At 38.3% G+C, this 72,089-nt stretch overlaps 3 protein-coding genes across 4 annotated transcripts in view; all 3 read left to right on the top strand.

Annotated features, from left to right (window-relative positions):
- The window catches only part of RBM24 (RNA binding motif protein 24), a 19,708-nt gene extending 12,732 nt beyond the window's left edge, over positions 1-6,976 (top strand). For both annotated transcript variants that reach the window (XM_081950941.1, XM_081950940.1), the window contains one exon: positions 4,478-6,976. In XM_081950941.1, coding sequence (XP_081807067.1) covers positions 4,478-4,817 — 340 coding nt within the window. In that variant the 3' untranslated portion in view covers positions 4,818-6,976. The remainder of the gene's footprint in view (positions 1-4,477) is intronic.
- Positions 6,977-16,766: 9,790 nt separating this feature from the next.
- CAP2 (cyclase associated actin cytoskeleton regulatory protein 2) lies at positions 16,767-57,766 on the top strand. Its single transcript, XM_081950938.1, has 13 exons — positions 16,767-17,064; positions 25,997-26,106; positions 28,838-28,938; positions 34,327-34,404; positions 39,601-39,744; positions 40,298-40,383; positions 42,623-42,728; positions 46,880-47,081; positions 49,369-49,538; positions 52,273-52,396; positions 52,760-52,842; positions 53,227-53,367; positions 55,595-57,766. Exons 2-13 carry the CDS (start codon positions 25,998-26,000, stop codon positions 55,676-55,678), a joined length of 1,428 nt encoding a protein of 475 aa, XP_081807064.1. The 5' UTR covers positions 16,767-17,064; position 25,997; the 3' UTR covers positions 55,679-57,766.
- Positions 57,767-62,042: 4,276 nt separating this feature from the next.
- Positions 62,043-71,635, top strand: FAM8A1 (family with sequence similarity 8 member A1). The gene is made up of 5 exons (XM_081952537.1): positions 62,043-62,533; positions 66,053-66,173; positions 67,311-67,434; positions 68,739-68,878; positions 70,542-71,635. Exons 1-5 carry the CDS (start codon positions 62,086-62,088, stop codon positions 70,684-70,686), a joined length of 978 nt encoding a protein of 325 aa, XP_081808663.1. The 5' UTR covers positions 62,043-62,085; the 3' UTR covers positions 70,687-71,635.
- Positions 71,636-72,089: the final 454 nt, after the last annotated feature.

Here is a 72,089-nt window from a genome sequence, read left to right as displayed (position 1 = left end):
CTACTGGAAATCTGTTACCACTTAAAATATTCTGATTCCACTGCAGTTATTGTGGAAATGCTAAATGCTTTAAAGGTAGTTCTCAACTTACAACCACAACTGAATCCCAAATTTTTATTGCTAAACATAATAGTAAGTTTTGCCCCATGTTATGACTTTTCTTGCCACAGTTGTTAAATGAATCACTGCAGTTCTTGTATTAATAACACTGTTGTAAAGTGAATCTGGCATCCTATTAACTTTGCTTGTCAGAAGGTCACAACAGGTGATCACATGATCCCGGGACACGGCAACTGTCATAAATATGGACCAATTTCTAAACATCCGGATTTTGAACATGTGACTGGCAGGATGCTGCAACAGTCATAGGTGTGAAAAACAGTCATAAGTAACTTTTTTCAGTGCCAGTGTAACTTTGATCACTAAACAAAAGGTTGCAAGTTGAAGATTACTTGTATTAGCCTGTTGTAAGTTAGCCCAAAGTATTAACTTTGTGATAGTATTCATACATGCAAAAAATATTTAGATCAATATAATTAATCATTGAATTCAGTAGGTGTTGAATTCTGAATAAAAATGCATAAGATATAGAAGTTCAACACACACATAAAAGTGAGTTCTTTTGAAAGGAAAAAATCCAGATTTTACAGTGATATATTGTAATATGCATGTTTTCTCAAAAGTGATACCCATTAAGGTTTTTTTTAAATGGCTGACTTATCGGTCCTTGAGCCAGCAAAAAAAATTATACTGGCATAAAATATGATGTCCCCACCTGAGCTTATCCTGACATAGACACAAAACTGGAAAATGATTCTATCCATGTTGATGGTTCAGAGATTATGTTAAGAGTTGGAAGTCCCTCCAGCTTTGTTTCCCCCACCTCCTACTACACATTCAATACAATACAATACAATACAATACAATACAATACAATACAATAGTAGAGTTGGAAGGGACCTTGGAGGTCTTCTAGTCCAACCCCCTGCCAAGTCACCCATAGGTATGAAAGTGGCCATAAGTTATTCTCTTTACTGTACATTGGGATAGGAAAGAACCTGGGGAGGCAGCAAGTTTTGACAATGGTTGGATAGATATCTTTAGCAATCCATCAAAACTCTGTTTTTGCCTTTCTGCTCTACAAGTGAATTCAAAACGAGCCTGAAAATTGCCTGCTAGACTCCTTTTGAACATAGTAGTTTAGCATTCTTACAGAATAGTGCCATTCCAGAATACTTCTTAAACCCATAATGGGCTGCCAGACTCCTAGACATGGTTTGAGAACTTCTCCAAAGAACATGAAACCCATATTTAAACTACAGCTAACAGGTGTGGGAAAAGAAACAGAAAGACAGCTCTCTCTTGCCACCATGCAGCTGTTCTACCACTAGTGTGGTCAGCTGTTATTCAGGAATCTGATCTGGGGAGACCCTGGTTTGGAAAAAAAATGGGGTAGCCTATTTCCTAGGAAAAAAATGGCCCTAGAAGACAGAATGCAAAGACTGAAGGGAGAATGGCCTGCCCATTCCAGCTTTAGTTGCTGATACATAGTGAGTTCACCCTACTCTCTTGGATCACCTTGGTTAGTGAAGTGCCTGCAGCTGTATCTGTGATAAGCTTTTTAGGGTATGAGGGGAAATACTGTTTTAATTCCAGTACAGCTAAAGATAAATTAAGGCCTCCTCAGGTATTTGTTGGGAATCAAATGCAATGTAATGCCACGAGGACCCAGCACAATATATACGACCTAAATCAAAAATCTTATTTTTGCTTGATAGAAGTAAGGAAACACTCAATAGGGTTACTTGCATGTTAGTGTGTATTTATAGTAATCTTGAAGGAAAACTTATGCGTTTCAGTGCCTATTTCTAATGTACCAAAAAAAACCTACCTTTGAAAAATCTGGAAAAAAGTACAGAATCCAGTATTTCTCCCAAAAGTAAGTTCAGAAGAACATCTTTCAATCTATTGTACAAAGATGCCTGAACAACCTAATGAGAAGCTTCTCTTTAACCTTTTGACCTTGAAGAACATAAAAGGAGCTAGCATTTTAGTATCATGACAATCTCTGCATGCTGGCATTTCCAACAGATGGACGTTTGCTTTGGCCTTATAAAGCCATTTTACTCAGCTGGAAGCTCTTGTCGCATGACAGATGATCAAAAATAGACCCACTGCAGCTTGTGCTGTCAATCATGTGAGATATGGCATAACAGTGGGCATCTGAACAGAGTGCATGCATATTGTAGGCTACAAAGTTCTAAAGGGGTAAGGTTTCATAATTCTCCCACCTGTTAGTTTCTTGACTTAATAGAAACAAATTACAAGAGCTTGAATACGTATATTCATCATGATATCTAACAAGGAAACAACTTTAAAATCCATGATGATGCTTCTGTCAGAACAGAACTATGACTTAACTATAATAAAGTGATCTGCATGTGACTTTAATACCACAGATTTCTTTACAGAACACTTAATATAAGAGATTAATCATTTTTGCTGTATTTTTTAAAAAATCTTAAGTGACTGTCATTATTCTGTACAATAACCTCTTCTTATATGTGTGTTGCTGTTTCCCCACCCAGGACAGTAGGAAACTAATGATACATTTTTGTTAGTTAGAGCTTTAATATTGAATTGTAGGCATTGAAGCGGCAGTGATTAGTTTCAAAACAAAGCTGTGTGGATTTCAAGTCCAAATAATTACTTTCCAATGCAGTAATACTATATAACTAAAAACAATTTTTGCTTGGCAACATCATATGAACATTGAAAATATTTTTCATTTCAACGCACCTGTATTAATTTGGTTAAAAGGATGATCAAGCGGACGTAATCTGTGCAAGAGAGAGAAAGGAAACTTACAACATTGCATGAGAAGTTGAAAGCTTTCATTCTGCATCTGAAGCTGTGTGTGTGTATGTGTGTGCGCGTGTTCCCTGCATTTTATCAGAATTATGCAGGAGAGAAAGTTTGATTTCCGATAAAAGTTTTAGCTTCAAGTTAAAACTTTGGAGAAGATTCTGATTATTCCAAAGGGAGTAATAGATTGGATATATAAGATACAAGACTAATAGGTTGGATAGATAAGATACAAGGGATCAATCCATGTACATATAGATGGGGAATTAGCAACTTGTCTAGCTGTAGCAACAAGCAGAGCTTATTGTAAGCCATGCAGATTTATTTAGAGATTTTTAGACAAACCATTATTTTTCAGCTTCACCCTTCTAATGCATAATAACCACAGTCTCCATTACCAAGCCGTTTGTAAGTAAACCTGAGATAATACATGAAGCTTTTGGGTGTTGAAAGCACCGCAGAAGTATTGTTATCTATATATATGAGAGCTTTCTTACAAATATCAACAGTGCCCTGCTTGTGCTTCTAACGGTACAAAAAAAGGTAATGTTTAATAGTAAGGAGAATATTGAAGTATGTATGTAATAACAGCAAGGTTGTTCCTCAAAATATGTTTCTCCTTTTTTTTTTTTTTATTAAACACTAGATCTACCTGAACATAATTCTACCCCAGCTCTCCCTATTTCCTTCCAAAGCTATGCCTTATATAGAAATAAGGGAACTGGCACAGGATTCCGTGGCCTGATATGTCATAACAGGTTTGACTTTCATGGCCTTACAACCTCTTCAGAAGTGTGATGCACATCTACCCACATCTACCCAGAGGTCACTGTCATGTATTTTAATGGCATCTGTGTAGCTTCCCCTCAATAGCCTTTTGTGACGGAGTGAATTGCACTATAGTTCGTTTGACAAGTGTGATTCTTGCTGTGTTTACCACACCTGTGAACTTCTATTTAAACTCCTTTTGTCGCCTGTGTTTTTTTTTATTTATTTGTTATTTTTTTAATAAGGATGACTGAAGTTGCAGAGGAATTAATGTGTGCATAGCAATTCAAGTAGGATTGCCACAATACAAAACAGTTATTACCCTACATCAAATACATTTGAATAATGTGGGTAATGCAATGAAACAAGTAAGAAGTTGTGTGGAAACCATCAGTATTGGACCATGGTACTAAACATGCAGGTTACCAAAATATATATACTAAGGAAAGAGTCATATAAACTCTCAGTATATTACAATTCTTCGGGGGGAAACTAGTCACTTCTCTGTGGCTATGCACCCCATCTTCCAGCCCCAAACCAGGATTCTTTCATTTTTCTTTTAACAAATGTACATTTTAAGATTATCAGTATTTTAAAATTAGTCGTGTGCCTTTATAGCGATTCTGATCAGTATTGTTAAGTTGGCATTAACACTGTGACACTATTTTAAAAAGAAACATTTTCATCAGTGTGTCTCCTTTTTAGCTTGTCAGATGATCGCTGAAATTAGTTATTGTGGCAACCCTATGCGTATAACAACAACTAAATTTGAGTTTGGTTTTTAGTTCTGAACCGGGTAGTGAGGTTTCCCAGTGGTCTAACTTTATCTTCTGTTTTTCAACAGGATCCCTGCTCATTATGTATATCCGCAGGCTTTTGTGCAACCTGGAGTGGTTATTCCACACGTCCAGCCTACAGCTGCTACTTCCACCACACCCTACCTTGACTACACGGGAGCTGCATATGCTCAGTATTCGGCGGCGGCGGCCGCTGCAGCAGCTGCAGCCTATGATCAGTATCCCTATGCAGCTTCGCCAGCTGCTGCAGGGTATGTCACTGCTGGGGGATATGGCTATGCAGTCCAGCAACCTATCACTGCAGCAGCGCCTGGAACAGCTGCAGCTGCAGCAGCTGCTTTCGGCCAATACCAGCCACAGCAACTGCAAACAGATCGTATGCAATAGCAGATGGACATGGCAAGAAAGCATCCTTTGTTATTATTCCTATCAATTTACCTTCAAGCCTTTCAGTAGAAATAATTAACTTTTAAGTTATCCAGCTTTAAAAAACAAAACAAAACGCTACAATGCAATAGAATAGTATAAGAACAAATACCACTGTCTTTTAAAGCATTATGCCTCCCATAGAATGAATAATATTGTGGGATAAGGTATTGTAAGAATTTCTAAGCATCATCTTATCATGAAAGCATTGCTAAAGTAACCAAAAAAAAAAAAGCAAGCTGATTTTTTTAAAAAATAAGGTGCATTTTACAGTATCCAGGTAAAAAGTTCAGGTGAGCAATACATAACGATCAAGTGGAAGATTATTATTACTTAAATATTGAAAATGCTGGCTGTCATTACAACTTTTCAGTATGGCCTATTTTGTGTGAATGAGTAGAAAAATATTTTTTGACAATCTCATATTGGGCGTCGAACAAACTAAGGAAGATGGCCCTTGGGAGGTGGGGGAAGGGTAGACAGCATCAAAGTTATTTTCTCATCTGTCCTCTCTATGAATGGGACTATGGAGCAAGTGGTGTGGAATTAAAGGGTGTAACAGCTGTACAGACAATCAATGACACAGCCCGTTCTGGAAAGAACACATCACTTGTTCTCATTTGATGAGGTTGTCACATTCTAATCCCTCTCCCCATCCTGTTTCACTTTTAGGGAAATTTTGACTGCTAGAGTCAGCTATTCTGATTCTAAAACAGGATCAGCTCTTTCCTACAACAGCTTTCTCCTTTTATTTACTGTATCTATTCATGGCTTGTGAATAAAGGCAGGAAGAAATTTGCTGAATTTAAATATTTAAGAACTGTACTAGGGAATGCTTTTTAAAATGATTTGTATACAAGTTAATTCCTATTTAAATATTTATTTGCAAAACATAGGCCTCTTCCATGCGGCTACTTGTTGAGACTGCAATTTTTCAAAGGTTAATTCTATGTGAGCTATATTGTGCCTTAATTGTATTGCTATTTAAAGATATATTTATTTTGAAAGTTGTACGATGCTGCATTCTAAAGAAACCCACTTTAGATGTGAAACTGTAAAATATTGTATTCATCTCATAGTGTAAGTTATTTAGCAGGTTTAGGAGTAGAATATAAAATAATAATCTAAGCAATTAAAGATGCTGACGTAGGTTTATTGTCTTCAATAAACATACCTTTGTAAGGGTATTTTAAAACTTTTGGAAAGGTTTTGATCTTTAAAATGCTAGTTTCATGATTTTCCCGCTGTTTCACTGACTGAATATCTGTTTTCTTGGATGAAAACTTTACTGGTTTTCAGTAAAGCTTACTTACTTTGAAAGATGTTAAAATACTACACATACGAATTGAGGAGTAAGACTCAATTTAAAAATTACTGTGCTGTATAATAAGAGCTATATTTATATCATTGGTCACACACATCCATAATAACATCTGCATAGGGAAACCATGTGAATTGGCTGAACAATATGGGGGAAAGCAATGGTATTTGTCCAACCCGTGAGATCCTGTAGACCCTTTTGGTTGCTCATGTGGTGACTGAGTTTCAGATAAATAGCCCCAGTACCATAACAGTAATCCAGAGTGGAATCTTAAGCCCCTCTGATCTTGTTGGGACTTTTTCCTCAACCAGGTATATTAATGATAAGTCTGAAGCCCCAATCTTAAACACAATATGTGCAAACACCATAAAGGAATACTCATCATGCCTTTAGAGTGGGTTATTGGTATTTTCTACTATGAAAAGGGGTCATTTTTCAGTTTCATCTCTATATAGATAAACTATTATTCCTTAGCTAGGAAATGCTGCTTTCATTTGTCCTGTGAAACTGCAATAATTTGTAATTTTTATTCTTGACCTAAAAAGAAATTTAATATTTTAGACTGTATGGGAATCTTTTTATACTTGAACAATTTCATAAAAGGGAAGACAGGATAGCATTTTTATGGATTTCTCCAATGTCACTGGATTTATTTTGAATACTAGCCAGTGTTATATAAGATATATAACATGACTACTGTGCATGTTATTTATGATGTATATTGCTTTATAATGTTTCAGATCTTCTAATCTATACACTTGTATTAAAATAATAAAAATGTCATTGAATCCAAACTTTTTACAGTTGTACACAAAATAAGTTTCCTAATGCATCAAGACATCTTGAAATGCATTTCAGAGTTCCCCTATTGAGTAAACAGCTGGTCCATGGTTTTAAAAAGGTTGACTGAGACGAATGAAATGTTACTTGCTTTGCCTTTATTTATGCAGTGCTGTCAAATTAAATTTTAAATAAGTGCTATTACATGCAGTGCATAATTAAGTTGTGGAACATCAGCATGCCATTCCTCTAAAAATTGGAATCAGGCCTATAAATCCATTAAAAAAAAAACCACTGTTCTCATTCAGAAAGAATATAGATTTGTCTTTGCATTTTCGAAATAGTGCGCATGTTACTGAAATAATATGCGCACTATTCTGAATGTCTTATTGGGGTAGACAGAAATTAACTATTTTCTAAATCAGGGGTCCTCAACCATTGGTCAATGTTGGGCTGCAGCCCATTCGGAACTGGGCTGTGGAAGCGGTGGGTGAGCGTGTGATGCTGCACTTCTGAAAGCGGCACGCGCATGTGAAACCCCTATCCCCTCCCTCCCATGGCCACCAGTTGGAGATTGAAGATCACTGTTCTAAATAAATGGCCACAGATCTGTGTGTATTCATATGATCCCACATTCCGAGATGACGTCCCTTGTGCTACAGTATCAAAAGAGGTAAAATTGAAGGGACTGATGCTATGTAGATCTAGGTGTAATTTTTTAATATGCAGAGTTTAATTACAAAACAAATCACCTCAATGTAATTATTCATCATAGTTATTATCTATCCTTCACTGAAATGTGAAGGCTTTTCAGAGTTGAGATGGAACTTAGTAAACCGAGAGAAAACACTAGGAGCTGTTTTACTAAAAGTATTCTTAGAGCTGTTTGAAATAAGTTTCATTTTTCTCTAATTATATATTTAGGAATTTAAAATAATGTCTCAGTTCACTGATTATTACTGTATAATTTAGGTGTGCTGTTATTTTATTTTCATACTGCAAGCATACTGTACTTGCAGTTTCTCCCAGAAAAGTTAAAAGTGATTTACAATTGAATAATAAAACTCCGAAATTTAAATAAAACCAACAATCCTTAAAATTAACACATTTCAAAGTTAAAAATGTTCATTTGGAAGTGTTACACTCTCAATGATTTCATAAATGCCAATTACCAATCATTGTGGTTTACAGCAGCCAAAAAAAAAAAAGGAAGGACAGTTCCAGAATCCAAAGCCTGACCCTGACAAGTTGCTTTTACCTCTTTTGAAACCTTTTCTAATTGTACTTATACAATTGACGGACCCTTACAAAAAATAGAAAGCAATAATTAAATGACATGAATGTAACTTTACCCTTAAAGGATTTGTTGGCTCACACCAATGGAGGAATTCAATTTTTTTTACTACCGATTCTGTGGGTATGGCTTTGTGGGCGTGGCATGGTTTGTGGGCATGGCTTTGTGGGCATGGCAGGGGAAGGATACTGCAAAATCCCCATTCCCTCCTCACCCCACTAACCTGCTTTCCAGCTCCAGTCTCCTGTTCAGGGCAACAAAAGAAGATCAGCTGGGAGGCAGTGGGAGCAGGGGCAGCCTATTTGCCGGTTCCCTGAACTACTCAAAATTTCCATTACTGGTTCTCCAGAACCTGTCAATACTGGCTGAATACCACCTCTGGATCACACCAAGTTTCTCCAAAGTTCCAGAGCTTGGATTACTAATCTTGCATGATCTTAAAGCTAAACATTGATAGTACTTGGATGGGATAGTACTTGGATGGGAAACTAGCAAAAAATACCAGAGCAGAAGTATAAACTGGGAAGTAAATCAATCAATCAATCTATTTATCTATCTATCTACACTATATTGCCAAAAGTATTCACTCACCTGCCTTTACTTGCATATGAACTTACTGTAGGTGACATCCCATTCCTAATCCATAGGGTTCAATATGACGTCGGTCCACCCTTTGCAGCTATAACAGCTTCAACTCTTCTGGGAAGGCTGTCCACAAGGTTTAGGAGTGTGCTTATGGGAATTTTTGACCATTCTTCTACAAGCGAATTTGTGAGGTCACACACTGTTGGACGGGAAGGCCTGGCTCTCAGTCTCTGCTCTAATTCATCCCAAAGGTGGTCTATCGGGTTGAGGTCAGGACTCTGTGCAGGCCAGTCAAGTTCATCCACACCAGACTGTCATCCATGTCCTTATGGACCTTGCTTTGTGCACTGGTGCACAGTCATGTTGGAAGAGGAAGGGGCCAGCTCCAAACTGTTCCCACAAAGTTGGGAGCATGGAATTGTCCAAAATGTCTTGGTATGCTGAAGCATTCAGAGTTTCTTTCACTGGAACTAAGGGGCCAAGCCCAGCTCCTGGAGAACAACCCCACACCATAATCCCCCCTCCACCAAACTTTACACTTGGCACAATGCAGTCAGACGAGTACCGTTCTCCTGGCACCCACCAAACCCAGACTTGTCCATCAGATTGCCAGAAGAAGCACGATTCGTCACTCCATAGAACGTGTCTCCACTGCTCTAGAGTCCAGTGGCGGCGTGCTTTACACCACTACATCCGATGCTTTGCATTGCACTTGGTGATGTATGGCTTGGATGCAGCTGCTCGGCCATGGAAACCCATTCCATGAAGCTCTCTGCGCACTGTTCTTGAGCTAATCTGAAGGTCACATGATGTTTGGAGGTCTGTAGCGATGGACTTTGCAGAAAGTTGGCGATTTCTTCGCACTATGCGCCTCAGCATCCGTTGACCCCGCTCCATCAGTTTACGTGGCCTAACACTTCGTGGCTGAGTTGCTGTTGTTCCCAAACACTTCCACATTCTTATAATATAGCTGACAATTGTCTGTGTAATATTTAGAGCGAGAAAATTTCACGACTGGATTTGTTGCACAGGTGGTATCCTATCAGAGTTCCATGCTGGAATTCACTGAGCTCCTGAGAGTGACCCATTCTTTCACAAATGTTTGTAAAAACAGTCTGCATGCCTAGGTACTTGATTTTATATACCTGTGGCCATGGAAGTTATTGGAACACCTGATTCTGATTATTTGGGTGGGTGAGCGAACACTTTTGGCAATATAGTGTATCTATCTATCTATCTATCTATCTATCTATCATCTATCTATCTATCTATCTATCTATCCATCTATCTATCATCTATCTATCTATCTATCTATCTATCTATCATCTATCTATCTATCTATCTATCTATCTATCTATCTATCTATCTATCTAATCTATCATATATATAATTACATATATATAAAATCTCCTGGAGGAAGGAAATAGGATTTCCATATTGCTGCCAAGAAACTATGTGGACGTGTCCTTAAAAGTACCCAAAATGAATTGAATTGAACACCAGGTTGACAATTGCTTATTATGTATAATTGTGTTAATAAAGCAAAACTGCACACTTTCTACATGAACTTGCAGTGTTGTTAACTATCAAGTGCTACATTGTAGGGATAGAGGAAAGGTTACGTAAAGAAATGCGCAGCACACTACCATGATCTCAGTGGCTGTTCACCTCTTAACTTATGAGCTCAATTAGCTTCACCAGGCACTACCAGGAACTATTGAGTTATGTGAGACTCTACCATGGGTGGGATGTTCTTAGAGATTGACAAGGAGAATATGCCAATTACAATGCTGTTGCCATATGCTCGTTACTTTGCTTGTAAAAACTGTATAAAAAGAATAAACACTGCGAAGGCAAGGAGGCATTTTGAAATGAACCCTGTGATGTCTGGACTCTGAATCCATCACTACATGCAGGATTCTATTAATAAGAAATGTCATGTGGAAAACTAAGTCAGCCGTGTTTAAAGAAACAAAATACTTGGACATAGCACCTTGTATTTTCAAATGAGATCATCTAGTATATTTGACAGAAATGATAACACAATTAGCTATCTGATTGAAGTGCAGATACACTTCAGGAATGTATTTTTCTAGTTGGAGGACTCGTGGAAAGTTTGTATTATTTAAATGTTACAAAATGTGTACTCACTCTATCTGTAGGAAATACAGGAAAACTGCCTAGAAAGAATGCAGGAGAGACAACAATTAGTAGGCTTCCTATTCATTTTGCAGCGTTCCTGGCATGGTAACATGACATCCTCGCACCGAAGTTAGATTTGGAGGCAGACAAGGGATAGTACTGGGGTTCAGAAGGATTAGCAGAGGTCGCCTTCCATAGGAAAAAAAATAGTCCAGTCCCTTTATCCACAAATAAATATAATCTTCTGCCCACAAAAGGAAAATGTGAACTCGTAGAAATCATACACAAAAAAAATATGTAGAAGGGATGTTGTAGCTGGATAGTGACAAACAAATATAATGCTACAGGTGGTCCTCAATTTATCCTACAACAGGGACTGGAAACTGGCAAAAACGTCACAAATTGTGGTCTTGAGTTCATAGGATGCAGCAACTGGTCCTAAATCTGAGCAGATTGCCAAGTGCCTAAAATGTAGTAATATGACCACAGGGAAGAGTGTGATATTTTACAATTGCTGGAACTGTTTTATGCGCCAGAAAGTTAACGGACCAAAAGGCACACTTTCTGAGGCCATTGTAACAATCATTAAATAATCCATCGTAAATCGAGGTCTACTGTACCTGCATTAATTTCAAGAGCAATCTAATTTCACCCCCAGAAAACTATTCAGATAGTTCTCAACTTACAACCATAATTGAGCCCAAAATTTATGTTGCTAAGTGAGAAATTTGTTAAGAGAGTTTTGCCCCATTTAATGACTTATTACCATAGTTGTTAAGTGAATCACTGCAGTTCTTAAATTAGTAAATAAGTTATTAAGTAAACCTGGTTTCCCCATTGACTTTGCTCATCAGAAGGGGATCACATGACCCTGGGATACTGCAACTGCCATAAGTGTAAATTAGTTGTCAAATATCCCAATGTAAATCAGATGACCATGGGGATACTGCAAGTCGTAAATGTGAAAATATGGTTGTAAGTAACTTTTTTCCCGTGCCGCTGTAGCTTTGAATGTTCACTAAATGAATTGTTGAATGTCGAGGACCACCTGTAACTGAGTGATATATCCTCTGAAAAGAGTGACAGAAAAGAGCGTCCAGTGGACTTCATAAGAAAAGGCAGTCTTAAAATGTATGTGTTGGTGACAGTGCTTTATCAAGCTTAGCAGACCTTGAAAAATTAAGCAGTATTGGAAGTGGTTAACTCCTGGACAGGAGACCATTAAGAAATACCCAGTAGTACTGAAAAGTAAGAAATAAAACTGTTTCAAATCTGCCCCCGTCCCCGCCCCCGTCCCCTGGCCATTCCCTAAACTCATGTATGTGTCCATGACGTTATCACAAATCAAGCACTATTCAAAAGAGACTGCACAGAAATAATATCTAGTTAATTTTCATTCAACTGATAAAAATTTATAACAAATCATCAGTATAATTAGAATAATTTAGCAAGAAACCTAACATATTTTCAATGATCCCAGTGTTCACGGGTATCATTTTTAATGTTGCATCTTTAAAATGTTATATCGTTTTTAATACATTGAATTATTAACATTAAAATAACCATCCCTCCTTCCAAAGCAATGCACCCCCATAGAGGCAGTTTGGAAGGCTGCCAATAGTTTCCTCTTTAAAGCTTACACAGTTTAGCACCTGACTGTCTGAAAAACTGCCTACGTTAATAGGAACATGTTTGGGATCTAAGGTCCATAGAAGAGACCTTCTTAGTGAACAGCCAATTCCAGAAGCTTATTTGTCAGGCATGAGGGAAAGAGTAACTTCCTACACTGATCCCAAGCTTATATATTCTACTCTCTTGAGGACAGGTGTTCTTTAAACATACCCAAACCAGCCACTGAGCTATGGAAACCTTACAGCAATGATAAAATATCAGTAAGAACTTCTAGATCATTTGGGGTGGACATAGGGGTAGTAGGATGAGCCTTAAGGATGAGATCAGTAGCATTTCACATCCCAGAGGCCTATGATCCTTTTTTGATTTTACAATTTTTATCTGAATTGAAAAACATCCCAGAAAAAAGGCAAGGGCAAATCATTTCATCATTGCCAAGCAATTTGCATGGTTTCAGGAAGCTGTGATTCAGAAGTAGAAAAGGTCTTGAAAATTATTTTGCAGGGCAAGTTTTGGAAGCTCTTAATTTTTGTAGTGGTTGTTACAGTGGCTGGAGTGCTGATGCAAATTGGGTGGAGCCAAACACCTCATACACACAGGTATAAATACAGGTAGTCCTTAACTTATAAGCAATCACTTAGTGACAGTTTGAAGTTACAGAAGAAAAGTTACTTATGACCAGTTTTCACACTTACAACTCTTATAGTCTCGTGATCCCATGATTCAGGTGCTTGACAACTGGAATGTATTTATGACAGCTGCAATGTCCCGGGATCATGTGATCACCCTCTGCAACCTCCCCAGCTGGTTTCCAGCCAACAAAGTCAATGGGGAAGCCAGATTTCCTTAATGATTGCATGATTCACTTAATAACTACACGGATTGACTTAACAACTGTGGCAAAAAGGTTGTAAAACGGGATGCAACTCACAACAACCACCTGCAGTGTTATCTTTTTAAATATATTTTCATGGAAAATATGCAGGGTTATTTATTTTAAGTCTCTTTAAAATTTTGTTCTGGTCTTGTATTTCTTGTAACCACGTTTCATGGTTTTAATTAATTTGAAGTAAAGATGGGAATGAATTAGGATTAGAGGAAATTCTAATTACATCTCCACACAGAGAATTCTTTTGCCTGTAAGGAAGAGACCTACTGTAATATTTTAAAACATAGTTCCACAATTTGGCACCATCCATGTACTATTTTAGGCACACTCTTGATGTAGATGACCAGGCTGAGCCCAAGGGAGGAGTCAAATGCATCATCAGCCATGAATCTCTTTGGGCACACAAGAGATCTAAATCTAGCTTAGCTTGAGTTCCTTCTATTCTTATCTCCTGCTAATTTCCCTTGTTCTGTTAGTAGTTCAGATTCTTGTAGAAAGCTTAAACTTGTAATAAATCTTGTGAACTGTTTGGATCTGTTGATTTTCCTGGTACTTGACACTTACCAATGAACAGAGTGAGAAACTGCATTTCATTTTCAAGCAATAGAAAGTTTCAGAGAATCTAGTGCTTATTGGATTTCTAGTTCCTTGGAAGGAAGTTATTGAAATTATGCCTCTATAATAATGAAGTTTGTTTACTTGTTATGCAGGGTTAATATACAGATCCCTGCTCTTACCAATATTCTTGGTCAGCATAAGCACCATAGAGTTTCTTCCACAGCTTAAGCTTCCCCTTTCCAGTACCAGCTCAGACTGCTTAAAGGAGAGCAGATCATGTTGCTCTTATCACCATCTCGGGATGTACTGTCGCAAACGAATGAGTAGTTCCATAGAGTTGATTCTTTGGAGTTGTTTAGCCAAGATTTTCCCATTTTTTCCTGGGGCATCATAAACATACATGTATGTTATATGATTTTCCTGGGGCTCATATAACATACATGATGATATAACATACATCGATTCTCCCTCTGTAAATTTTTAAAGGGCATTATTCAGATTGTCTATTCCAGGGGTCAGCAAACTACAACCTGTGGACCAAATCCAGCCCACCTGTTACCATACAGTCTACAAGCTAAGAATGCACAGGCAAATTGCCAGGTTGGAGCCTCAGCTGAGTTCCCAGGACAGGAATGGGTTGGGGCTGAGGATCCTGGGCTTTAGCAGCAGTCTATCTACAGCCTCCTTGCTGAAGCGTTGGTGCTATCTAACGCCTGCCAGACTGTTTGGCTGCAGTCCTGCCAGCCGCACACAAAGAGGCAAGAAAAGGCAGGATCTGGCACTTTACAAAAAGAGTTTTCCAACTTTTATTCTAGACTAATAGTAGAACCCATGAAAATCTTGAATTCTAAAAACAAATACAGAAATTGAAATGAACTTTCAGATATGGTTCAAACTAGCTCCCAAACTAGGGCAACATCTTGGAATTATGGATATATTAAGTTCAGAAAATTCACACCATGAACTCTCCCTCTCAATGTCCTGTCCTCCCCTTTGCTCTCTAAGTCATCCATACAATGGCCAATTGTCTAATTCAGGTAGCTTCAAATTTCAGCCTTGAACTGAGTTGAGTGATGGTATTAAGATTCAGAGATATTTGTGGTGGGATGAAAGACAGGCATATACTTTTTTCACACTTCAGCAAGTGTGTGGTACTGCCGAAATAACAAGTCAACCTACTTGTAAAGAAACTTCTAGGGACATTACTTAGGCTTTTAACTGTATTGTCTTCATTTTGGGGGACGGATTTAACAGATAACAGAGTTGGAAGGGACCTTGGAGGTCTTCAAATGATCCAACCCCCTGCTCAAGCAGGAAATCCTATACCAGTTCAGACAAATAGTTGTGCAATCTCTTCTTTAAAATCTCCAATGTTAGAGCACCCACAACCTCTGGAGGCAAGTGATTAATTGTTGTAATTGTCTATATTACTATTGGTAGACACTCATTCCTCTTTAGGATGAATTAGTACCAGTACAGTAGTGGCAATATAGTCACCATCTGTAGCAATCCTGCATTTAGTGCCATTTCATAGTTGTTTGCAGATTTCTGGAACTGAGACATTTTGTGCTCTGGTATTCCAGATTTAGATACATTCCATAACTCTCCCTCCCACAGTGGGAACTACTTTTATAGATCCAGCTTAGCTGTCAAAGGCTCTTTTCTAAGAGAACAGAAATTCCACCTGAGCTATAAACAGTGTTTGAAGCAAGGGAATGCTTTTTTATTTATTGAAAAACTGTTGTGAGTATCTCTTCTGAGAAAGGAAGTGAAGGATATAATTATCCTAAATAAATAAGTAAGAGTACAGGAGTTGTGACACTGTGAACACAATTAACATTCTGTTTTCTATTTTTAAGTCTCTCTTAGGGCATCCTCACATTGCACATATTTATAAATATACATCATGTTTCTTCTAGCAGGCCTGCCCTAGGTTTTATGCTTCTAATCTGAAATTATTTTAAAATTTGCTTTCATAAAAAAATAGGAAGTATAATATAGACATTCTTTTCTCCCAATGTGCCTACGTTCCAGTTAACATGTGCGTCTAATCCGTCATTATAGTATGTGCTTTTAACCCTTTCCTTTAAATGTTAATATTGACCCATCATTCATTAAAGAGTGATGGATTCAGAAAAAAGGAAGAGATTGATGAAAGCGTTGTGCAAGTTTCAAGGAAACTGTGATGCACATCCTTTGTGGCCACGGATAGCACCACAGCAGCCTCCCCAATGCTGGCACCCTCCAGATGTGGAGCGCAGTGCCCCCCCCCATTTCTAACCAGCATAGTTTCCATGTGAGTTGCACCCATCACATTCTTATTTATAAGTTCACTTGGAAAGGTTGCTCCAAGAATGTCTCCCAAAGAATGACTGAGTATATAACAGCTTTAATTGCACAAGGCAGCAGATTTCTGCACCCCACCTTCTCCTTTGTGACACTTTTAATCCGGCATTGCCTGGGAATGGGGAGGCAGCCAGCAGGTCCTATGAGATCTCACAGAGCAAGAAGACAAAGGCTGGAAGGAAGGATGACAAACTTTTCCCACATCTTTCATGAAGCCACAATGGTTTCCCCAGCACCTGCTCTCCCTTACCAATTCAGACTCTTCCCTGACGAGGCCTTTCCCTGAGGCCTGGGCCTAAGGGGCTTCCTACCCTCCAGTTCCTTTCAGTGTCTTAGCAAAGCCGCCGCCGCCGCCGCCGCCGGGAAACCTGTCACGCACACGCCTCCCGCTCGGTACATTTCCACACACCCCACCTCCTCGTGCTTTTTTCCCCTCCCTCCTCCTCCTCCTCCTCCTCCTCCGCCACCCTCTTCGCGCTCTCCCGCCGGACTTGGCTTTATTTGGTGTTGCCGGGAACTCCCCGGGCTGCAGCACCCACCCACCCCGTTTGGGGCTTCTTTTTTTGTGTGTGACACCGCTTCATACTGAGGGGGGGGGAGCGTCTACGGATTTTCGTGGTTTGGAGAGAGGAGAAAGACGCGCCGCGGCTCTTCAAAACAGGTAATGCAAGAGCAGCCGGCGGCGGGAAGGGGGCGAAGCAGCTCGAGTCTTTGGGGCAGGGCAGAGCCGGGCGTAGGGGTGGTGGGTGGGTGGAAGGATGCGTTTTGGACAGGCAGTAGATTAAGTGGGGTGGGGGTGGGCTTGGCAACGGGCGACAACTGTGCAGAGGGGGCCTTTCCCGGGGAGGCGAGTGGGGCTGTGTGTGCATGTGCGCGCGCGCGCGCCTCTATATGAAGTGTTGGAGACCCGGCTCCGCTTGGCCACAATTGACAGGAAAGGGCACTTTCTGCGGTCTAGAAAAGCAATCTGGGTCGCCCTTCCTGCTGCTGCTGCTGCATTGCCTGCCTGCTTCTCTCCGCCCATTTGAGGCAGGGGCCTGCAGCAAGAGCGGGCCGGGCAGGTCTGCTGCAGGTGTCTGGGCGGAGGTCCCCTTTCCGGAATGGGATTTGGGGGAGGGGGTGAAAATTCGGTGCGGGCTCCGCTACGGCACCAATGCGGCGCAGCGCCCGCTGTGTGACATGCTGAACTCGCAGCCTCTAATCTACCTGTAGGGAAGGTACTTTTCACCTGGTGGGATGTCATCTCCTTTGAGTTGGCGGCATTGGGAGAAGCCCCCTGTTTAGAGAAAGCAACCATGGGTGAAAACTGATCGCCCCCTCCCCGGGTCATCAGGAAAAAAAGAAAGGAGGCCTAATCATTTTGTTATGATTAGTGCTTTCATGAACAATTCTTTTTGTTTTTACATGCTTGTTTCCCAATGAGCTACATCTGTGTCTCTATATATACATTTTGTATGACCACCTCCTGCCTATTCCTGTTTCTGTGATCTCTCTTAAGAACAACAATCTAAGATTTTTGGTATGCTATGAATCACTCCAAAAGGGTACACATTAAAAAAAAGCCCTTGGGATTCAGAGTCATAAAATCAAGAGGGGGATGGTTCCATGGAATTTAGCCTGATGTGGATTAGCATTAAATGTTTAGAAAATAGCTTATTCCAGAATTAAAAAGCAGCCCAGTCCTAGGAGTATACAGTATATTGAGATGTAAAACTAGGTTAGCAATTTGCAATGACAATTATTTCCAAATAAGGATAAACTACTTTGCATCTGGTCTGTGTGCTGTATTTCAGAGCTAATATAATAAAACAGTACCGTTCCATGCTTCAATAATTTTAATAGAGTATCCAGAATTATTTCAATTTCCAAAGATAAAAAGTGGGATTGTGCCATTATTAAGAAAAGTGCATGGGCGTATCTGTAAAACCACCAGGAGTTACACTTGCCTCAAGAACTGTTTTATCTCTCTTACTAGTATGTAGAACATTTTTTTTCAATGAAATTATCTGTGTACAGTCCTTAGTATTCTCTGAGCTTGTCCGTTTGCTTGCAGATGACAGCATCATCATCTGCATGGTTTTATTAAAAACTTAATTCTTCTTCTCTGTACAGATAATCCTCGACTTAGAATAGTTCAAAGTCCAAAGTTATAACGGCATTGAAAAATGCGACTTATAACAGTTTTTCAGTTACTACCTTTGCAGCATCCCCATAACCATGTGATCAAAATTCAGATGCTTGGCAGTTGGTTCATATTTATGATGGTTGCTGTGTCATAAGGTCATGTGATCCCCTTTTGTGACCTTCTGACAAGCAAAGTCAATGGGCAAGCCAGTTTCATTTACACCGGGGTTACTCATTTATCAACTGCAGTTATTCACTTAACAACTGTGGCAAGAAAAATCGTAAAATGGGGCAAAACTCACTTAAGAAACATCTCACTTAACAACAGAAATTTTGGGCTCAATTGTGGTCATCTCAATTACTATGGTTAACCAAACACTTCTGGTGTATATCAAAACACAGAAAGCTTTTTTTATTTAAAATTCTGGCCATTGCCAATAGCTTACATAACTGTGTGTGTGTGTGTGTGTGTGAATGTATGTATGTATGTATGTATGTATGTATGTATGTATGTATGTATATATTATTTGTTTTCGTAGATTTTCACAGGTGTAGGTATGCTGGTCTTGTTGTATTTGGGTCTTTTCCCATGTAATATTGAGATTGTCTTGGCAACGTTTCGGCAAGGTCTCACTCGCTATCTTCAGGCTGGGTTTGGGGCTTAAAGCGTGGTCGGAGTTGCCGTCTTTCTATAAATCTTGGTGGGGTGTGTGTGGAGTGCTGGCTTTGTTTCAGTAAGTGGAATGATTGGTTGTGTGGTTGTATCATGATTGGTAGATTGGTGCTGATTGGTGCTGGCTACCGGAAAAAAACACACACCAACCGCTACTTAAACGCACACTCCCATCACCACCCTGCACAGATCAACTCATCTCCAGAACCAAACGCCTAGCCGATAAAGACCACCTGAAAACTGAATTACAGACTCTCACAAATGTATTAATCTCCAACGGATTCCAAAGAAAAACAATTACCAACGTAATCCAAAGGGAGACTCCACCCAAAAACCGAGACACAGAACAGGACAACGGCATCACCTTCCTCCCTTACATCAAAGGCACTACAGATAAAATCAGCAAAATTCAAACACAATATCAAGACAGCCTTCAACACTGACCAAAAAATAGCCAACATCTTAAGAAACCCCAAAGACAAAATCCAGCTAGAAAACCAGGAGTCTACGAAATACCATGCAAAATCTGCCCTGCAACATACATAGAACAAACGAACAGGAGAATAAATGTACGCATCGCAGCACACAAGAACGCAGTAAGAAAAAAAGAAAAAACTTCCTCCCTTTTCCAGCACCTTAAAGCTACAGGACACGAAATTTATTTTGAAGGAACCAGGTTAATCTCTAAAACTGAACACTTCAACAAGAGAATAATTATGGAAGTTATCGAAATAGAGAAACACCCCCACAACATGAATAAATGTGACAATACCTCCCATCTACCAGATATCTGGAAACCACCCCTAGTCAACAAACGAGCCCCACCCACCACCCAGGCCGTTACAACATGAAACAACGGACACACAGCCAGCACCAATCAGCACCAATCTACCAATCATGATACAACCACACGACCAATCATTCTATTTACTGAAACAAAGCCAGCACTCCACACCCCCCCACCAAGATTTATAGAAAGATGGCAGCTCCAACCACGCTTTAAGGCCAAAACCCAGCCTGAAGATGGTGAATGAGAGCTCGCCGAAACGTTGCCAAGACAATCTCAATCCTACACGGGAAAAGACCCAAATACAACAAGACCAGCATACCTACACCCGCGAAAATCTGTGAATATATATATATAAATATATCCCTGCATGCTTTCAGTTTTAAGCTGTATTTACATGTTTAATCAACTTTTCATTCATAGAAACCACGCAAAATTAGTACTTTGATGAAAATTTCTGTAGTCAGATTGAGATGCATAATTTTTATTAATATAACCAATATCTTTTAAAGGTTTTGAGTGAGTTTATGTGCTAAGACAAACAAGTTGAATTTTTGAGAATGTTAGGATCGAAGGTAGCCCGTCAGCAGCGAGCTTTGGCTAACCAATCAAAATGCACAGAGGCTAAATCTATGAGCCATTCAATGTTATCATACTCTTTAATAGGCATGAAAAGCTTTGAGAAATTTAATTTAGCTCTGGCTGCAGCCAAGAATGAAGGCCTTTGCTTTCACCAGTACTGAGCAGCACCATCACATCATTGTGCTTCATGAAGAGGGTTACCTCTGTATAGAAATAGCCAAGCGAGTGAAATGCCATTGCACCACAGTGAGCAGAATGGTTGAAAAATACCAAATAACTGGTTCAGTTGATGACAGGCTCTGCTCTGGAAGACCAAGAAAGTCAACAAAACGGCAAGATCGGGCTCTGCAACACACTTCGATGGCTGACAGGAAGCTTACCTCACCTCAGATTACAAGAATTTGGGGTGAAACGTGATGTAAAAGTGTGCACAAGCACACTGCTTGCCAGAGGGTTCAAGGCTGCCGGGCTCGAAGTAAAGCTTTGCTCACAGATGCTCACCGCTCTCGTCGATGTGCGTGGGCCAAGAAGTATGCCAAGTGGACCAACGAACAGTGGGCCAAGATCCACTTCAGTGACGAGAGCAATTTCTACTTGACTTGGAATCAGTGCAATAAGTATGTCAGAAGATTTCCAGCTGAAGAATTTAGGCCCTACTGCCTGAATCTATCTATGAAGCATCCATTACACGTGATGATCTGGGGCTGTATTGCTGCTTCTGGTATTGGTTGGATACAAATCATGCAGGGAATCATGAATTCCAAGTAGTATGTTGAACTCTTGGAAAAGACCATGTTTCCTTCAGCTCAGCAACTTGTAGGGAAGGACTTTTACTTCTAGGATGACAATGCTCCTTGTCATCGAGCCAAGTCCGTCCAGCAATAGATGAAGAAGCATGGTGTTCAACTCCTGGATTGGCCAGCTCAGAGCCCAGATTTGAACCCAATTGAGAACTTGTGGGCTAAGATTGGTTACAAAATAACCAAGAAGAATCCGAAGACCAAGCAGGAACTGATTGAATCCATTATTGCAGCCTGGCACCACATTGTCACCAAAGATCACGTGCAAAGGCTTATACTGTCTATGCCGAAGCGATGCCGCCTAGTGATAAGCAATAAGGGCTGGCCAATTTCATATTAGTAACCATGTTTGGTTACCTAAACAGTCCTTTTTAGGGCCACAAACAATAAAAATGTTAACAAAACGCTAGCATCGGCCTTAGTAATTGCAACATGTATGCCACTGGGTATGCATCAGTTAATCTGTTTTCATAGTCATTGTAAGCATGCAAGAAAATTCATAATCCCCATCTAAACAGCACCAAATTAAAAAGGCTTATGGTTTTCACTTAAAAACCACCAGTATTTATTTAAATATAATAATATTTGCATAGCAGTTAGCATAAAATATCATAAAATCAATGGCCTATCCAAAAAATGTCATAAACCGTAAATCGTAAAGCATGCAGGACTTTTTCACACAGCTGTATATACTACTAGATTTTTCAGGGCATAGAAGACTTAATCATTCTTCCTTCCCCTTCTGATTTTCTTTGTTATTTACTTCAAGCCAAGCAAGCTATATCTAAATCAGATTTCCTACAAATATTAAGAAAGTGTGACATAGGGAGCATTTAAGCAAAATATTTTAGTCTGCTTGTATGCAGGATGAAAAGGGCTATACTATGAATTGCAGAATTATTTGCAGTTCCTTTGAAGCTAGCCATCTTAAGATGCTTGAAATATACCTGTAATTATCATCAGAAAATTTGTCTGGTTGAAACATGGAAATGTGAACAATGCATATTTTAAAACAATAATGTTTATCCTATTTTTTTTCTCTTCGTGATTTAAAATGATTATGAGTTACCGTATTTTTCGGACTATAAGACACACCAGTATCTAAGACGTACCAAGATTTCGAAGAGGTAAGTAAGAAAATAAAGTTTTTGCCTTCCCTCAGCCCCCAGCAGCACGCTGCAGGTTTCAGCAGGGTGGGACAAGGCAAAAACGCCCCCGTTTCTGCCTTGCCCCAGCCCTGCTGAAGCCTGGAAAGGGCTGCTGGGGACTGAGGGAAAGCAAAAAAGCCTCAATTTTTTGCAAAAATGGGATGCGGGGGTGGGGCTTCAGGAGGCTAAAAATGGCTCTATTCAGTGTATAAGACGCACCAACATTTCCACGCTCTTTTGGGGTGGGGAAGGTGTATCTTAAACTCCGAAAAATGCGGTAAATTATGACTTAGAATAAGTACTGGTAAGAAACTTTTCTATTAACTTTAAAAATAGTCTTACACATACATTTTTACATTTATCTGAATTCTGAATGGAATAGTAGACATTATGGATTTGCCATTCATTCTTCTTTGATTCATTCAGTTCTATTAACTATGATTCAAATCTCCTAGAGTTGTAATTGCAATTGTAACCACTTTATAATGCCTTGGTAAGGCCACACTTGGAATACTGCATTCAGTTCTGGTCGCCACGATGTAAAAAAGATGTGGAGATTCTAGAAAGAGTGCAGAGAAGAGCAACAAAGATGATTAGGGGACTGGAGACTAAAACATATGAAGAACGGTTGCAGGAACTGGGTATGTTTAGCTTAAGAGAAAGAAGGACTAGGGGAGACATGATGGCATTGTTCCAATATCTCAGGGGTTGCCACAAAGAAGAGGGAGTCAAACTATTCTCCAAGGCACCTGAGGGTAGAACAAGAAGCAATGGGTGGAAACTAATCGAGGAGAGAAGCAACTTAGCACTGAGGAGAAATTTCCTGACAGTTAGAACAATTAAACAGTGGAACAGCTTGCCTCCAGAAGTTGTGAATGCCCCAACACTGGAAGTCTTTAAGAAGATGTTGGATAGCCATTTGTCTGAAACGGTATAGGGTCTCCTGCCTAGGCAGGAGGTTGGATTAGAAGACCTCCAAGGTCCCTTCCAACTCTACTATTGTATTGTTGTTAAGATTCAGGTGGCATACAAATGTCATGAGTGACTAAATGATACACGAATACATGCTGTCATTGGATATTAACAACTTTTGTTTCCTTCCAGTAATTGGATTTGTGGCATTAATTAATTGGATTTCAAGCACTTTAGAATATTTGATTAAGCTTATCTTAGTGCATGGCAAAAGCGGTCCTCTGTACTTTATATAACTATTGATAGAGGGAATACTTAAAATGTTACATTTAATTGGCTGCAAAGAGAAAATAAAAGAAAGAAAATAAGCATCTGTGCATGGTGATTAAAAAAAGCAGCATTAAATGTTATATGGATAATTAGAAGAACAGTTGCCTTGGTAACTTTAAGTCAGTTATTTTTTCAAAATACTCTGGTTGTTACAGCATCAAAAGATATTATACCCACATGTGAAAAAATCTTCCCTCCTTCCTTCCCTGAATATATGTTATCCAGTATTTGGTATTCTAAAGCAGGAATGTCCAGACTTTAATCTTAAGGCTTTTTAACAGGAAGAGACTCCCATCCCATCAAAATTGTGACATATTTTTGTGACATGGATAGCTATTTGTCTGAAACGGTATAGGGTTTCCTGCCTAGGCAAGGGGTTGGACTAGAAGACCTCCAAGGTCCCTTCCAACTCTACTATTATATTGTATTGTATTGTATATATTATAAGCCTACCCTACTGTTTCTTGCTATTGTTAAAGAATGATTTAGTTACAAGGAAATACTTTCTCAGTGAGTTGAATAGGCACATGTCTTGTGAACTTGAAAAGATCTTATAGACTTTAGGCATTATTTTAAAAATATCCTTGGGTTTTTAGCATTTGATGAAATTATAAGAGAAGGTTAAAAATGCTTATAGGGGGAAATGGATTTGCATAACAACTGCTGCATTCCCTTAATTACCATTGTAAAGAATGGTGATTACTTACCTCGATTTATGACTAGAACAATTTATTACCATAATTCCAGTCTCAATTCCTGTTGTTAAATCAGGATTTACCTATAATATAAATAATATCTAATACATATTACAGCCAAAAAGAATACTTTTGAGGTGTCTCCAGCTTTCAGTGCATATTTGGGTACCCTTCTATTTTTCAGTGAAAACTAATTGTAAACAGTGAAATCACAAGAAAAGGAAATGCAAAAATTGCAGGTAGCGATAATTACCTTATTTACAGTAGTTGTTAGCTAAATTGTTGGAAGATCACACAGACCTTGTTGCATTCACGAGGTGGTTAACACATGTAATGTGATTTTAAAAACAGTTTAATCAAGGCGAAAACTTCAATTGTGGAGTTTAGTCAAGACTAGATATTTTCTCCATATGTTCTGCTGCTAAGATGCTAACTGACTTGAAATGTCAATTTAAAAAGAAAAAAGATGCGATTTGGCAACATTTATTTACTTCCATCTGTAGTGATGGTCACTGGTTTCAGAATGTTAGGCGTGGCTAGGTGATTTAGCCCCACCCCTTTTTACATGTGTACAATGCATGCAGTGCACTTTTAAATTTTAATGCAGCTTTACAAAACCCTAGTAAGACCACACCTGGAATACTATAACCAATTTTGGTCACCATACTACAAAAAAGATGTTGAGACTTTGGAAAAAGTTCAGAGAAGAGCAGCTAAGATGATCAAAGGCCTGGAGACTAAACCATATGAAGAACGGCTGCAGATTTTGGGTCTGGTTAGTCTAAATAAAAGAAGAATTAAGGGTGACATGATAGCAATATTTCAGTATTTGAGGGGCTGCCACGAAAAAGAGGGGGTCAAATTATTCTCCAAATCACCAGAGGGCAGGACAAGAGGTTGGAAACTGATCAAAAAGAGAAGCAACCTGGAATTAAGGAGAAACTTCCTAATAGTGAGGACAATTAACCAGTGGAACAGTTTGCCTTCAGAAATCATGGGCGTTCCATCACTGGAGGTTTTTAAGAAGAGACTGGACAGTCACTTGTCTGAGATTGTATAAGTTCTCCGGCTTGAGCAGGGGGCTGAACTAGAAGATCTCCAATGTCCCTTCCAGATTCCATTCCATTCTATTCTAGACAAGGTTCTGATTGCCTCATCGTGTATGGTATTTTGTGATTGACACTACAGATAGCCCTGTGTTTGGAAGAGGTATTCACATCCAGAAAATTAACTAAGTTTGGTCTAGTGGTTAAGGCACCAGGCTAGAAAGAAAGAGACTGAGAATGAGTTTAAGTCCTGCCTTAGCCATGAAAGCTGGCATAGGGACCTTGGGCCCATAACTCTCTCAACTTGCCTCACAGCATTATTATTGTGGGGAAAATAGGAAGGTGTCTTGAATGTGTTCACCACCTTGAGTTACCTGTAAAAGTAATAAGAGTTGTGTATGTGTGTCTCTCTGTGTAAAAATATAATTAAATGGTTCTCTAAAATCCACACCTCATACAACAGCTAATATTATGTGTATCTCTTTATTTTTTTCAGAATGGCAGAGATGGCTTTGATAGAAAGATTGGAAAAAGCTGTAATTAAGCTTGAATCATTGTTATCAGAATCACATAGAACTTCTGGAGCCATTAATGGAGTCAATGGAGGTATGATTTTATTGCTTCAGAAACATATTTGGTAGGTTGAAAAGTGAACAACTAAATGTCATCTGGTGGTAACATTTGTTCTCAAAGAAAGCTAAAAGATAATCAATCACTTGCATCATATTTTTAAATTACCTATGAGGAATATTAATATTTCATTGTAATAATTTTATGTTCTACAGAAAATATTTGTAATTCATCTATTATCCACATTATTGATGTTTTAAATTTCTTTCCATATTTCAACGTTAAGTGTTTCGATTGCTACAAATAATTTACTGTCCAGTAAAACAAAAAATAGCAGAAAAGATTTGCATTGCAAAAACGAAAATACCTATTTTTCTACAAGATTATTTTTCAGTTTACTAAATTTTGACATTGGATTTAAAATGTGCTAGGGTAACTAAAAGTAGTTTAAGAGTTATTTTTATTTTGTTTGGGTTTTTTTGCATATTTTCCCATGTTTTCCACTGGGTTTCTTTTCCATTGCATTTCTATAGTGCATCTCAAGAAGCTCATCATAGCTATATGATAACTTAGGAGAAAAAGAACACAGCTAACGAACTACTGATCCAGTAATCCTGATCCTTGCAAGTGATGGATTACAATGCAATCAGCTCTTTTAGCTTTACAGTACTGTAATACTTCATAACAAATATTCATGCTTTGGTGCCTCGATTTCTGGATCGTAGAAATTCAAAATAAAGCTTTTCATAGTGTCAGCGGTAAGGGGCTTTCCTCCCATTCCTGAGTGAGGAGAAAAGTATATCAGTAGAGAAAGTGCTGTATCAGCTGATTACCTCTGCCTTGTCTTCGCCTCAGGGGCAATTAATGTTGTTGCCCGCAGTGTGGCATTGCTTCAGGATAACAGTTGCTAGTTGACTTGCCATTCCTTCTCCTCCAACCTAGTGTCATCTATACACATGAAAACCAACCACCAGTTGTGTGCTGGGGCAGTATTGAATGCCCAAGTGTGGTTTTTGTTACTTATGTTTATTAAACTTTCATTGTGGATATTTTCTTGGACTTCATTTTTGCTGAAAATAGAGGCTTCTGCTTCAGGGCCTTATAGCTTCTATACCCAAGACCAATTTGTCACATCTTTTTCTGCTAAGGCTAAGGAAGATAAAAGCAGGACTGTGTATGAAGAATTTCCTCCACTCACTGCAACTGCAAACTGAAATTCCCTGCTGCTGAAATGGCTATTCCTCTTTATCAAGAGCTGGCAATAGCATAATTTAAAAAGAATATATATATTCTATTCTATATTCTATACAATTTTCTATTTTATTTCCACATTGGGACTTTCAAAGGTTAGAACGGTAATGGAAGAAGAGACCTTGAAAGACTCAGAAAAGGAATCCCACTGCTAGTGATGCTCTGTAGGGCCTCTCTTTTCTCCCATGACTAATTCAGGGCAGTCTCAAAGGTCCACATTTCGCTTGCATTAGGCATCTGGACAATCCTTCCAATTCCATTTCTTGCTAATGGTCAAAGGTCCTAGCCTGATAATAGAACACCTTAAGAAGCAATGGTTCATTTTCCTGATACTTGCCAACACTTGGATGTCCCAGCTTTGCTTTCTCTTCATCTCTGGGATGGGAACCTTCACACTTGGATGCATATAGAGTTCACTTGAAGGAACTCCTCCTTTGGTCCTTTGCTTCAAGATAGCAGTGCATTTAAGTCACTGCTTCTCATGCTGGACAGGACATCAGCTATGACTCAGGGCATGTTATCCCACTCAGATGCTTTGTCTAATGGCCAGCCAGGATGGTCAGTTCAGCTAATTCCAAATCATTCATGGTGCTAGCTGCCAGATTTGGTACTGCATACTCTCTCCATGACTTTGAATGTTGCAGTTTATACAGTTGGCTCCTCCCTCCTTTAAATGCCACTCCTTTTAAAGAGCCAATCACTTACTAATTGTCTGCATTTCTTTAAAAAAACCCTGCATATTTGTAGCATGTACAGTAGGTTGAGGGTAGAACTGGAGTCGCTCATTTCTCATTCCAAAGGCAGAAGGACTTCTAGAACAATTTACTTGGATTCTACCTCTAGACATGGTGATTATTAGAACATGGACACTTCTCCCTTAACATTTTATACATTTACTTTATCAAGTGTTTCAGTACATAGATATATTGAAATATGTTGAATTATAGTACAAGAGAGTAGTTCTCAAAGAACTCTTCTGTTTTACCTAAGAAGAAAATTTGGTTTTAAATGCAAACTATTTCTATTCTCCTTTTCAATCAGATTTATAGCTACCGGTAGATATTATTTACAGGGGAATCTTTGGAACTAGATGTATGTTAATCAACTAAACTATTTTATATTTTATACATATTTTATTACTTGCTTTAATTACTTTATTACTTAAAAAGTAGGTAGGGTTTAAATATTTGGTTTTCAGAAAAGGAAACTTGTATTAGAATATAAAGATTGGAAGCAGCTCATCTTAAATCTATTTTACAAAATTTCATAATCGTAGTTTTTCCATACTATGCAGCAAGTATTGTTACTCTGTATGAAAAAAGATGCCACAGGCCAGGGCCAAAAATCCATGTAAGAATAATCTGGACATTCTATAGATCTACTATGTTTGCTTCTGCAGCAGTTGCGTTTACAAACTGCTTTTCAGTTGTATCAGATTCTCATGTTTGAATGTGAAATAAAAGACCATGAATTTAAAGTTTTGGCCAGTTCTTTCAGTTCAGCATTTTTCCCGCAGAGCTAGCACCATATGTTGAAGCTTTCGACAGACTCATGAATGAGAGCGTAGCTGAGTTTATAAAGAATAGCAGGATCCTTGATGGTGATATAAAGACTCATGTAAGTATTTATTTTAATTTTTAATTATGAAGGTTTAATTTTCACAAAAAGGTGGGTCTTCTACTGACCTCCCTCTAGACTCCCAAAGGCCCGGTACTTGCTGAAATTTCAAGGAGTGAAGTAATAGCGGTCAAACCAAATTCAAAAAGGAGTTCAACTTCCATATTTTAGCCAAAAACCGAGTTAAAGGTATAGAAGGTCAAATCCACCTTTCCCAATAGACAACTATAATTTACTTAATGTAAATATCTAACAAAAGCTTGCCAGAGAAAAGTGATTCAATTATAAATGTTTTTGAAGGAATATAAATGGAAAGACCATTTAGAATATAATACATTTTCAGACTTAAATTCAGTTTAACTAAACTCATATTTATTCCAAATATTCAGTTCTAGATCACTTGAAAACCTTTAGGAAAATTTTTGATATTCATGAATGAGAGCATAGCTGAATCAATGCCAACCCCAATCATATAAAAATACTACCAATAATAATTACTACTATTACTATCAAAATACCAGATAGTATCAAGTCAGATTTTGTAACATAACTAGACATGCTATCATATAATAGTGCAGTGACATTAGGAATTGTCCTGCATAGTGTATTTATATCATTATTTTTCTTTAGCTCTGCAACACATTTTCTGAAAGTTTATTAACTAAAGATGCATTGTAAAATAGAGACCCTGGAGTCTCTCAGTGAACTTGATCCAGCATCTGTGCTTTACCTTAGCAAGTCAAAGAAGGAATGCTTTTTTTCTACATATCTTATAGGCCACATGTCCCATGTATTATATGTACAGCTGCTGCTGCTGCTTTCTTATCAGGAGTTGAAAAGAAAGTTGTATTAGGTTTCAGAAAACACCTGTTGTTCAGAAAACTGTCAGATACCTCTGGAGGAAACATTATATTATTTCATGGAATATGTTAAGAGTATTTTTAAACATAATCTTATGCATAATTATGAGGGAGAAACCCAGTGAATTGAATGGAACTTTTAAAGTTAAACATTTGTAAGGTCTCACTAATATGGACATAAGTGTCTATGTTCAACTTTGTGAATTTAATTTACCCCATGTGATCTGTTTAGTTATACTGGGTTCTCAGTTGAATTAGGAATTTAATTGATATTGATATTTAATAGGTGCAATATATTTTGGCTGTTTATTTATCTGTAGTTTTTAAATTTCTGTCTAGAAATAGTAAACGTTAACAGCTAAATTGAAAACTTCAAGCATAGGAGAGAAAGACATAAAAGTGTTTTAATTAAAATAGCTTTAATTTATTAAACCCTATACTGAAAGGAAAACCAACTTTTTTGAATCAAAAATCATACTACTTCACATGGAACCTTTTGGGGGCCAAAAGAATTGACAGGGTTGGTGTCCACCCACCCACACATATATTTAAAAAAAAACACATTTTAAGCATATGCTCGCTTTCTACCTACAGTATAAAATACACATTAGGTTGAGGGAAGGGTTTTTTAAAATTCTTAAATGGTTCCCTCTTCCTTGAATAATAGTTTTTTAAATTTTTTATTTAACTTGTTGAATTCAGCCATTGTGGAAACGTTGAGCTCTGGCTTGGCACAGACTATGAAAAACTACAGCCTATGTTGAATATAGCATACACCAGCAAGTTTATTTCAGCCACAAATCCCTCAACAAAGTTAGTCCCTCAAAATTGGGCTATGGAGGAATTTGGGATTTTCTTTAAGAGGTGAAATGGGTGCCAACCATCTCACCTTTTAAAAATTTGCAAGACACCCTTAAAAACCAAGGTTACTTGAGGTTCTGTCCGTGTCTGTTTTTGAAGCACAGTACAGCTTTCATTATGCATGCAAAATCTATTACAGCTGTTGGCTCACCAAAAGTTTATTTCTTAATTTCCTTGTCAGACAAAACCATAAGGATGTAATACTTCTTTTATTCAATATCTTGTTTCTAATCTGACCTCAAAGCTGTAATAAATAAATTTGAATTTTGATCTTTTCCTCACTTATTCAGCCCTCCATGCAAAAAACACCCAAGGTCTCCATAAGCTTATACCTCACCTTATATACAGTATTTGAAAAGAAAAAAACCCCAGAATGGATGACTCTTTTTAATTATATTTGGGGATGGCAAAAATAACATTCTAAATTACTTGATTAATAGGTAAGTGTTCTGAAATATCACAATTCAATTAATGATTTTGGGAGTTAGATTTATAATAAATGCTACAAAGCTTAAAGCATAACTCATTATAGCTGGCTTAGGTGAATAACCTGCAGCCATTAGCTCAGCATATAGCTTCCAAAAGGTCAGGGTTTCATTCTGAGCCACTTCTTGAACTGGTGATTTGATAGATGTGTGGGTAATAAGCACCGGTATCAAGTTTGGCTGAAGGAGGAATGAGAGCCACAGTTGTCAAGGGAACATTTGCAATAATAAATGCGAGCGGAACAAGTGACAATTTCTCTGTTGGACGTGCTCATGTGTTAAAACAAATAAAAGGTTGGCTATTGTAGTACAGGTGGTCTTCAACTTAACAATAGTTCATTTAATGATAGTTCAAAGTTACAACGGCACTGAAAAAAGGGACATGATGATTTTTCACACGTATGACTGTTGCAGCATCCTCATGGATTTACATTTGGGTGCTTGACAACTGATTGAGATTTATGATGGTTGCAGTGTCGCAGGGTCATATGATCCTCTTTTGCGACCTTCTGACAAGCAAAGTCAAAGGAGAAGCCATTCATTTAACAACTGTGTGACTAACTTAACAAGTTAGTTGTGTATGGAGATACTCCATCATCCAAATCATGGTTGTCCCAAAGGTGCTTTTTCAGGAGGCAACTGGACTTTCTTGTTTTTTTCTTTGAAGACGTTTTGCTTCTCATCCAAGAAGCTTCTTCATCTCTCAAGTCCAGAAAGTCCAGTTGCCTCTTGAAAAAACACCCTTGGGTTAACAAGTTAGTTAACCAAAGTATGGTAGACGCATCATCGTGCCTACCATTCCTGTCCTTCTGTCCCCATTTATTTGTACCCATTTCATTCATACTCATGTTTATTCTTATACCTATTACCTTGTAAACGATTGACAAATCAAATAAATAAATAGTTCACTTAACAAATGCGGCCAAAAAAAAAGTAAAATAGGGCAAAACTTACTTAACATAAATTTGGTACTCAGTTGTGGATGTAAGTTGAGGACTACCTGTATAATAGATCTGACCTTAGTATTAGAGACAATGAGAGGCCACAGCTTTTGAAAAGGAGAGAGCTGCATGGTTCTATGTGCTGCTGACACAGTACTCATACCTCATGTTATCATGGGTTGTTTAACAAAGGTTAGGTAGAATAGGCAGAGCCCAAACCAACAAACTGGGTTAGGGTTTAGCATGGTATACGAAGAAGTCATCCATGAAGCTAGCCATCGTCTCGTACCCTCAAGCCATGGAGCTGCAATGGAGAAGGCTGTCCTGCCACTGTTGAGTAATGAAAAATTCAGCCATTTGTTAGCTTAGAAAACCAGGAAGCTGAGCAGGTATACACATGGGTGGGCATCATATTGTCTTTCCTCTCGGGCAACAACGTATCTTGGGGTTTTGTTTTGCTTTATCCCATCCCTCTGATCCTTTTTAGAGAAATGCAAGTCAGTCTAGAGTTGGATAAATGGGCACGCTCAGCATGCTATCGTTCTAATCAAGAACAATTCTGTCTTGTCTGGGTTTAGTTTCAGTTGATTACCCTTCATTCAGGGAATCAGGATATATGCTGGTTCAGTCTCCCTTGACATAGATTTTCCCAGTGTTTTTCTAAAGCCACTGCAGAGCCATTTATACAGAGGTTCATTGAAACGATTTACACTTTGAGCTTTTTTTCACAATGCCATTGTGATACAATTGTTCATGTTTATTTTGGAATGAAGAGTTTCTATGGCTCCCTTTAAATGTGCTTGTCAACAGTTTGAATTGATATTGAATGATATGAAGGTTGAAGTGATGATGGCATACAAAAAGATAATAGAGGAAAACAAATTACAACTGTCCCTCCTGGCAAATGTATTATTATCTGGTTATCTTAGGGTTTTTTAATCTGTTGTGTCTGTTTTAGGGATTTTAAAAAAAATTATATTTATTTAGCTTTGTACAGTTCTTTTAATTGCATTTTAACCTCCTCCAAACTGTACATATTTAATTTTTTATTGTATTTTTGTGATATTCTCTATGGACTGTACACCGCCCCGAGTCCCTTCTGGGAGAGGGGGCGGTCTAGAAGCACAAATAAATTGAAATTGAAATTGAAATTGAAATTACAAATAAATTACACAGGATGTGCAAAATGGTTTCCTTTGGTTGTCCTGTATATAATGTATTGGAAGAATCTAAGATCTAATATTGTGAGACAGAAAATACATTTCTCTAATCCTTGATATACAATTTATAATTTATGAAATTATAAACCTGATAGTTTCCCCTTTCCTTCTTTGACAACATTTTAAACTTAAATGTTATTGACTCTCTTAAATGAGATTGAAAAAAGAAAAACACCTGTTGGTTTTACCTACTGATGTCTCTTTTTTCTGAAAGCTATATATATTTACATCATTGCAAATAAAATATTAAAAATTGCGCTCATATATACAACTAGCCGTCGACTTACAAGAGTTTAGTTACTGTTCAAAGTTACAACAGCAACTGAAAAATGTGACTTATGACCGTTTTTCACATTTACAACCATTGCAGCATCGCCAGATTCATGTGAAAAAAATTCAGGTGATTGGCAACGGGTTGCTACTTATGATCATTGCTGTGTCCCAAAGTCATTTTGCGACATTCTGACAAGGAAAGTCAATGGGGAAGCCAGATTCACTTAGCAAACAGTTTATTAACTTACCAATTGCAGTGATTCACTTAACAATTGTGGCAAGAAAGGTCATAAAATGGGGCAAAACTCACTTAACAAATGTCTCACTTAACAACATAAATTTTGGGCTGAATTGTGGTTGTACATTGAGGACTACCTGTATTACTCTTACTCACAAATTGCAACACAAGGAAGGAGATCACAGGTGAAAAGAAATGGATGAAAGCAGAAATGGTTTCTGCCAGGAATGTATAGAAAATGGATGAACTTGATGAATGGATGAAAGGTCAAATGTTACCTTTACTTCTATATTACGAAGTGTGCTGCTCTGCTAGCAAAATAGTAGAAACCACGCTATAGCTTGGTTAGAGTACATGGGTTTGGATAAATAGGATTTGTGGAGCAAAGAGATTTGGATAGCTTAATTTAAGGGATCATAACAGTCTCAGGTAGAGAAAGTCCTCTTAAAAGTGTTTGTTTTTAATTCTTTCAGTTTATAGCTTATTCCCTTGCTTATTCCTTTTTCATAGGCTGAAATGGTTCATGCCGCTTTCCAAGCTCAAAGGGCATTTCTTTGGTTGACCTCACGTTATCAAGAACCCCAGCAGGTAAGAAATATTGTGGTCACTTGAAATGTTCAAAGCTTTGTTGGTTGGTTTTTAAAAACGGGGGAAGTTGGCATGTTGTAAAGCAAAACAAAATCACACTTTAGCTTCATTTTATTTATTTATTTTTAAATCTGGGTCCCTGTCCTTATTTAAAAAATAAAAATGATTGGCTCCTGGATCATACCATGGAGAATGGCAGATGAATTTCTGTAAGAGGAATAGGAGTCCTATAAATAAAGTTACTGTTAAGACTTTCCCAATCTTCGTTAAATATCTGGAAATATCTCAAAATTTCTTTTGATTCTCTAAGTAATAGTTCTGATAAAGTTGTGAGTTAAGAAACCTTTATTAAACGACAACTTAATTGCATATAAAAATTCACAAAATTCACACACACACACACACACACCACACACACATACAATACTGATCCATACTTTGCAAGAGAACTGCTATGTGATTTTTTGGGGGGTTGACTGCATATTGTGCAAACTTTATTGAGATTTGGAAACCATAATTATGATGGTTTGGTTTGATTTTTAGTTCGATCTAGTGGTTAAGGCACCAGTCTAGAAACCAGGAGACTGAATTCAAGTCCCACTTTAGGCATGAAAGCCAGCTGGATGATTTTGGGCTAATCACTCTCACACCAAACTACTTCTCAGGGTTGTTGTGGAGAGAATAGAAGGAAGGAGTGTGTGGGTGTTCACTGCTTTGAGTTATTTATTAAAATAATAAAGGCAGGATATAAATAAATAAATATGTAACAGCCAGTTATATCATATTTAACAAATTATGATTAGCAAAGCATATTTTCACAAAATGGCCAAGTGAGATATGACTGACATCTGCTTTGATTAAAACAAACCATGATTTTGTATGATGTTACAAGTTGATTATAATCGAGACTGTCTTAAATTATTTAAACAAATTTAGCATTCCTTATACTGAGCTATATGGCATCTAATCTGATGTTGGAGAAAACCATACTATGTACAAAGTAAGTGTAACATTTTTCTGACAAAACGCAAGGTAGCAGATTGATTCCAGTATGGGACTTAAATAATTTACCCACCTTTATTACAATTTAATTCCTTTTCATTCAAGTAGGGAAAAGGGAGGAGAAAAAGTCAATTCTTTAAAATAATTACTACTGTGCTATGGAAATAATAATCCAAGTACAGCAATGGAGGCAATAAAAGTCCAAAAGGGAAAAAAAAAACAGAGCAGCTATGAAACTCTTCAAAGATTGTTGTTCTCTCCTAAAAACCCACTAATCTTTTCTAAGACATTGACAGATTTAATGAAAGTAAATTGAGGCTAATTTTAATTAAATTTTCAGTAAAGATTGTCCACGACTTACGACCACAATTGGTCCAAAATGTCTGTAGTTAAGTGAGACGTTTGTTAAGTGAGTTTTCCCCATTTTACGACCTTTCTAGCCACAGTTGTTACATGAATCATTGCAATTGTTAAGTTAGTAACATGGTTGTTAAATTAATCTGGCTTCCCATTGACTTTGCTTATGAGAAGGGTGCAAAAGGTGAACACATGACCCCTGGACACTGCAAATGTCATAAATATGAGTCAATTGCCAAGCACCCAAATTTTGATCACATCACCAAGGGGATGCTGCAGTGGTTATAAATATGAAAAATGGTCATAAGCCAGAGACTTAACAACATGTACGAACTTCCAAGCTATAATACAATATTCTTAATTTCACATGCTGGCAAAATAATGTTTAGGATCATCCAACACAGATTAAAATCTGGAAAAGAGATGGCACATTATCAAACAATTTGGTATCCTCCAGAATTTTGGACCCCCCACAATTCCTGGTAGCCCCCAAGTTAGCTATTAGTAATTTAGAACCTCTAGCAACATTAATAATATATTAATAATTAATATATAGGATATGGTGAGTCCTCTAAGTAAAAGAAAAACTTTTTTTTTGCTGTCATGATAAGCTGAAATATATTGTAGTGTAAAATTAACACAGCTGTATGTGTGTATGTAAAGCACAGCTGTCATGCAAAATAAATATTCTGTAACAAGCCTTCATCTGTTTCAGTAGCATTTTCTACTGCAAGTAATATAATAGTTTCATCTTGTTGAAAGCAAACAAATATGTGTTGTAGGTTTCCATTACAGCACGAAGAAAACTCGATAGGAACAAAAGAGAAAATACTTTGTTAATGTGACATCATCTGTTTTTGTTTATACTTTAAGCTAAAGTAACAAACTTAAACAAAACCCAGACAGGTAGAAGAAGCATTAATTTTCATCAGAATTCCCAGGGAATAGAAAAGCATATTAAGATGACAGCAACCTTTGAAAATGCAAGCAGTTGTGTCATTGAGCTTTCCAGACAGTTTTTAAACTGGTAGATGAATAAGCTGTTGGTGATCATGTCTTCACAGCTTTGCAAATATTCAGAAACAATGTGTGTGTGCGTGTGTGTGTGTTGGGGGGGGGGGTTATTTGCACAATTTATCCTAAAGTAATAACAGAAAACAAAACCATTAGCATTCTGAAGCATTTAGGATTCTTTAGTTCAAATGTAGTATCCATGCCCAGCAAGTCACAAAGAAATGTTTGTTCATTGTGATTTTTCTGAGATATGTTTCTGCTAGCAGTGCTTACATTTTATTCCATCTTAAAGAGCCCGTCATTTCCCTGCATATGCAAAAATAGCAAGAGCCAAGAAGATAATTCCAGCTGGCATGTCAATCCTGTAACAACTACAATAAATTACTTAGCAGAGTGAATGCTTTGTTCCTTTTTATGGTCATGTTCTATATTTGTATGTGAAGTGGAAATGGTCACATGAGAAAACCATCATCTGATACTACAGTTTACGTATACTAGCTGGCTAGTAGCTACTGCCTGCAAAATTACTCTTTGGAAAGCTGCGATTTAAACTTTTCTACTTATTTGGAATTTATTTCAAATGCTTCAACTTAAGCAATAGGTTAAAAACAACTGTAAACGATCGTTTTAAGTAAACAAGTGGGAAGTTATTTTTAAAACATTTTGGAGCTGGAATAAAATAAAACTAAAGTAATTATGTATAAAGAATTCCCACTAAAATACAGTTTCCCTTACTGTATGTGATTTCTGTTTATGTGATTCTCTATTATGCAATTGATCAGTTCCATTCAAGAAATCACTTTATGCAGGGAAAGTAGTGCTTTTATGTGATTTATGCCAGTATATTCCATTTGTTATTAAGAGACAATGTGATGTACTGTTTAAGGCATCAGGCTAGAAACCAGAAGACAATGAGTTCTACTCCCATCTTAGGTACAAAGCCAGCTGGGTGATCTTGAGCCAGTCACTGTCTCTCAACCTCATGAAAGAAGCAATGGCAAACTGAGGAAAGATTCTGAAATCTTGCCAAGAAAATAACTTCAGGGACTAATCCAGGCAGTCAAAACTGACTTGAAGGCACAAAATAAAAAAAGTTCATTTGCACCAATGATCTAGAAACATATCAAGACTTCTTCCCACCAAAACTGCTTGTGTTTTCCTAGCGAAACCCCTTTCTATCCTCCCTTATGTATTTATAATTGGGTTGTTCTGTTGTTCTAGTGGTGAATGTTCAGTTCCATAGCAATAGCAATAGCACTTAGACTTATATACCACTTCACAGTGCTGTACAACCTTCTTAAGCAGTTTACAGAGTCAGCATATTGCCCCTCACACAATCTGGGACCTCATTTTGCCAACCTCAGAAGGATGGAAAGCTGAGTCAACCTTTAGCCGGTAAGAATCAAACTGCTGGCAGTTGCAGAATTAGCCTGCACTACTGCATTTCAACCACTGCACCACCATGGCTCTTCCTACCAATTGTACTATGGGATTAAAACAGCTATTAAGTATCTTACCAAACTTCCTTACCCAAAGGGACCTCTCCAGCACTAGAAAGAAAGGGGAAACTATTAATTTGTGCTGAAGCTGGTGGAGAATCCTTGCCCTAGGATAGTGGTTCTCAACCTGTGGGTCGGGACCCCTTTGGGGGTCGAACAATCCTTTCACAGGGGTCGTCTAAGACCATCAGAAAATACATATTTTTGAAAAAATATGGAAAACATAAAATAATTTTATGGTTGGGGGTCACCACAACATGAGGAATTGTATTAAAGGGTCGTGGCATTAGGAAGGTTGAGACTCACTGCCCTAGGATAAGCTTTTAAAACCTGAGTGAATCTACTCTGCACAAAAATTGAAGAATGCTAATGAAATTTCACAGTGCTATGATGCGTTTCACCTCTTTAGCTGCCATGAGAACGGTGCACGTTAGAAAAAAGCAGCTTAAAAAGATTGACAAAATGGTTTCTCTGTACATAAAATATGAGACAAAGGGGGGAAAGTGTTCGTGTAAGGTACTGCTTAAAAAGAAGGCTCTAAAAATGGTATCAGGGTAGATAGATTCAGAATTAGCCATCCAGAAATGTAAGATCTGACCTATATAATTTAGGATAATTCCTATTAAACATATTACAGCAAGGTTTTTGTTTCTGTTTTTTGTTCTGAGCTTTTTGCAATTTCCTATATGGCTCTAGACATTTTTATGGCTTTACGAATGAGATAACTTTTGAATCATAGACATTTAATATTACTTAAAATGACTGTCTTTCCTTATTAAATATGGATGATTTATTTTCCTAAAAAGGATAAATTTCTATAAGCACTAATTGTCTGGGTCTTTGATAACTTTGATATCTTCTGGACTATTCTTAATGTTAGTGCTATCAGGGTAGAACTTTAGAAAAGAAATATTTATGAATCCTCTTGGTAGAATGAACAGGAAGGCTCCCAGATAGATATATAACAACTGAAACACATTTTACCTCACAAGACAATTCATCATGTAAGAACCTTAAAAAGCCCAGGAGGTTGATTTTTTAGTTTAGAGTCTATCTACATTTCATCATTCAGTATAACGCCAAATATTTCAAAACACAGCATATCATCATCACATTAGACATATGACTTCTCTGATAGCAGAAGCGTTTTTAGAGCTGGGTAGCTTTAACGCACTGAACAAATGTTGAAAAGATCTCAGTTTCAATAATGACAAGAAAATTGGTTTGCGTAGGCGTGTGTATGCGCACACATGCATGGACATACACATACAAAAAGAAACATTTCTGTTCTGCTACTGATTTCTTCATTTTGTTCATACTGCAGAATGAAGTTGCCATTCTTCTAAAACCAATATCGGAAAAGATTCAGCAAATTCAGACGTTCAGAGAGAGAAATCGTGGAAGCAATATGTTTAATCATCTGTCTGCTGTCAGCGAAAGTATTCCAGCTCTTGGATGGATAACAATCGTAAGTCCTGAATTTTAGAAGTGGACATTTTTAAAAAACAGATAAGGTTTTAAAAAACCTTATCTATCATGCAACCTTGGGTTGGTTTGACTCAAGTTCAGGCCTCATTGTTTGCAGATATTTGTTGAATGGGACTTTATCCCTCAAGAGTGGGATTGGTGGGTGGAAACATTTAGTTGACTTGACCAATGGCAAAGTTATTGGATCTGTTTAGTACATGGCTAAGAGATCACCAGGCCTGTAGTCTAAACTGTGAAGTCATGAACGCATTCCTGAAAAAGGCGGTGGCAAATATTCCAGGCTGCTTCCATATTGCTGCCAAGGAAATTGCAAGCATAGTCCTAAACAGTTACCTGGTATCATGAAGTGACCTTACTTTTCTTAGAGAACATGGTCAGCAAAAGAGGCTTCCAAAAGTTCTGATATAGTTACGTTTCTTTAAAATAGCTATCAGTTGTCGTCGCCCCCCCCCCCATGATTACATTTACCTTTTCTTTCTCTCTTAAAAATGGATTCCTGTGGTTTTACACAATGCTCCTGTGTTCTCTTTTAGTCTGCTAAGCCAGGGCCCTACGTAAAGGAGATGAATGATGCTGCTACATTTTATACTAATAGGGTGTTAAAAGACTACAAGCATAGGTAAGTTAATACTCCCCACCACCCCCTCCATCAACCAATTTAACTATGTTACTTGGCTGGTGTGTCTGAATTATTACATTCTAAAGCAGGGGTGTCCAATTTTGGCAACTTTAAGACTTACAGACTTCAACTTCCAAAATTTTGGGAATTAAAGTCTACAAATCTACCTGGATCCATTTCAGTCGGGTTTCAGGCCCGGGTACAGCACGGAGACAGCATTGGTCGTGTTGGTTGATGATCTCTGGCAGGCCCGGGACAGGGGCTGCTCCTCTGTCCTGGTCCTATAAGACCTCTCGGCGGCTTTTGATACCATCGACCATGGTATCCTACTGCGACGACTCGGGGGGTTGGGAGTGGGAGGCACCGTTTTACAGTGGTTCTCCTACCTGTCAGATCGGTCGCAGTTCGTGTTGACTGGAGGGCAGGGATCGACCCCCAGGCGCATCACTTGTGGGGTGCCCCAGGGGTCAGTTCTCTCACCCCTCCTGTTCAACAAATATATGAAACCGCTGGGCGAGATCATCCGTGGTTTTGGGGTACGGTATCATCAATATGCTGATGATACCCAACTTTTCATCTCTACCCCAAACCACCCAAACGATGCCCTCGACGTGATGTCCCGATGCCTGAAGGCTGTGCGGATCTGGATGGGGAGGAACAGGCTCAAGCTGAATCCCTCCAAGACTGAGTGGCTGTGGTTTCCGTCATCCCGATTTGTGCATCTTGCCCCATCTTTGATGATAGGGGGAGAAATTTTAGCCCCCTCAGAGAGGGCCCACAATCTGGGAGTCCTCCTGGATATACGGCTTAGTTTAGAAGAACACCTGATGGCTGTGACCAGGGGGGCCTTTTACCAGGTTCGCCTGGTACGTCAGTTGCGCCCCTTCCTGGATCGGGATGCTCTGTGCACAGTCACTCATGCCCTCGTCCTTTCTTGCCTAGACTACTGCAACACTCTCTACATGGGGCTGCCCTTGAAGAGCACTCGGAGGCTTCAGCTGGTCCAGAATGCGGCCGCGCGGGTTATCATGGGGGTACCTAGGTACTCCCATGTTACACACCTTTTAGGCAGCCTGCACTGGTTGCCGGTTGTTTTCTGGGTGCAATTCAAGGTATTAATTATGACCTTTAAAGCGTTCCATGGCTTAGGCCCAGGGTACCTGTGAGACCACCTACTGCCACCAGTAGCCTCCCACCGTCCAGTACGATCCCACAGAGTTGGCCTCCTCAGGGTGCCGTCGGCCAGACAGTGTCGGCTGGTGACCCCCAGGGGGAGAGCCTTTTCTGTGGGAGCGCCTTCCCTCTGGAATGAGCTGCCCCCGGAGCTTCGCATAATCCCTGACCTCCGGTCCTTCCGATGCGCCCTAAAAAGTTGGCTTTGCCAGCATGCCGGCCTGGCCCGTTTATTTTATCTAATTTTTAAAATGTTATTGTCATATTAATTGGGTTTGTTTTTTTGAATATTTATCTAATTTTCTTTTAACTTTTGTGATATGTGTTTTTTTAATGTTGTACGCCGCCCTGAGTCCTTTGGGAGAAGGGCGGCATATAAATCCAATAAAACAAACAAACAAATCTTAAATATTAACACACATAGCATTACACACCCACACTAACCGACACAGCACCTCATTCACCACCTCACACATTCATCCCAACCCTCTCTTGCAGCATCAGATACCCCATGCTGCACATATCATGTACCCTCCCCCTTATGTATCCCCTAACCCCCTCCTGGGAAAAACCACTAACCTGCCTGCAGGCCTGAGAATTCAAACTTCCTGCTGGGTTATCTACTGCACGGGTGTCAAAATCATTGTGTCACGTGACATTTCATGATGTTTTTCCCCTTCGTGGAGTTGGGATGGGTGTGGCCTGTGTGTGATGCATCCGGGCCGCTGGCTGTCAGTTTGACATCCCTACTCTACTGACTTTTGTTGTGGGAAACCAAGAAGAAATGTCTCATCTAGATTCAGTTAATGATGACAACTGGGATGCAGGGATTGCCATCATTAATCAGTAGAGCCTCACTTTATAACCCAGCATGTAGGTGACATAATTTTCTCTCCTAATTGCTGCCCTAAGTCAAGGACTACCTTTATTGAATTTCAGTAGGTAGCTTTTTAAACATGATTCAAGTGATTACAAATTACCATCAGTGGCAGTTCTCTCCTTGTGTTAAAGATGAGAAGGGATCCAAAGATGAGAAGGGATTCAAATAGCTTTTATTGTGTTATAGTGATTTGCGTCACATTGATTGGGTGAAATCATTCCTGAATATTTGGACAGAGCTTCAAGCATACATAAAAGAATATCACACCACTGGGCTCATCTGGAGTAAAACTGTAAGTGCTCTATTCCTTACCTTTACACTGTGAAAAAGAGAGAATTAATACATTATTGTACAGTAGTGTTCCCAACTTAGTGTTGGAGGGGGTTAAAATTATTCTTGAACTAAGAGAAAAAACAAAAATATCATTTTGGTTCCCAGCAACTGTGTATTTCCAGGACAAAGAACTTTATGAAATAAATGAGTTAGGAGAAGGTTTTAAATGTTCTATCTCTTGGTGTCTTTGATTCCACAATTGACTGTTTCCAAGAAAATGAGGAAAACTATATGCAGGTAATCTTCAGGTTGTGATGGCCGTGGATCCAGGAACTCTGTTGCTAAGTTACAGTTGTAAAATGGAACTTCATGTGACCACATTACTTAGTGAAGAATTATGTCAGTTAAACAAAGACCATGCGTATTATTAAGAGAGGACATCAGGGACCTTGGAGTCCTAATGGACAATCAATTAAATATGAGCCAGCAGTGTGTGGTAGCAGCCAAAAAAAGCCAATGCAATCCCTACAGAGGAATTGAATCAAGATCACATAAGGTACTGGTTCCACTCTATAAAGCCTTAGTAAGGGCACACCTAGAATATTATATTGGGTTTCCTGCTCGAGCATTGGGTTGTTCTAGATGATCTACAAGGTCCCTTCCAACTCTGTTATTCAGTATTCTGATCACATCCCCTGACCTAAACACATCTCCTGCTGGATTCCCTATTGACTTTGCTCTCCAACAGGGATCATTAGAAACTGCAGTCATGTGACTGTGACTCACTATGATGTCATAATTGTGAGCTGGGTTCCAAGCACCCTGATCTCAATCATGTGATTGTGGAGATGCTGCAATGACCAGAACTCCAAGGAACCATGATAAGTCCTCTTGTTGAGCATTGTTGTAACTTTGAACCCATTGCGGAATGAATGGTTGTAACCCAAGGACTATCTGTATACTTGGATCAGTGGTGAGATTCATTTTTTTTTACTACCGGTTCTATGGGCATGGCTTGGTTGGCGTGGCAGGGGAAGGATACTGTAAAATCTCCATTCCCTCCCCACTCCAGGGGAAGGTTACTGCAAAATCCTCATTCCCTCCCGATCAGCTGGGACTCAGGAGGCAGAGAATAGATGGGGGCGGGGCCAGTCAGAGATGGTATTTGCCAGTTCTCCGAACTACTCAAAATTTCTGCTGCTGGTTCTCCACCTGCTGAATACCACCACTGACTTGGATCTACGTTTTAAACATTTAATCATCACAAAGAACAATATGTCCCAGCCAAGCCAATAATATTGGTTGGTTTTTCCCCCATTTGTTCATGCATTCTTTTGCAGCTTTACCTAACTTGGTTTTTAAAATTACTTAAATTGCCTTTTCTGTGTATTTTAATACACAGAGTTCAGTTTATGGCTTCTGTAAAATCATCATCATTCCTCAGGCATGTTACAGGTCCTCAAGAGTTGACCTTGCCTTCATGCAGCAGGTGTTTGCTATTGCTAGCAATTCATTACATTAAATCTGAGCAGATGTTTTAACAATAAATCTTTATAAACAGCTTATAAAAACTATTTAGCACAAATGTTTACAATGTCTGTCTCCTAGGTTTATGTCAGCTGCCTCCTTGGGGGACAGCTGTTCTCTTTTGTTATTGTCCATTATTTCAAATGGTTAGGCAATGTATATGACAATACATTGTGCCAACTAATAATATATGATAATACTTGTGCCAAAATATTTATTGGAGGTTGCTACATATCATTTTCACATTAATTTTCATGGAAACCGTTATGTCAAATGGATGAATATCAGGTTTTAAATGGAAGTTATAGTAATAATCCAAAATTAGTGCTTCATGAATGACAGCAGTAACTAAAAAGCTTGTCTCTAGAATTCACTTGGAACTTGTAAATGGAGAAGAGATGAGAGTGTTGGACTTCTTAATTCTCTTCTTCTCCCACTAAAGATCACATTTAAAAACTGGAGTAGAAGTACAATGAGCAAAGATACTGATTAATAACCCTCACACAGTGACTGAGTGGCTGTGCTACTAAATTATAAGGAGGCATGTTTGGTTTTGGCTGAACCATTGCATTTTTAATTATAGCTTCCAGCTTTAGCATGTTTCAAAGACGGTTGTTGATATGTAAAGGTAACGTTTTGTGAGCAATGAGATATTTGTCATAGCAACATAGCCAATTTCATTGGGTCATTAATACTGAACTGGCAAAGGTGCTCTAATGCTTAACATATATTCTAGACAAGATGAGAGACACACAGATCAAACAAACAAACAATCATAAAAGTCCCTAGGCAATTTGATATGCCTTTTGCAGTAAGGCATGACCTCAGAGGTGAAATCAATTTACCTTCGCTACCGGTTTGCAAATGTGAGCGCGCGGGGGATCTTCCGCACATGCGCAGAGCGTCACGGGACGTGATGATGTCAGGGTGGGTGGGTGGAGCCTCTCACTGCAGCCGCTAATTGTTTGCCTGAACCGGATAGAACCGTTCAATTTTCACCCCTGCATGACTTCCTTTGTTTGTGGTTTTTGAACAAGACAGAGTGGCTCGATATACATATAACACAAAGCCATAAACTATACTTAATAAATCTCATGGCTTTGTTCATGTTTTGTTTTGTTATTGGTTAGCACAGCCCTTGAGGAGTGTGGTGGCACACGTGGTTAGAACGCTGGGTTGACAAACAGCAGGCCCACATTCGAGACCCAAGTGCTACTGTGTGACGGGGTGTGCTAGCATGCAAACGTGAGTAGATAAATAGGTACCACTTCAGTGGGCGCATTAATAGGGACATGAAAGGAGCCCCAACTGGGCGTCTCCAAGGCAACAGTGATGTCACTGGATACTCTTTTCAACCCAGAAGCGCCTTGGTGCTTGAATGTGAAGCACAGCACTTTTGTTTCTCTTGGAGCTTCCTCTCCTCGGGCTAGAGGTGGAAACTGACAGCAGTTTCCTGCCCTTTTGAGGTAGGAAACATGAAAACTACATTATAAGCTCTAAAATAGGCACACCAAAGTCCAAAAATAAAAGAAATCCACCAAATGTTTCAGCCTTTGTGAACTATGTGTATCTTGCCTACCTCTCCGTATTTTTACAAACCCCTAACACTCTCTTGGACATATATTTGTATGTATTTCTTAAGGATATTAATTCTGCCTGCCTTTAACCAGATTAATTTGTAGGTGTTTATTCTAAGTTTTCTAAGTTTATCTTTAATGTACTTGTTCACAAATATATATCTTCTCAACATCTGAAAAATGCTTATGTTTTAACTGAACATCCACTTAATATCCACTTAGTAAAATCCTGAAAGACTAAAATCGCATTCTGTTGGTGAAAAGGCTCTAGCCCTATAAAGTTTTGTATGCTTCATATAATTACAGAGTCCTATATTGTTCTGTTCATTCATATACCCAGACAAAAAAAGAGACTGTGAAGCTCAGAAGATCATATAACAACCTACTAGAACAGGTGGACCATGGCCCAGAGATGTAGATCTTTTGTTTAAGGTGTTTCTTCTGTAAATGTACACTAGTGTTGTCTTTATAAAGCTTAAATGTTACACCACCTGTTTTCAAGCTGCAATGAAAGTCTAGTTACCAGGTGAAATAGCTGATGGGCAAAGGCAGTCTTCAACTTACGACCACAATTGAGCCTAAAATTTCTGTTTTAAGTGAGACATTTGTTAAGTGAAATTTGCTCCATTTTACAACCTTTCTTGCCACAGTTGTTAAGTGAGTCACTGCAATTGTTAAGTTAGTGACATGGCTCTGAAGTGAATCTGGTTTCTTCATCGACTTTGCTTATCAGAAGGTCACAAAAGGGGATCCCGTGACTTTGCGACACTGCAACCGTCACAAATATGAGTCAACTGCCAAGCATTTGATCATAGGATCATACAGATGTTGCTACGGTTGTAAGTGTGGAAAATGGTCATATCTTATTTTTTTAGTGATGTTTTAACTTTGAATAGTCACTAAATGAACTGGTGCAAGTCGAGGACTATCTGTATGGCTGTTATAGAGAAATATCTCCTCTTTTTTGTCTACTAGCTGAATTGTTCATTTGCTTGTTTTACAACATGGGACTAAAATTACACTTTACAAAAACTCCATCTGTTTACTTTCAAAACAATATAATTAGGGTCCAGTAGCATCAGCAGCATCAAGTTTTCCTGCTATAGGGAACAAACAAGGCCTCCCTCCACCTCCACCACCACTTCCTCCGCCACCTCCGCCACCAGGACCTCCTCCTGCCATCGATACAGAAAATGCAAAAGATGATGCAACGGCATCTCGTTCAGCCTTATTTGCACAATTGAACCAGGGAGAAACAATTACTAAAGGTATGAAGCCTACCATAACTTAGCATCTCTTCAAACCATTTCTCTCTACGTTTTCTCATAAAAGTTAAAAACACTTGCTTTCATGAATGCAAACATCTTTATGCTAAAAATGCTTAACTTGGAAATCTGACACTGCAGACACTTCTGGTGAAGAAATGGTGAGCTGAACATCCCTGAAAAGCAGTGGGGACGGCATTTATGATGGAGATTGGCAGCCAGGTGCTGGATCATGGCTGGTGAAACCTTCTGGAGAAAGTTGAGATTGTGAGATTGCCCATATGTACTCCAGACAGCTCCTTCTTGTGAGTAGGCTACAGGAACCCAAGTTTTAGTGGTTGGCTTATGTGAGCAGCTGGGAGTCAAGGGATTCCATCTAAGCATACAGTCTAATGTAGCCTGTGTGGACACAAAGCTCAACCAAACCTCATTTCTTAATCACTTTTGGATTTTGTTTTATTTTTACTGCTTACCAGGTATTAAGGACTTTCAGAACAGCAAGTTTTTATTGCAGTCTCCTTCTCCTTAGTAAATGAAGTTTTGAGTATGAGTTTAAGAAAAAATATTTTTGCTATTTATAAACAGCAAAAAGGTTTTTAGAGTATTGATTTTGGAAAGTTACAAGAAGACTAAGGGTCCAGATGGATTTGAAATGGACTTTGAAATTAATTATAAGAATCCTTCCCATGGGAAAATATTTTTGTTTTCAGTTCTTTTTAGAAAAAATGATAGAATGGGCTTTGAAGGTTGGACATCAGTAGGAATAGAAGGAACTGAATATTACAGGTAAAAGAGAAGAACAATTAAATTTGATTTACTAATACAGAATGGAATAAATTTTTTGAAACATTTGACATATTCTTGAGCAATGGACCCTGAAGTTAATCTTAATGCTATCTGCCATTACAGTTAGTCCTCAACTTAGGGCCCCAATTAAACCTGGAGTGATGGTTCTACATTGCTGTGCTCATTAAGCAAGGCACACATTTAATTGCCTCATTTAACAACCACAATTCTTGCTCTCTGCGTAGTGTTCATTAAACAAATATGTTGGTTGTTGCGTGGAACATTGGTTGTTAGTGGAGAACGGAGTGCCAAAATCAACGTTCTAATTCACCCTTTTGCCGTTTATTTCAAAAGAAAAATAAAATAAAATCCAAAGTTGTAAACTTTTTTCACTAAGGGTTGGAAGGAACTCACCTGGTGTTTTCAACTTGTTGAATCAAACATACCTTATAGCTGAAAAGCAGTTAACAAGCAATTTCTGAAAATGATTAGAAAAGGAAGTATGTGAACCCAGTACCCTTAAAAGCACCCCCACTCCCTTGTCTCCCAGAGTTTAAGCCTGCTGGAGACTGCAGTCTTTCAATCTTCTCATGAGGAGCAAGTGTTTGGAGCACTTGTCGGCAATCTCAAATCCTTTCCTTGTCCAGAAAGGAATTACGATTAGCCGATCTACTCACTGGTTCTTTATTCTGCTGGATCTTTATTCTCTACTTTTAGTTGATCTTTATTCTTTAGGTGAGCCTTCTTCAGTTGGCCATTTTTTCCTTAGAAGTCCACATTCATGTTTTATTTCTGAGGCACAGTGCAGGCCCATTTTTGAATCTGTTGTCCTATTTTAAATACTACAACCACATTTATGGTTGTATGTGCATGGGGCCAGCTATACATCACTTACTACCTAAACTAGGGATTTACTGAAATATAAATACCCACATTTGTACTGGAGAATACTCAGATCAATAAGGACATTAATTGGGCACTGCCCAGAGTTGATTGACATACGGGCAGCTATATAATTTAAATAAATACTCAAACAAATAAATATGGCAGTGAACTGGAGGACACTTAGGTCAATAAGAACACCGAAAATAAATACCTTAGGCTAGGACAAAGAAGCTATGGTCCTCCCATTGTTAATGTTAGCAACTTCCAACAGCTTTTGGCAATAACATGAAAGGTCATGGGAGATGCTGACATCTGGAGAGCTTGTCTCATGATTCTGGTTCAGATAACATTTAAAGGCTGAGAGTACCTCTTGCAACATGAATTATCCCAGGAGACTTAAGGTTATTCCTTACTTTCTCAGAAACCTTAAGCTCTACCTTTTTTTTTAAATTTGACAGTTAAATCAAATGAATGTTCTACAAATAGATGTATTCAAATATATGTCAATTTACGAAATACAGTACATGAATACTACTTTGAGTATCATATGTTAACAAAGCAAAGCTTATAAATAAAAAAAACTTTTTAAAGTTTCTACTATTGCTTGTGATTTTTATAGGGCTTCGACATGTCTCTGATGACCAGAAGACCCATAAAAATCCCAGTCTGCGTGCTCAAGGAGTACCAATGCAATCTCCTACCAAAACCTATGCTTCTGAGGCTCCCAAAGTACTTCCTCAAAAGAGTTACTCTCCTGTGTTAGAACTTGAAGGCAAGAAATGGAGAGTGGTAAGTTCAACTCACTTGTGGGTAACCTGGAAATTATCTTACAATTGATTGTAATTGACTTTTCCATTGAATTGTTACCTAAGAATTGTGTGCTTGATTTTTTTTTTTGTAATAGGATTTAATAGTTTTACTTCCTAAGAATTTTAAATAACCAATTGAAACATATATTGGATCCAGCAGGTAGCAACATCTAGCTAGCCTTTATGAGCTGAGAAGCTAAGCAGGGCTGGGACTGGTTAATACTTGGATGAGCAATCACCAAGAAGTAGCAGGGTTGTAATTTACTGTAGATTGGAAATCATATAGGAACTCTATATCATATAGTATTCTACTTTACATTTAGTGTGAGACTCCTGTGTGAGCAGGGGGTTGGACTAGATGACCTCCAAGGTCCCTTCCAACTCTGTTACTGTTTACTGTTTAAATTGTTACCAGGTAAGAAAGAAGACATTTCCATATTTACAGAGATTGCATTCTGGCTGAATGAGGAATGAAAATGATTCCTTGTGCATTTGCTAATAAAGGAAAAACAGTGAATACAACTCATTCTATTCTTCCTTATCAATATTATAATAATAACATTATTAATAACATTATAGTCATGCCAAGAGATCCTAGTCTTTTCCCTGATGAAGGCTGAGACCTTCATCAGCTTCTGTCAGGATAAGCCTACAGAATCAATCTCATCCGGTGGGAGAGGCAGCCCTGTAAAATACCAGTACTCAGTCTTCTTGGCTTCTATGGGTTACCAAAGCACTGGTATGATGCCATATTTCTCAATTACTGTAATTTCCAACTTCTTTTGAAGAGCAAGACCCTATTCCTTATCCCAAGAAATTGACAGAAAGGAGAAGAAAAGAATGTTGTTGGATTTACAAAATTCAGCCCAAAATTCAATGTTTGCTTGTATCATAATGGAAAAGTGGAAGCATTAACTTATTGCTGACTAATTTTCATTCACATTATAAGTTGTTTCTTTACCTAAGGTCAAATGTTCAAGATAGAACGCTTTCTTTAAAAAATGACAAACCATTTTGTGGCTAGACAGTATAATTTACTGAATTTTCGGAGTATAAGATGCACCTTTTTTCCTCAAAAATGAGGCTGAAAATCTGGGTGCGTTTTATACACCAAATACAGCATTTTTGGCCTCCTGAAGCCCCGCCCCCTTCACCAAAATGGCTGTGCATACCCTTATGGAGGCTTTCAAAGAGCTCCTGGGGGCTGGGGAGGGCAGAAATGAGCAAAAAACAGGCAATTTTTTGTGCCCCTCCCCAGCTCCCAGCAGCACTCTATAAGCCTCCATAAGGCTATGTATGCAATTTTTTTGACAAAAAATGGGCCCGATTTCATGAAAATAGGCCGTTTTTTGCTCGCCCCCCCCCCCCGAGCACTCTGCAAGCCCCCAAGGCTATTCATGCCTTTTGGGGGGGGGGGGGAACGGGCCCATTTTCATGAAAAACGGGCCGTTTTTGGGAGGTTTGCAGAGTGCAAAAACTTTTTTTTCCTTTTGGAAAGCCATTTAACTGATTGATGAGAATTACATTGATCAAATGCTGTGCCAGCAGAAACACCTACCTATCTACTGTATTTCTCTTTCTATTTCTCTCTATCCCTTTATCTACCTAACTACTCTCTCTCTTCCTACCTATCTACTATATTTCTCTCCCTCTATTTCTCTCTCTAGCCCTCTACCTACCAACCTACCTACTCTCTCTCTCCCTACCTATCTACTATATTTCTCTCTCTCTATCCCTTTCTATTTCTCTCTATTCCTCTACCTACCAACCTACCCTCTCTCTCTATTTTTTTCTCTCTCTTTACATACCTACTTAACTACTCTGTCTTTCCCCACCTACCTACTTTATTTCTCTCTTTCTCTCCCTGTCTATCCATCTATCTACCTACCTACCTACTTTCTTTTTTTAATTTGCCTCTTCAAAACCTTGGTGCGTCTTATACTCCGGTACGTCTTATACTTCAAAAAATACAGTAATCATTTTGCTCTCAAGGACTGCTAAGGGTTAGTGTTAGTCATTGGCCCCTTATTTGAAAGTGGTAGCAACCATAGGATGGAACCATATTACTGAATTGAAAGTTTGCTGCCAAATTTTAGCTGTGTGTCCTGGGAGTATTCTAGGATCTGTAATATGTATGTTGCAGGGAGCATATGCAGCAAATAAGTAATTGGTTCCTTCTGTGCTTTATTTTACATACAAATATTTAACGTACTGTATTGATTTCCATTTTGAACTGTATTTCTTTTTTAATACATGTTATGTATTGCTGTTGTTATATTTTTTCATCCCACCTCTTTATATGTACAGTAACTCAAGGCAGTAAACATTCCTAATACTCCTGCCTCCTTTTTCCCCACAACAATCCTGTGAGGTGGGTTGGGCTGAGAGAGCCCAAAGTCACCCAGCCAACTTTATGCCTATGGTGGAACTAGAACTCACAGTCTCCTGGTTTTTGGACCAGCACCTTAACAACTATACCAAAGTTTCTTAAATGTAAGCAGTGTTATGTCCTAATGATATGTACTGCTAAATTGGGAAACAGATAAAAAACAATTGTAGAATGTAATTGCAAGTTATGTTTTCCCTCCCCCCCCCCCCTTGCCTTTACTCTCTTTAAGCAGTAGAGATTGAAAGGAAAGGGCAAATACTAGTTTCTCACCTGTGGTAACAGCTAATATAAGATCAATTAAACTTTTTTTTTGCAAACAATGCAGGAGTACCAGGAGGACAAGAATGACCTATTAATTTCAGACACTGAACTGAAGCAAGTAGCTTACATCTTCAAGTGCGCTAAATCTACAGTACAGATAAAAGGAAAAGTTAATTCCATTACTATTGGTAAGTTCACTTCTAGGACAAGACTAAAGCTGAAATGCTTATTTATCTTGAGCAGGTCCTATGGTGCACAGCAGATCTTAATTTCAAATAAACGTGTTTAGGAACGCACTGTCCATTACAAGTCTTCTGGGCAAGCATTTGTTTATTCTTCCAAATAAGCATCATGTAACACTGCTCAATTCTACAAGGGTTTATGCCTTAGCTGAATATTTTAAGGTAGTTTTGTTGACATCTGTAGGGATAACCATATAACTAAAGTTATGCATAGGTATTTTCAAGAAGTGGCAAAAAATGCCTTCTTATATAAAAACAATATAACTGCATAAACTGTCTATACAATCCTTTTCTTTCTTTCTTTTTCAGACAACTGTAAAAAGTTTGGCCTTGTATTTGACAATGTTGTTGGTATTGTTGAAGTAATAAATTCCAAGGATATTCAGATACAGGTAAACCATCTTCATATAACACTAGTATGGAAAAACAAATCCAAAATAGGAAAAAGTACTATTCAGTTGTAAAATGATCCATCTCCCCATCTTTATGCAATTGGTATTTTGCATGGCAGAGCTAACTGGATAGAGGGAAAGAGTCCTGCACATTAGCTAAGCTTGGACTGACACAATCACTGCCTTAATTGTTAAAAATGTTGTTTTTAGTTATTTATATCCCTTAGTTCAATTTTTTTTTCATGTTAAAGAATGTCCTATTTTTCTCTTCTGAGGCAGGTTAAAATAATTACACATAGGCCAATGTGAGCCTCAGAGTTAGGGAATAGCCTATTGGGGAGATAAAGATTTATTTAGTTTCGATTTCTGACTTTATTGTCTTAGGTACTTGGGAAAGTACCAACCATTTCAGTGAACAAAACTGAAGGCTGCCATATATACCTTAGTGAGGAATCATTAGATTGTGAGATTGTAAGTGCTAAGTCATCTGAAATGAACATCCTGGTACCAGTGAATGGCGACTATGTAAGTACTACATTTTACAAAACATAGAAACATAACTGAATCCTTTACTGTATCACTGATACTTATTTTGTCTTGAAAAAGCTTTTTGGGACAGCAAGCAAGTAAACAAAATTGGTTTGTATGACCACAATAGAGTTGTTTGTAGAATATAGAGCAGCTTGTGTCCCATAGGACTCTGGGCAGTTTTACCTTCAAAAAGTTCTTGTGTTGGTGTTGTTATTTAGACCTCTTTTTATCCAGTTTTATTTTTTTTATAAACAACTCAAAGTGGAAAAGACTTCCTTCTCCTATTTTCCCACAACAACTTTGTGTGATGAGTTGGGCTGAGAGAGAGTCATCCCTCCCACCTTCCCAGCTTTCATGCCTAAGGCAGAACTCAGTCTTCTGGTTTCTAGGCTGGTGCCTTCACCACAAGACCAAACTCTTTTTACTAGTCAAAATTTGCTTGCTAGTTTACTGTATATATTTTAATGTTTCTATTTATGATATTTTATTATTTGTACACTGCTAAATATATCATGGAAATTTTCAGTGCTGTAAGCAGTCATGAGTCAAAATGAAATTGGCAACATGCATATTTGATAAATCACTAAAATGAAGCATTTCCCTTAAAGTCTTTAATATGGGATTTAACTCTTCTAATCCTGTTAAGCTTGCACGATAGAGTGATTTATACAATATCCTTAACTGTTAACATATACATATGAGAAAGCAGTTAACATATACAAACTTGTTGGCTAAGTGGTTAGGTCAAGGAGTGTAGAAAAATTATTTATCTCCACATTATCTTGGATTTGTTGGGGGACAAAATAACTGATCCAGTCAGTGCTGCTTACTAAACAACTATTAAATGGCAATGGCTTATTCACTACTCAGCCTTGTGCGACTGAAACTGTCGTCCAGAAAGTCCAATGCCTCTTATTGTAGTTATTTTGATTTTCATCCTTACATATTCACAAGGGAGGGGTGGGAAAGAGACAAAAATTGGGGTGGGTGGGTATTTATGCTATGGTAGAATTATTATTATTTTGTTACTTTTCACTCTTCCAAAAGGAGGAAGAAGCAAAACTGCTTAGTATCCCTGATTGTTTTGCAACTGCTGGAAGATCCTAACAGAGCCTCTAAAGAACTGAATAGAAAATGTAAAATTGTATCTTGATGGTTATTTACCTTTTCCAAAATCAATGTGCATTAGTTGCTAGGAAGCAATGTTAGAGGAGGGTTGTTGCCCTCTAGTGAACGTCCTGAATCCATCAGGCTGAGTTCTGTGCGGCATAGGTTTTTTTTCCCGTACATTCTTGATGTGAAATTAGATGACTTAGACTTAGAATAACTTTACTGTCATGTTGAATGTACACCAATCGGCATACATTAAAATTAAATTTCATTGCATAAAGCTCTCAAAGGGACACCACGTCCAATATACACTACATAAATATGACAAAATAAATAAGTAAATAACTACAAAAGTATGCATATATCCACATATATTATGCCACAGAAAAACAAAACAGTGCAGTTTGTATGCATACATGCACATGGCGAGAAAAACGAGATAAAGCATTACACGCGCATGCTGGGTACATATGAGTGACCCACTTCTTCTTTTTTTCCAACTGTGTTGAGCAATATGCGTAGAACTTATCCTAGCAACCTTTTTAAAAAAATCAATGTACCCTGTTGTATGCATTTGCACATTCAAACAACTGATGATGCTTATGACAGCACTGTGCAAAAATGTGTATCCACAACAAAGTACACATGCATTTCCCAAATTAGCCTTCACATCTCAGAGAAGTTTAGGGGATGACAACATCTGCAGAAATGTTAGAACATTGTGTAATGTAGATGACAAAAGACAAGGAAATATAAACTGAGCAGTTCTGGGCCATGGTGCTACCTTATTTATATGCAGTAGCGTACGGAAGTGAAATTTTTACAAAATCAAGCAGTAACAATTAGAAACACAAAAGTATAAAGAACTTACACATAAATGGGGCAAAACTCCCTTAACTATCTTGCTTTGCAACGGAGATTTTGGGCTCAATTGTGATCATAAGTTGAGGATTACCTGTACTCTGTCTATAGTATTGATACAGTATCTGTAATGATATGGCTGCTTGATAATACAGATGTTTCTGAGCTCTGAAAGTTAATCAAAGTGATATTGTTTTGATAACCAACACTTATTTAGCCAACTCATATTGTCTATCTTGTCTCCCTACAGAAAGAATTTCCTGTCCCTGAACAGTTTAAGACATCATGGGATGGATCAAAATTGGTTACTGACCCTACAGAAATTATGGGTTAGTTTCCATAGGCCGTACAGAAACTGCTGATCATAATCTCTAAAGAAGTTCTGCCAGAAGAAAATAGCAGTACGAAGAACAAAAAAGTAGCACTAATTTGCACCATGGGTGTCTCCACAGGGGGAGGGCACCTGGGGCAAATGATGATTCATGCGTGATGATGTTATCATGCAAATACTACAAATTATCTGCTTGTGTCAGAAGGTAGGATGCAAGTATTATTGAAGCATTTGCATGATGTCACTATGCGTGTGATTTCTTGACATTACTGCAGTTTGGTGTAGACGCCAGTAGTTTACATTGCAGTTAGTAGATTTTAAAGAAGCTATTCTATGGCCTAAAATCAATTGCTTTACATATAGTATTTTTCCGCACTGAGGTAATTATTGGAGGAAAGCATATATATACTGTATATATAAGAAAATGCATAATTCTATTTCAAGAAAACATGGCATTCTGCCATGATTGCACATGCTTGGAAATCATTCTGTTCAATCTCTGTACACTTTTTGTAAGTAACCTGACATTTTCTAAAATATCTACAATTTGCCTTTATTTACAGATAATATACTCAAGGTATCATATGAATGCATGAAGATGTTAGAGTTAAGCCAGTAGCTATTTCATACAGTAAGCCTGATACAATTTGTAATATGTCAGTATATTCCTTTTTTTAGTGATTGGTGAACAAAAATAACCAATAACAATAAATAATACGTTAAGGTATTTTACTTCATGGAATTGAGATCATGTACTATAGCTGAACCTCAAGAAATCTGTAGTTTTTAATGCTTTTGAAAGTACCAACTCTGTGGAGAATATTTGCTAATGGAAAAGAAAGCCAGATGTTTTAATTATACTTTAGTTATATGCTTCCATCTTCTATTCTTACCACTCGGGAGGCCAACAAGTGGAGCATCTGTAAGGGCTCTTATCACCTGCAGTCCTATGTTCACACTGATCAATACTTTTTTTAAAAAATGCCCAAACTCTAGTGACACCAAATGTTCCAAGTTTTCTGTTCTTGGCTATTTATTATTATGGCTGGTCACACATTGTCAGTTGTTTCGATTAGGTTTGACATTTTTATACATCTCAGAGTCCTTCCCAAGGACCCAGGATAAGCAGATGTTGCATGATGTTAGCGGTATAACAGGAGATAAGTTGTTCCAAGTAAAGCTGCCTTTTTGCAGTCGACTGATGGTGATTTTTGTCAATGCTAATGGTGTTCAAGTCGTGATCCAGATGTTTTGGGATTGCACCCAAGGCACCTATTACTTACTATTGGTACTATTTTTGCTTTCTTTTGCTAGTAGTTTTACTTATTATTTGTAACCACTGCTTAAAAAGATATTGACCTGTTTGCTGAATGTTTAACTTTGATCACTTATATTTCAGCTTACCTCGGAGTCCCTTTTCCAGGAACTCTTAACAATGTTAAGATTATTATTCTAAAATGTAATGCTAATCTTCGCTGTATGTTGTGTGACTATCTCCTGCCACTAGGCTTTCAATGAATAGTAGCAAATTTATAATACAACCTAACCGTGAAAGTGAAGGATTCTGCAATAAATAGACATAGATTGAAATTCAGCAGCTTCTAGTTTAAAGAAAAAGGTGTTAGAGATTTAAATTCGTTCAAATTAGGTGGAGTTGTAGTTGTTTTTATTTCTATGTGTAAACTTTGCATGCAAATCTTTGAAAAGTCTTTTTCTCCATTACTTTTGAACTCAAATTGTATTTTTAGGGATATAAGCTTGATTTCTAAAATCCACATTGTTAATTTTTAACACTGATGTGACATGTAGTACCTGTATGATTTCTGTGCACAGTACTTACAGTAACTCTGCTATGTATCATTGGTTACTAAATAGCAAATTTTTGCAAATAGCAAAACAGTAATAGGCTTACCAAACTACAGCAGAACCTATACTGTAACTATTGCAACTAACGTTTTTTTTTTAATTTCAATATCTATTTAGTGTTACAGTAAATAAAATTTTGGTATTTGTTTAATCAATATGTATACTGTTGTGAGTTTAGTACATGCCACTTTCATCTAGCATGAATAAAGATAAAATTGCAATTTCTTTAACTGTAGAACATAAGCTTTATTACACTATTTTAAGCCAACTATTCAGCAACATATAGGAAAACACTGCCTTACTCACATTAATATGTAAGAAAGACCACATACAGCACTCAAGTGGGAATGTACACATTTAATTTTCCCTCCATGTTTAGTTCTGTTATGCTTTCATGTTTTGTAAAAAATATTTCTATAGAATGGGTATCAGAATGTGGAAAAAAATGCTGCACTGAACAACATGGATAATGTAAAAACTATCAGAAGTGGCAAATAGTTTGTGCTATTTTAAAAATATTTTAAAGATTTTTTAGTCCATTATTTTATTTATGTTCAGCTTCTCTCTCTAGTCCTGCTACATCATGGTATTTCTGGAGGGTATGAGTGAAGAACGCAAACACTATATGCCAACTATATATCCTAGCAAGTTCCAGAGCACAAAGGCCAGGCCAGCTGCCCAGCTAAAGCAAATACCTGTATTGGGCAGCAGTGATATAGGAAGATTCTAGAGGTGGATGAAGACTTTAGTGACAATCACAAAAGCATTTCATACTGCATGAGAAAAAGTACGGTAAATCACTCCTATATTTTACCAGGAAAATCATACAAATAGATAATATATAGCTAGTCCTCAACCTAGTTCTCAATTTGTTCAGCAACCATTTGAAGTTATGACAGCACTGAATGAATGGTTACAACCAGTCTTCAGAATTCTGGCTGTTCCAGCACCCTCCCAGTCATGTGATTATGATCTGGACAATTGGCAACCAGTTTGCACTTACAACCAGTTGCAGTCTCCTGTGATCACCATTTGCAACCTTTCCTGTCAGCTTCCCCAGAAAGTCAGTGGGGAAGCTGAAAGGGAAGCTTGTAAATTGCTGGATTAAGTATCTCCCCCCACATGCACACCTTTCCAGCCACTCTTGTGCTAATGCCATGCTGGCCAGTCACATACCCCTGCACAACCACAATATGGATCACACCACACCATAATTGAATCTGACCCACACACATTGTCGATCCTTCTTGTCTTGTCTCTTGTGCTCCCAACCCAACCTGCACTTCTGCAACACCCTCATTTACTCACCCACCTTGCTCCCTCCTCCACTCGGCAACAGCCGCTTACCTGCCTGCGGGCTGGGTACTTGCAACTTATTGCCAACTTCCCCACTTGGTTGTGGGATGCTGGCAGAAAGTTGCCTTGCCTAACCACTGTGAAATTCAGTTAATGCTGATAACCATGGTTACAGGGATTGCCAATGTTAAATAATGCAATTGCATTTTATGATCTCATCACTTAGTGATGGAAATTTCAGTCTTAACTGCCATCACAACTTGTTGACTACCTGTAAAGTGATGGATGATGTAATGCTGATGATCAGTTAGAGTTGGAAAGCCCTCAATATGCTATTGAAGAAAAGCTGAGGATCCTTTCAGAGTATTAATGGTAATGAGAGTAAAACCTCCAGAACATCTAAATACTGATGTTGCTATGCAGGAAAAAAAATTGAAAACCACAAAGATAGACTTTCTATGAGAATATGGGAGAATGCAACACAGTGAAAGATGAAATGAGTCTATTAAATTTTTAATATCTTGGGCAACAGGGAATCGGAAGATACTGGAACTGGCCATTGTTAGCTGATCATACAATGTACTTACTCAGGACACAAGAAACAAGGAATAACATTATTATTATAATCAGGAAGGATACAGCATATAGCAAAGACAATACTTAAGTACAACACAATCAGTGACCAATTAATATCAATTAGAGGTCAGGGACAGCCTCTTAATACAATTATCCAAAGAAAAAACTATATATTTTTGGTTGACTGGAAAATTTATAGATGTTTAAATAAAATGGGGAAAATGTACTTAGGATTTTTTGTTTTGAGGATTAGAAAAAAAATCTGAATAATAGAAAAAAAGGTGAATAATCACCTTTATAATCACAAACAGTAAATTTTTAATTGTACTTGGATTTGCTGCAAAGGAAATCTGAAGCTGTTTTTTCTTTATGCATTTTTTCCTTTTGTTTGTATTATTTTGACTGAAGACATTTGTGAGTAGATTAATATACCACTTTGGTGGGAAGGTAACTGTTCCGTGTGTCTTTGGCGTATAGCCCCGCTGAACACGACCACAGAAAATGTCTTTGATCAACACTGGCTCCCTCAGTATGAATATCATCATATGAAATATACAGGACTGAACTTGACAACAAAGTGGAGATGATGTTGAACCAGCAACGTTCTGAAAATAAGATAATACACACCCAAGACAATTTTAATTTTTGCACAAAAACAATTTCTGTAAGGGTTTTCCAATGGCTCTTGAAATCAAAAAATATAGTATAAAGTCATCCACACATTTGAAAGGGATATAAAAAAGCAAATACACCTTTTATTCCTTAGTTGGTACTGATTTATGAGCCTGTATATACACCACCTTATGTGAAAACTAGATTTGGAATGAAGTGTGAGCAAAGCCACTAGCATTAGGTAGCCAGCAGATGGCGGAAATATATTGAAATGAAAATTTCTAAATCTCTAAGACTGAAATATCCAGAAAACTGTACTAGTCCTGTATTAAAATATATTTGCTAAATTATTAAATGGTTACCTGCTAAACCGTGACATGTCTATCCCCTGAAAATTCATTTGTACTTTAAATTTCAAACATAGCTAACAAGAAACAAGCCAATTCCTAACAGTGCACACCTCTCAAAGTCACCTATATGAGATAGACAGTTATATAAATGTATTTTATAAACAAACCCATGCCTAGTCAAATTGGAGCAAAATGAGAGAGAGAACTGTGCAGGTGCGCGTGTTAAAAAGGATTTTAAATAATGTGTTTTTTCACTGCTCGCAACAAATTTTTCCAGTATTTTCTGAGATGTAAAACCTATGACAGCTGGAAACCTCACCAGTTAATTAGGTAATCCAGTGCTGTTTCAATTGGACACAATTCCCAAGGCTGGCACAACAGCTGCCCAGCAGCTCCTTTGGGAATTCCTGGCAGAGGCCATGTGTGCGCCCAGAATCTTGTTTGGCTCTCGGTTCCCAGTTGTCTTGTCAGCCTTTGTAGCTGACATGCTTATTTTACAACAAGGGTCTCCAAGCTACTTACGACCACAGTTGAGCCCAAAATGTATGTTATTAAATGAGACATTTGTTAAATTGAGTTTTGTCACACTTTACCTTTCTCGCCACAGTTAAGTGAATCACCGCAGTTAAGTTAGTAACCCAGTGGTTAAATGAATCTGGCTTCCCATTCACTTTGCGTGTCAGGTGATCACAAAAGGTGACATAACCTCAGGACACAGCCATGGTCATAAATATGAACCAATTGCCAAGCATCTGAATTTGGATCACATAAATCATGGGGATGCTGCAAAGGTAACTGAAAAAAGGGCATAAGTCACATTTTTCAGAGCTGTTGTACCTTTGAACTGCCACAGCGAACTTGCTGCTGGATAATTTAACCAATCTGTTTAATTATTTAAAGTAAATAAAAATTATTTTAATTTTTGCCATTCACATTTCATTCTGTCTCTTCTTTTGCATCCTTTAATGATTCTATTCCACCATTTCTTTGATATTAGTGTAACTTTTGTCCTGCAATGAGTTGGGTGTGGCGAGCTGGCCATTTCGAATTGTCATAGACCCGTCACTAAATAAGCCGTGGTAAGCCGAGGACTACCTGTAGTCCATTTTCAGAGTTGTAGACTTCAACTCCTTGATTTTGGTTTTGGAGACCCCTGTTTTATAAGAACAGCTGCTAGCAACGATGCCAACTCTAGTCCAGGTTACGCGCAGGTACGAAAGGAACGTTAAAGCTGTTGAAAAACCGACCGAACGTAACGTAAAAGGCCCGCGCAAGAATTGTGGCCGCTCATCCGATTTCATCACGGCGGCGGCCAAGAGAGTAACACACTCCACACCCGCCCGAAGTCTGGGCCGACAACTTGCACAGCCTCTTTTACACCCAATTGAGAACCTTGAGTAAAATAAACCGCTCGTACATCCCCACACAGCCACAGCCCTCTCTCTTTCACATAGCGGCTGAGTGAGGAGAGGGGGTGGGATTGTCTGTCAGCGTCGGGGCCCGGGAAAGACACCGGCCGAGATGGTCCAGGTGCCCCGCCTGCCACCGCGGCCGGTGACGTTCGCGTTGCGGGGAGAAGGCCGTTCCGGGCGGCGGTCTCTCCTCCGCCTTCGAGGGAGGGCGAAGACAATTTGCTGACGGGCTCGCGCCTGCGCAGTGCACACGGCAAGGCTGCCATAAGCACGGCGGAGAAGGCTTTCGGGCCGGGTCATGGCAGAAGCCAGCCAGACCCCGAGAGAGGGTGGAGGTGGCGGCGGCGGCGGCGGGAGCGTCCCCCGGGCCCAAGAAGAAGAAGAAGAAAAAGAAGAGGCAATCAGCGCGGGGGAATACTCCAGGCGCGTGCACCAATGGCTCTGGGACTCGTACTGCGGTTACCTCAGCTGGCAAAGCGGCCTGGCCGCGCTCATGGCCGGAGCAGCGAACGCAGCGGCTTCGGCCCCGCCCCCCGGCGCCTATTACCACGGCAGCAGCAACTTCAACCCCTGCTACTACCTCCTGGCCACCTCCGTTGCCCCCGAGGCCGGCTCGGCTCCGGCCCGCCCGACCCCGGCTTGGCCCCCGCCCGCAGTTCGAAATGGGCCCCCGGCCCTGCGCCCCGCTCCTCCCACCGTCGCTGCCCCAGCTGGCAGTTCCCAACGGGAGCCTGGCCGACCCGCAGGTGAGTCCTTCTTTCCAGATGAAGAAGTGGTTATGGGGAGGGGAGGGGAGGGAGACTCCTCTGAAGACCTTGAACGTTTTGACGAGGGTAGAGAGGATGGGGCGAAGGTGAGCAGTTGGATGCCTGAGGTAGGTTTGGAGCTCATTTCCCTGGCTGATTTCTCCGGGTGTTAACCCTGGCTGGTACAGGCAGTCCTCGACTTACAGCACTTCATTCAGTGACCGTTCAAAGTTACATGGCGCTAGAAAAAGGGACAACTGTCACACTTGACAACTGTCGTAACATCCCCATGGTCACGTGATCAGACTTCAGATCCTTTGCGCTGGACTCATATTTATGACAGTTGCGGTGTCCCGGAGGATCAGGTGACCCCCAATTTTGCGACCTTCTGACAAGCAGAGTCAATGAAGAAGCCACATTCACTTAACAACCAGCTGACCAACTTGACCACTGCAATGATTCACTGAACAACCATGGCAAGAAAAGTTGTGAAATGGGGCAAAGTCACCTTACAGATGTTTTGCTTAGCAACATCAATTTTGGTCTCGATTATGGTCATAACTCAAGGACTACCTGTATGGTTGGTGTACATTTGAAGTCGTAACCGCATCTGGAAATACCAGTGACTTCCTACCGCTAGTCAGGGTTGAAGTAGAAAGAAGTGTGCAGAAGGGAGAGGTGCGTTTACTGCATAATGGGATGACTTTCATTAAAAAAAGTTTGTGGTATCTTAAAAGACTCCTTTACCTTTTCCATAACAAAAGCTTGTGCATACAATCCACCTTATCAGATACTGTGCATAGTACTTAAGATGTCCTAATTGAAGAATGCATAAACCCAGATGGGTATGAAGACAAGATGAACCCACTGTGATTGGGTGGAAAGAATACAGGTAGTTCTCAGCTTAAGCAACAAATCATTTAGTGACCATTCGAAGTTACAAAGGCACTGAAAATAGTGATTTATGACCATTTATCACACTTATGACCGTTGCAGCATCCCTATGGTCAGGTGATGAAAATTCAGCTGCTGGGCAACTGTCTCCTATTTATGATGGTTGCAGTGTTCAGGAGTCATTTTGTGACTTTCTGACAAACAGTCAATGGAGAACTCACTTTTAACAACCTTGTTACTAATTTAATAATTGTGGTGATTCACTTAACAAATGTGGCAAGAAAAGTTGTAAAATGGGACAAATTCACTTCACAAGTAACAACATAGAAGTTGGGCTGAATTGTGGTCATAAATTGAGGACTACCTGTAATTAAGACTGTATTAGGACTACAAATGTTACAAATCCCATTATCATAATGTAGACTATTGCTCTTACCGTGTAACAGATTTATGCATTAACCCTGCAACATAAGGCCAGGTTAAACAGGAAGCCGTCTTCCTCCTATCTTAGACTCTTGCTAAAATGAAATGGCTCTTTTTTGTTTGCTTTCTATGGATATAGTGGAAAGGAAGATTTAAAAAAATAATAGGGTTGCTCTTAAAACATCTGTCTCTCTTCAAAGGTTGGAAGAGCAGGTTAGTCCCAATTCACTCTCTTTGACTTTTGATTAACAAAAAGACCATATCTAAATCATTTCATTCAATCTTGGAAAGGTTAAAATTAGTGGGGCCGCTTGTGGAAGAATGATAGATAAATCAATAAATGAATTATGCTATATATTGCAGTATGAAATGAGTGGACCCTAAATACAGAAAATGAAATACAATACTGCATATATGCATATAACTGCATTGATACACTTACTCCTGCCCTCAGAGCAGCCCTACTTTCCATCTCTTGCTGAATTTTTTCAGGAGAAGCTTTTGGTCATATCCTCTTTCATAAAATAGGGAGGATGCTTGTCATGATGTACTGTTTTTCAGTTGTTGCTCTGCCCTTGTATAGTATTCTTTGCTTCAGGTTGAGACTTTTTCAATTTCTTCTAACCCTCCAGAAACAATTAAAGATAAAACTTTTTCAAAGATCATTTGGTTGAAATGTTTGTTATTACCAACTTTACGTCATTATGATTATTTACAGTGGTTTATTCGCTTTGGGGGGGGGTGACTTGTTTTATTTTCATTATTTATCTTGTAGTAGCTTTTTATTATTTTACCATATTTGTGTTTATTCTGGATACCTGAAATATTGCAGATCTTTTTGTTGTAGATTGCAGAGAGCCTGTATTGATTCCATGGTATACAAATAGAATAAATAAATGAAATAAAATTACTGCTTAGAGAGACAAAGGAACTTACATGATAAGAAAGTTACAATCAGAATAACACAATCTTTAAAAATTGGATGGAAGAATCTTTTGGGCTGGGGCATGAAGGTACATCTGATGAGTTTCAAAAGATTTCTACTGCTTCAGCCTCTTATCCAGCAGTCTATCTATTCATGAGTTGTTTTCCCCACCTAATATCATTTTCGGTTATCTTGAAAGGTTGCAGTGGGAATTCCGTAGTGAAGAAGTGTCCTTCCATCTGTCCAGTTATATGAAACTGGATTCACCCCTCAATTTTGAATTTTTTAAAAATAACAGCAGAGAAATGAGCAGAGGTTTTTTTCCTGCAGCTACCTCTATTCTGAGTTATGACTGTAATAAAGAATTTGATATGATAACTCATTAGCCTTAGCAATTGGACAGTGGAGAATAGTTCCTGGTTTGCTGCTGAGAATGGTAGCCAGGAACTGGTACTTATTGAAATACTTTAATAGGAGTAGTAGAGTGGCTTTGATTATGGCTCTGCATGCCTGGTAACAGCATTAGTATTGCTTAACAATATTAGGTAACAATACTATTGAGCCTTGAATTTTTCATTTCTGTAGCTCTAAAATGAGAGATTCAACATCAGCTTCTCTTATCAGGCCCTAGTACAATGGCCTCTTAGTGTAAGGTGCCCTGATACTCTTTTAAAAAGCATGGCTATGGATCAGATTGTCAATTAACATCAAAAGTCTTCTGGTTCTCTATTTACAGTGATCCAATCCTGACAAATCCTGGCATAAATCCAACCCACAACACAGGGTTGTTTTTATGAGGAAAATAGGAGAACAAAGCATGTTGGATAAGTTCACCGCCTTGAGTTATTTGTTAAAATAATAAAGGTAGGGCATAAATTAAATAAAGGAGCAAGATCGGCCCTATAGTTGGTAGAGAAAGGTTTATGGTGTCTTACGAGAGAGTGCTGGGTATTTCAGGTCAGGCATTAAGTCTCAATTGTCTAACAACAGCATGGCACTGCAGAATATGGCTAGTGTTCAAACCTTTGTGAAGTCCTTCTGTACATTGCAACTACCATTGAAAGGGCAGAATTATATGAAAAGATATCATAATGATCTGTAGTAAAATGTATAGCCTAATGTAATTTTCAGTTGCGTCTCTATCTTAAGCATGGGCTTATTGTATTATCACTTAAAATGTAAATTAGTGTGCAAAATGAAATGTTTAATTATCTGACCTAACTGATGAGAATTTGTACTATGATATTTAATGCAAAATAAATTATGTTTTTGTTCAGGTCGTGAATACATAATCCCGTCTTTGGCTCATCGATTTATAGCAGAGATGGTGGATTTCTTTATTCTTTTCTTTATCAAGGCATCAATAGTTTTGAGTATTATGCACTTAAGTGGAATAAAGTAAGTTGCACAATACATAATCTATTTAATCTGTTTCATTATATCTGCTGCTTGCTATGTTATATATTTAGTTCTAAGTACAGTAAATTATTCCATTTCAAACTGCAGACATGGATCATATGAAATCAATATATATTTCCTTCTTAAAGAATGTTAAAAGTAAAGGGTGTTTTCATGGCAGCTTTAGCTATTTGTTTCCTGTGTTCAAACAGGTTAGAATAATTTTTTTAAAAAATTACTGTGTCCATGTTTCTATCTGTTCTTCTTTTTTGGCAATGATGCTATGTAGATGTTTTGTTGGGATGACAATTGTCATGGGTCCCATTGATAAATTTCCCCGCTTCTGTACTTTCTCCAAAAAAAAAAAATACCACAAAAATATGGACTTCCTCTTATCTAAGATGCAAAGGAAAATTAGCAGAAGTCTTGTTAATTTCACCCAATCTAAAAAAGAAACAGAAAGGCCTACCAGTATACTAGTTCACTTTAAAAAGAGAGTCAAGTCTTTCTTCACACCATCAGTAAAAATGTACAGCCAGTATTTCACCAGTTCACCTCAGGGGAAGAGGCCATCGATTCATTTTTCCACTGTGAAAAGGTCCCTTCAGAAGGGAGCAGGCAGCCCAGCAGCTCAGGATAAAATGGCCTTAAAGAACAGGAACCGGAGACCAGAGAATACATTTTTGCCACAGTAGCACACACCTTAGACATTGGAGCAAAAACATTTGCTAGCAGCCAAATGAAATAAAGCAGCCATGTTAAGCCACCATTTCTGCCATCTAAAATAAAAAAACACTATCTTTAATGCAGAAAATATGGGCAAAAGTTAATCACATGTGCTGAGGATGGGTTGAGGATGGTCATATGTTTCTGTCAAGAAAAAATTTGAGCTATTATGCTAGAGCAAGCAAAATGTATAAAAGAGCTCTCAGATGCCACCTTCTTTGACAATATGTTTTATTATTACTGCTTCCAAATTTAAAATACATATCTTTTGTACTCTGAATATTCTTCTGAAACAAAAAAAGTCCACTAAATAAAAATATTTCCATTTGCAGTTTATATTGCCTCTAAACTATACATAGAATAGTATTGCTTATTCATAGTATTACTTATTGTATTATACTTTTGATGCAGGGATATCTCAAAGTTTGCTATGCACTACATTATAGAAGAAATAGATGATGAAACTTCCATGGAAGACTTGCAAAAGATGATGATAGTGGCCCTTATCTACAGATTGCTGGTCTGCATCTATGAGGTATACAAATTTTACTTGTACAAACAATATAATATCTATTTTGCAGACTATTATCTTCAGTCTAATTTAATCAGTGACCCATGTTTTATGAACTTAATTTTAATTTAATTTTTAGTTAGGTTAATGAGATTATATTAATCTAATAAATATTCAGAATATTTATAAAAGCCATTGACATCCAATACTGCCAACTGTAAATAGCAACTAAAATTTGCATTTGACCAAGAATCAGAAACTGCACAAAGCAATGTAGATAAGAGCATTTTATTTATGGTGACAGAAAATAAGTTATCCTTCCCATTACACAGGTAATCCTTAACCATCATTTGTTCAGCGACCATTCAAAGTTATGGTGGCACTGAATGAAGGGACTTGCAACTGGTACTGAAAGTTTGGACCATTGCAATGTCCCCACAATCACATGAACAAAATTCAGGTGCTTTGTACTTGCGACCAGTTGTAGTGTCCCACAGTCTGACCACCGCTTGCAACCTTTCCTGCCATCTTCCTACAAGCAAAGTCAATGAAGTGTGCAAGGAAGGTCACAAATCCTCTCCCGCCTTTCTATGCTTGCATGCATATGTACACCTTCCCCTTTCAGTTGCAAACACTTGCGCCCTTTTTTTCTGCCTCCCTGCCCTAACACACATGCATGCACACCCCATTCCCTCTTTCCTCATCCTCCTTGCAATCATACACAGCACATGCCCTCTTTCCATGGCCTATTACAAACACCTCACACACTTTGCCCAGCCTCTCTGCGCTTGCACATACCTTACCCATTTCTTTGGCTTCCCTGTGAACACATGCACCCTGCACCCTATTTCCTTGGCTGCCTTGTGGTTGCCCACATCCGTGCACCCCAGCTTCCCAGCAATTGCTTTTGTCCACCTCATTCCCTGTGGCTTTTCTGAACTCATGCTGCACCAAGCACCACCTCCCCAAATTTCTGTTTATCCTGGCTAGGCCTCCAGGGGCCCTCACCTATCCCTGCAACAGCCCTGCTGTTTACCTGAGTCTCCTGCTTCCCATTTGATGACTCACGCATATCAAATTACAGTAACAACAGGGACTGCCTGGGTTGCCATTACAAAGCAATGTGATCATGTAATGTTGCACTTTATAGTCACATGGCAATCTCAGTCCCAGTTGCAGTCGTAATTTGAGGACAACCTGTAGTCATCTCTGTCATTATTTCAAATGTGTATTAACATTTAGTGATCTTGCCTCAAGACAGCTTCATTACTGATATACCATGCATGGTAAAACATATAATTTTAGTTATGAGAATTTTTTTGTTTCAGATTATTTGTATTTGGGGAGCTGGTGGTGCAACTCCTGGGAAATTTTTGCTAGGCCTTCGAGTTGTGACATGTGATACATCAGTACTTATTGCACCAAGTCGTGTGTTGGTGATACCATCGTCTAATGTGAGCATAACAACGTAAGTTTTATTTTTGTCTGCAATATTATATCTGAATGAATCCTTAGATGTTTTCAGTAATGTTGTATATTATTAGATTTACATAATTTTTATTCCCTTCTTCAGCTTTACATTTAAGGATATTTTACAGTCTGACTAAACTCAATGCAGACTTGGGAGTGGTGGTGTTTTTTTTTTAAGTGAACCAAACTAACAAAGCATTGTTGTCAATAAAATGTAGGTAATAAATAAATGTTCGGCCTTTTTTGAATTATATTAGCTGAATAAATTGGGGGAATTATTTGTATAGCATAAGTATTAATCTGAATTATTTGCCCATTGTTGGGAGACAATATATAATGAATACGTCACAGTTATCTCCCTCAAAGCATTTTTATATTATTTCATTATATCATATTTCAGCTTCAGCTGTGCTAAATTGATCCCCAGTTATAAGATTTATATTTTCAGTAATTCAATTCTACTTTGAGGCTTGCCTAAATAATTAGACTGTGTGTGATTAAGTAATTCAACAGCATTAACATAATTATGTAGGACTCTAAATAATCTGGAATGCTATATCACAAGCTTTATCATTAACAAATCAGTGCACAAACGGTGCTTGACATCCCGTCTTTGAGATTTGTAAGGTAATGTTTCCTCCCAATTACCATATTTTTGGAGTATAAGACGCTCCGAACTATAAGGCACACCTAGATTTTGGGGAGGAAAACAAGGGAAAAATATTTGCCTCTGCCTCTCAGCAATTTGCCTCCTTGCAACAAACAGTATAGACAACATACACTGTTTGTAGTGTTATATTTCAGACTATACTTGTACAGATGCTGTTAAAATTGATGTGCTTTCTGGAAGTATAGTTATTCTCTGCTATTTAAAAGAATAGCACTTTTGAAAACAATAGCAGGGGGCCTCTTCAGATCAAGCATTTATTTTAAAAAGCTTCTTCATTTTAAGTTATCTAGAATAATAATAAAGCAGTCTTTAAAAAATAAGTCTAATAATGTGAGCATTCTATAGGCATTTATAGTTGTTGACTTACCTCCTTGCAGCAAACAGCCTGATTAGCACAAGGAAAAAAAATCTGCCTCGCAGCAATTTGCCAGTGGAGCAAACAGCACGTTTCACTTTCAGTTTCTCCCGATCATCAGCTGTTACAGGCTGCAGGGATTGCTAGAGCTTATTGAAGCCTCCGCAAGCCCCCTTTTGCTGCAAAGAGGTAAATTGCTGGGAGGCAGAGGCCAAAGGGTTGGGGCTGGTGAGTGGGTGGGGCTACATTCAGTGTATAAGACGCACCCAGATTTTCAGCCTCTTTTAGAGGGGGGAAAGGTGCGTCTTATACTCCAAAAAATACGGTAATTAAATCTGCAGATATATTATCATTTTAAGAAATGGTACCTTTTTTCATAATGAAAGGAGAATGGTGTTCATTACGTAAACGCTAGAAATTAATCTGTCTGTGCAAAAAGTAAAAATATGATTGCAGAAATGTTGGCTAATTGAAAGTAGAAAGGACTCATTAGAAGAGTAGGAATAGAAAAAAACATGTTTACAAAAACTTGTATTTGACAATATTTTGAGCATTTTTGTTTTTAACATGTAACTCTGTCTATAGTCTTCAGTTCAGGCAATAAATTCTAGAGATGTATCTGTTTTTTCCTTACAGGTCTACAATACGAGCTTTGATCAAGAATTTTTCTATTGCTTCCTTCTTTCCAGCATTCATTACTCTCTTATTCTTTCAACATAACAGAACAGCCTACGATATTGTAGCAGGGACTATTGTAGTAAAAAGACATGGTCTCAGATGATACTCAAGGACACCTTTATTCCACTGTTCAAATATACTGGAATCACTTTGCTGGATTTCTGAATCTCACTTTAGAACAGTGCCAATTACAACATTGAGTCACAACATGAGTGCAATAAGTCTTGGGGACCGGTGCTGAATGAATTTGAGAATATTTGAACAGAGACAGATGACCCAGAATCTTCAAAAGTCATTGGCAGTTTCAAAGGAATAGTATTTCTCTTATGAGAGGAATACTAATTCTGTATCAAAAGATAATTTATTTTTTATGGAAACTAAACCATTGTCATTATTGGAGCAACCAAAGCAATTGCAGTGTTTTTGAGAGAAATTTATTACAGAGAATTGTTTGCTTTTGTTTTGGTGGATTTGTAAGTGTTTGCTACTCATATAGAAGCCTTATCATTAATTGCTCACACAACCATTGTATTTTCAATACTGAAGAAATTTCTGTACATGTGTTAAATGTCTTGCATGATATGAGTATCTTGAACAAAATACAAATTCAACATATCAGATATTACGAAGGCAAGTAAAACTAGTATTAATTAACAGGTAAATACTGAGAGCTTTGACAGTACTGCTGTAGGCAACCAAGACAAATTCAATTTAACCCCTGCTTTGGATGGTTTATAAATTGTTTTCCCATAAACTTTCAAGTTTTCTATAAAAGCATAGAAAATTTAAATATGTATTTTATTGTGTAAAACACTTACTTCAGATGTATTTAACAACAGCCAAACTAAACTTTGAATAAACCAGAGAAAATTTATGCATAACCTTTTGCACCATTTTATAAGAAAATGAGGTTTCTTATTTTAAAATAAATCACATAATTGCTAATGCAATACAAAATGTAAAAATGTAAATTAGTACTCTTATTTTATCTGCCTGTGTGCCTGGATCACTTAAATTATACTTACAAAATAAAGCCTATTTATTTTGCATGATTTATTTTTATATATTTATGTGTTCTCAATTTTTTACATCTGATAACATTGATTTAATAGTGATATTCGTTCGTTTTCTGTTCATTTAGGATTGAATAAAGTTAGGGGGGAGAAAAGACTACTAAGTAGAACCATTTATGATGGTTGCAGTGTGCTGGGGTCATGTGACCATCTTTTGCGACATTCTGATAAGCAGAGTCAATGGGGAAGCCAGATCCATTTAACAGGGAAGTACGTGGCTGAGCTCTCACTCCTGTACCTTTGGTGTTCCTATTTCACTTCCTGAGATTAGTGGAAATGCTGAGACTTAAATGGTTCTGGGTAGCTTCATCTAAAGCAATGGTGTCAAACTCGCGGGTCACATACTGGCCACGCCCATCCTGTTTAGCAAAGGAGGGAAAAGTCATGATATATCACATGAGAACGTGACACCATCAGTTTGACACTACTGATC

Source organism: Natrix helvetica (genome assembly GCF_964273705.1).
Source record: "Natrix helvetica genome assembly, chromosome: 4".
Classification (NCBI taxonomy): domain Eukaryota; kingdom Metazoa; phylum Chordata; class Lepidosauria; order Squamata; family Natricidae; genus Natrix; species Natrix helvetica.
The sequence above is the reverse complement of the archived record's forward strand: the minus strand, read 5'-3'. Positions and strand labels throughout refer to the sequence as shown.

Coding starts and splice junctions, on each gene's coding strand:
- CAP2 (XM_081950938.1), top strand. CDS start 25,998: ATGGCAGAGATGGCTTTGATAGAAAGATTGGAAAAAGCTGTAATTAAG. Junction 49,539..52,272: donor AAGGCAAGAAATGGAGAGTG/GTAAGTTCAACT, acceptor CAAACAATGCAG/GAGTACCAGGAGGACAAGAA. Junction 53,368..55,594: donor TACCAGTGAATGGCGACTAT/GTAAGTACTACA, acceptor GTCTCCCTACAG/AAAGAATTTCCTGTCCCTGA.
- FAM8A1 (XM_081952537.1), top strand. CDS start 62,086: ATGGCAGAAGCCAGCCAGACCCCGAGAGAGGGTGGAGGTGGCGGCGGC. Junction 67,435..68,738: donor TGCTGGTCTGCATCTATGAG/GTATACAAATTT, acceptor TTTTTGTTTCAG/ATTATTTGTATTTGGGGAGC. Junction 68,879..70,541: donor TCTAATGTGAGCATAACAAC/GTAAGTTTTATT, acceptor TTTTCCTTACAG/GTCTACAATACGAGCTTTGA.